Source organism: Muscardinus avellanarius, assembly GCF_963383645.1.
Source record: "Muscardinus avellanarius genome assembly, chromosome: 2".
NCBI classification, from domain to species: Eukaryota; Metazoa; Chordata; class Mammalia; order Rodentia; family Gliridae; genus Muscardinus; species Muscardinus avellanarius.
Window position 1 is genome coordinate 51,570,567 of NC_137787.1, and position 72,089 is coordinate 51,642,655.

Genomic DNA, 72,089 nt, shown 5'->3' on the forward strand with positions numbered 1-72,089 from the left:
ACACATTCAAAACCATATCAAGAGAAAAATACACCACAACCTAGTTGGTTTCATCCCAGAAAAACAAGGTTGGTTCAACATACGCAAATCAATACATGTCATCCACCACATAAATAGAATCAAGAATAAAAACCACATCATCATAGCAATAGATGATGAAAAAGCCTTCGACAAAATCCAACACCCATTCATGTTAAAAACACTACAGACAATTGGAATAAAAGGAACATACCTCAACATCATTAAGGCAATATACAACAAACCCAAAGCCAACATTATACTGAATGGGGATAAACTGCAAGAATTCCCCCTAAAATCGGGAACAAGACAAGGATATCCACTATCACCACTCCTCTTCAATATAGTCCTTGAGACTCTTGCCACAGCAATAAGACAAGAGAAGGAAATCAAAGGAATTCAAATAGGAAGAGAGGAATTAAAATTATCCTTATTTGCAGATGACATGATCCTTTACCTAGAAGACCCTAAGAACTCAACCAAAAGACTTCTGGAGTTAATTAACAAATTCAGCAAAGTTGCAGGATAAAAAGTCAACCTAAAGAAAGCAGAGGCTTTTCTTTCTACCAACAATGAATCCACAATGAAAGAAATAAAACAATCAATTCCATTCACTATAACCTATAAACCAATAAAATACCCAGGAATAAACCTAACCAAAGATGCAAAAGACCTCTACAACAAAAACTATAAAACATTAAAGAAAGAAATTGAAGAAGATCTTGGAAGATGGAAAGACCTCCTGTGCTTGTGGATAGGCAAATAAATATCATCAAAATGTCCATTCTGCCAAAAATGATTTATAGATTCAATGCAATTCCCATCAAAATACCAAGTACATTCTTCACATACCTAGAAAAAGCAATCATGAACTTTATATGAAGAAAGAAATGACCCAGAATAGCCAAAGCAATTCTCAGCAACAAGAATCACACAGGAGGCATCACAATCCCAGACTTCAAACTATACTATAGATTAATAGTAGTAAAAGCAGCATGTTACTGGCACAATAACAGGTACACTGACCAGTGGAACCGAATAGAAGACACAGAAACAAATTCACACACCTACAGTCAATTAATCTTTGACAAAGGGGCCAAACTCTATGCTGGAGAAAAGACAGCCTTTTCAACAAATGGTGCTGGGAGAACTGGCTATCCATTTGTAGAAAGATGGAACTAAACCCCTATTTCTCACCATTCACAGGAATCAACTCGAGATGGATTAAAGACTTAGAAATCAGACCAGAGACTGAAGTTATTAGAGGAGGGCATAGGCTCATCACTACAACATATAGGCACAGGCAGTAACTTTCTCAACAAAACCTCCAAAGCTCAGGAAATTAAAGCAAGAATCAACAAGTGGGATAGCATCAAACTAAAAAGTTTCTTCTCACCAAAGAAACCATCAAGAACCTAAAGAGGAAGCCTACAGAATGGGAGATCTTTACCAGTCACCACTCCGATAGGGGGCTAATATCCAGAATATAAAAAGAGCTCAAAAGACTCAACAGTAGCAAAACAAACAACTCAATCAAGAAATGGGCAACTAAAATGAATAGACACTTTACAAAAGAAGAGATACAAATGGCCAATAGATTCATGAAAAGATGTTCTTCATCATTAACTATCAGGGAGATGCAAATCAAAACTACACTGAGATTCCATCTAACCCCAGTCAGATTGGCAAGCATAAAGAAATCAAACAATAATAAATGCTGGAGAGGATGTGGGGAAAAAGGAACTCTTTTACATTGTTAGTGGGAATGCAAACTAGTTCAGCCACTATGGAGATCTGTGTGGAGATTCCTTAGAAAACTGGGAATAGATCCACCATATGATCCAGCTTTACCACTCCTGGGTATTTTTCCAAAGGGGTTGAAAACAGAGAACTACAGCAACATATACATACCTATGTTCATAGGAGCACAATTTGTAATAGCCAAAATTTGGGAACAACCTAGGCTCCCATCAACAGATGAATGGTTTGCAAAGTTATGGGAAATACACACAATGGAATTCTATTCAGCTATAAAGAAGAACAAAATCACGTCATTCGTAAGAAGATGGAAAGGGCTGGAGAGCATTATGTTAAGTGAGATCAGCCAAACACAGAAAGAGAAAGGACATATATTTCCTCTAATATGCCCAAACGAGTGAGCATTGGGGATACCAGAGGGACTCCAGATAATGGAAGGGAAATATCAGCAAAGTTTGAATGGAAAACTAAGAGAGGAAGGAGGCTGAACATGACTGATGAGCAGCTATTTCCCAATAGGTGTAAAAGTACGAATATAGCAAGGTTAGCCTGGGTATTAAGTATTGGGAGGGGGGAAGGGAAACGAGGGGGGGAGAGGGCACCAAATACAGATTAAATGTATAACATTTATTTTCAATAAAATAAATTTAAAAATATATATTACAATAAAATGAACATTATAAGTCCTGGCAAGTCAGCATATCTGATGGATATTATAAAAGAAGTTTACAGTGACCTGCACATTTGTTCACCATTTTGCTTTAATTCAGAAAACGAATGTTTCATCTCAGTTAAAAAACAAACAATCTGGTGGGAAACAAATTTTGTACTTCACTACTATATAAATCCAATTCACCAATAAAAAAGTAACAATCTGAAGATTAACATGAAATATGAAGGGACATTTTCATCTAGGGCATAATGCATAAAGGCAGAATAATATCCATTTGATAATGAATTCTGATTGAAATATTGATGGTGTTTGGTATGCCTTAGACAATTAGTATTTGTTAAATGGCATAATGAGTAAATAATTGAACTAATATTGCTAATTTGTGAATATTATTAGCACTAGCATAGAGGCTTATCTTTCAAATGATCTCCTTAATATTTACTGACCTAGCTATCTTAGGGGAAGAAATTTAGAGGTGAGTTCAAGTGCAGTTATCAAGCTGGTGCAGTGTATTGAGAGCCCTACCCTTTGGTATCAAGTAATTTGGAAAACTCATTCCATCCAAGCCACTTCAAAGAAGAATATACTGGTGAACTTTAATTGTTTTAAGACATGGCAAATTAGAAAGCCAGTTTGTGACAGTATATACTGAAATATCCTAGGACTGATACTAAAAGTTTATATATCCTATCAAATCAAATTAGGGATATAATCATGAATAAAAAATTCTTCATTCAGGCAAACGATTCCAAGTACTTTACAGAAAAACTTAAAGATTCTGAATCTAAAGTCAAGAACTGATAACTGAAAAATAAATACAATATTGGAATAGTAGTTCTGTTTTAGAGAGCTTGAGGTGTAATTTCTGGGAAATGTCCTTGACAATTCTATTTTAATAGCGGGGACCAGCAACTTTAGGGATTACTTTTTTTTAGTGGTACAGGCTCTTGTCCAGTGACACTGACACATCTGTTCATAACCATTTGTAAATTCAAATATCACACTTTTTTTCAAGTAATACTTTAGTTATTATTGAAATTCTATCCTAAATTACTGGTGACTACAAATAGTCTTTCAAACCAGAGAGGTGAAAAAAATGTTCAAAAATGCCCTTGCATGCCTTCCTATTCAGAACTGAATTTTGAAGTCTCTTTTTTAAAATATCTATTCTTACCTTCTTTAAAATAAACTCTTTCTACTGCACCTCTCCATCTCTTTTTTAGCATTCAGTAACAATGGAACAAACTGAGCACCACACTTAGGTGAAGCTGCAGAATCAGAAGGTGAAGTGGTTGCCTAGCAACATCACCTGTGAGTAATTAAGCATCTCTTGAGAATTGCTGGATTTGGCTTTAAATTCTTGACTATGCTACAAAAGGCTGTTTGAAAGGGTTACATTTTGCCTGTCACATTAAGTATTAGAATGGTCAAGATTGGCAACCAGAGAAGAAGAAAGTCTCATTACTAACAATTGTTTATCAATGAGACTCATGTCTCACTCGTTCCCTTGCAGTCAGCCTCAGGATATAGTAGGGTAAGTAGAAATGATTGTATCCATCACAGATCAAATCTCATATACCCCTCAAGTAATTCACAAGATAACACTCTTTTCTGATTTCTACCCATCCTCTATCTAATTACGCTTTAGTCAGTGCTAAACAAACATGAAAGAATCAGAGATTCTTTATCACCAAGGCAAGGCATTTATGCATAAATAAAGTGTGTTAGAATATCTATATAAATAATATTGGAATATAAATCAACATCCATTCACATATGAAGACTTACAAATCATTTTTGAGACAAAGAAGTGTATAATAGGTGATGCCATTACATTTGACTGCCATACTCTCAGGAAACTTCTCTGGAACACCACTTCTAGAAGAAGGTTATCTCTGTCAAAGAGCAGCCTCTGAAACACATCATGGTAAGAAAATCAGCCATGCGTGGTGGCGCACGCTTGTAATCCCGGCGCTTGTGAAGTGGAGACAGGAGGATCGCGCAGGTTCGAAGCCAGTCTCGCTGGTTTAAGAGACCCTGTTTCCAAATAAAATATTAAAAAAAAATAGGTCTGGGAGCTTAGCCCCGAGGTAGAAGAGTTCCATTCCCAGTACCACCAAAAAAAAAAAAAAAAGAAAGAAAATCAATCTCAGTGTTTAAAATATATGTTAGAACTATGATTTATAAGACTGCATGTATGATGTGTATATATATATAATTATAATTATATATATAATTATATTATATATAAATATAATATAACATAATTATATATATAATTATGTTATATTATATATTATGTTATATTATGTTATATTATATTATATTATAAATGTATTTAAATTATGAATTAAATAAGGTCTACATGAAAAGTAATAACCCTTTATAATATTAGTAATTTTAATACTTATAATACTATAAGTATTAAATTATACTTATAATACTATAAGTATATTATAAGTATTAAATTATACTTATAATACTATAAGTATTAATATTATAAGTATTATAAGTATTTTAATACTTATAATACTTATAATATTAATTAGTTTAATACTTATAATACTTATAATATTAGTAATATTAGTAATTTTAGAGTGAAAATAGTAATGAGATATAGGTTAAAATGATCCCACAATAAAAATAAAGAGTGAAAAAGATGACGGCAATGGTATAACTTCAAATTTGCTAAAATAAAGCTGTAACATGGGAAGTTTAAAATGTCTTCTTTAATAAGAGAAAGATGCTATAGCATTGATGATAAGAGCACAGCAATCTATGGGGAACAAATGTCCAATTACTGGGTTTTCAGAAAAATTAGAGTGCTCAAAGAAAAATCATGAAGAAACTTACAATATTAATAATTGAAACAAGGCAAATGTATTTATTTATTTATTTATTTATTTATTTATTTATTTAGTGGTACTGGGGTTGGAATCCAGGGGCTTTTCTACCTCTGGGCTGTACTCCCAGACCTATTTTATACTTTATTTGAAAACAGAGTCTCACTAAGTTGCTGAGAGCCTCACTAAGTAGCTGAGGCTGGCTTCGAACCTGTGCAATCCTCCTGTCTCAGCCTCCCAAGCACTGAGATTACAAGCATGTGCTACCACGCCTGGCTAACAATAACTATGTTTTTTACTTTTTTTCTTTTTTTTTTTTTTTGCGGGTCTGGAAATGGAACCCAGGGACATTCGACCTTTGAGCTACACCCCCTGCCCTGTTTTTAATTTTTTTTATTTTGAAACAGGGTTTCTTTAAGTTTTAGAGGACCTCACTAAGTAGCCGAGGCTGCCCACGAACCGTGATCCTCCTGTCTCAGCCTCCTGAATGTTGGGATTACAAGAGTGCGCCACCACGCCCAGCTATCAAAAAATTTTTTAAATAATTATAGTGATTTCTTTGAGGAACTAAAATGGGTGCGGTGAAGTGTGTACTTTGGAAAGCTGCAATTGTATAAACAAGCAGTATCTACTAAGTTTTGAAAGGTTTTGCTATCAAGGTATTAAGGAAGCCTAAAAGGTTTTGAGGGCAATAAATTACATCATCATTTTATTTACAGAGATCTTTGGGGGTTTCTGTGACATGCATTTCTTGGAAGACTAACAGAGAACTAGAACATTTTGCATTTTAAACAGAATGAGGGAGCCCATACAGTAATATGCAATCAAGCATCTACAATATCAAAAACATTTTGAAATATTTAAAAAATATTCTACCAATTTGAGCATAAAGACAAACTCCTACAGCTCTTTGAAAAGAATGCTTTTGGTTTTAGAAAATGACAGAAATATGTGAGGTGAGCATATATATATTGGAGTTCTTAGTTTCAAATTTTATTAGGAATTAACAAATTTCATTACTTTTGCAGTTTGGGGTATTTTAAAATTATCTAAATGTTATAATTTACAAATGTATATATCGATGCCATAATACATATTTTGTACTTTCATAATTTATCTATGTATCTGTTTCTGATTTATTATGTACTCATGGCAGTTTCAGCTATTATTATTTTTTGTTTTTTTTTTTTCACTCCAAGTACCATGAACAGTGTCTGGGTTTGTTAGGCACTCAGTAATTTTTTTAAAATTTATTAGTACAATTTTATTAATATAGTGATTAAATCTATATAAATGTAAATACACAACACTCTTATAAGTTGGAATAAAATTCCTTCACCAGCCTTCACTAAAAATACTTTAGCTCTAAATTGTTAAATCTCCATGAAGTACACTTTTAGCATAATTTCCATTAAATATACACTGGGGGGAGTGGCTGTCACACTTAGATGGATTTACTGTAACACTAGAAATAAGTAATTTCTATTCTTGTGGATTCTACATTTTCTCCATGTATGTTATTTCCCGGACCTGTATGCAAATATACCTCACAATGTTTTAAATTTCAATGGAGAGCTATTTGGGAATTACTGATTTGTGCATAAGCCAACATCACATTCTTATCATTTCTTCTCTTAAAGATGTTACACTTACTGTATCAAGCAAATCATACATATAAATTTGTGTAGAAGGGAAATTAAAATATATAAGACAGACTGGTATCTTTGTAATCATTCAAATCTGTAAGTCTTAATATTTCAAAATTTTCTTTACTTGGCTTTTAAAAAAATTTAGTTGGTTCCATCCCCAGCAGGCCCCCCAAAAAGATTTAGTTTTATATAAAATTCATAAGCTACATCTTTTTATGTATTATCATTGTTTTCATATCTCTCTTCAGTTTTTAAAAATCTATACTTGAACTTTATTTATTAATATTCCATGATTCTTACTTGTGGCCTAAGTCTTTTATAGAATGCTTTTGAAATTCTCATGGCCACTAGACTTCATGTCCAATTCCGGCAATGAAGTACAAACTCAAAGTTATAATTCCAAAAAATGTATAAAAGTGTGTCAAAGATAACAAAAAACTTCATTTTCAGAGCTTTAAATTCAAGTAAGCTACCATAGTAGTTATTGTGAACAGCACAATGATTAGAAAAAGACATGCTATTGTTTGCATGTTTCTCAGAATTTTCTGGATGATTTTAGAATGAACAAAGCAAATTCTATTAGTTGTATAAGCTAGTCATTTTACTCATTGCATGCTGTTTTTACATATATTATGTATAATTTAAAAAATCTTGAGGGAGCAATTACAATTCAGGATGCTTCCTTCTTCCCCCCAAAACAACTCATAGGTATTTTTAACTATTGTGTAAAAATCTATATACTTTCTATGTTGAAAATAGTGACAGCTTTGGTTAAGTGAAACTCTTCAGACTATGCTTAAACATGGAAACAAGATAGTTCAAGACACTATTAGGATTACAGTTTTTATAAATGTATTTGATTGACAGCCAGGCATGGTTGCAACACCTGTAATTCCAGTACTTAAATGGCTGAGACAGTAAGAGTGCAGGTTTAAAGCCAAGCACAGCAACTTAGTGAGACCGTGTTTCAAAAAAAAAAAAAAAATCAAAAAGGACTGGGATTTAATTCAGTTGTGTAATGCCTCAAGTTTCAAACCTCAGAGTGTGTGTGTGTGTGTGTGTGTGTGTGTGTGTGTGTGTGTGTGTGTGCATGCATGCATATATATGTATGTATTTTGTTCATAATTTTTTACCTAATCTTAAAAAATGTCTTTGGTCAGGTATTCTATTTTTGTTCCATTACTAACCATTACTTATAGAGAAACTATTGGTGCAATCAGACCAAAACATCAGTCATAACTACTTTTTTTTGTGATCTGCAAATGGAACCCAGGGGCATTCTACCTCTGAGCTACACCCCTATGCCTATTTTTTAATTCTTTATTTCAAAATTAGGTCTCACTAAGTTGCAGGGGCCTCACTAAGTAGCCGAGGCTGGCTGCGAACCTATGATACTCCTGTCTCAGCCTTCCAAGTACTGGGATTACAAACATGCACCACCATGTCTATCCTCATAACTATTTTTTAAGACAATACTTTAAAAATACTCTTAGGTTATCCCAGTTTGCTATGTAGGAAATCAGCTCCTGCACTCGTCTCAATTCTATATTTAATGGCAGAGAATAAATCTTACTTTTCTTTAGGAATTAATTGCAATTTGTGCTTTTCTGAATATTATTTCCTATTGCAGGACAGTTTTCTGGGTAACTTTGGTCTGACGAGTCCTCCTTCTTACTTGTAGTTCTCAAGAATACTGTAGATTGTGGTGATGGTGCAGTATCCAGATAGTGGACCAGAACAGCATGGGCTATGTTCCAGCTACTCCAGAAAATATACTGTTCTTTGACACTTGGCCTAGCAGTCACAATCCCCAGGGTATAAAACCAAGAGTGGGCTACTTGCCAGGGTCTCTCAGCTTCTTGCAAGTAATGCATGCAAATGAGACTCCATCTGCCCTGGGTGGCTTTTCCGTGAGGACTGCTTCTCATAAATCTCAGTTCTGTGGTCCCTTTCTGCCTCTCTGTAAGTAATAAATCCATTTCATGCAACTTGTTGTATGTGGGTGTGCTCACTCAACCACATTCAGACAAGTTAGAAATTAGGGCACGGGTAAAACTAATTTGCATCAGTCTATAGCATTTTTCTTTCTTTCTTTTCTTTAATTTTCTTTTTTTTTTTTCAGTTCTGAAGATTGAACCCAGGGACATTTTACCTCCAAGCTATTCCCTGAGCCCTATTTTTTATTCTTTATTTTGAAACAGGGTCTCAATAAGTTACAAAAGGCCTCACTAAGGAGCTGTGGCTGGCTGCCAATCCGTGATCCTCCTGTTTTAACCTCCCGAGTACTGGAATTACAAGAGTAAGCCACCATACCCAGTTCCATCTATACCATTTAAATGTCAATAATTCTAATCACTCAAGTTTACTGTTGGATTTAACTTGCTCAGTGTGTGTGTGTGTGTGTGTGTGTGTGTGTGTGTGTGTGTGTTATTGGGGACTGAACTAAGGGGCATTCTATCTCTGAACTACACTGCAAGCCATATTTTTTTTTTTTTTTTTTGAAATCAGGCCTTAGTTATGGAGAGGTTGCTGAGGTCGGCCCTAACTAAACTGTGATTCTCTAATCTCAGCCTGCCAAGTTCTAGGATTATAAGTGTGTGCTACCATGCCAAGCTCTGACTCAGTCTTGATTCTCTTTCTCTAGAAAAAGAGAAAGAGAATCAATCTTCTTGTTTGAAGAAGAAAATATTAAAGTAAATCAATGTAATTAAAGTATGCATAGTTATATTTCTTTATAAATCTTTTAGGTTGCAATATATCAAACTGGTGGTTATAATTTTATAATGAGTTTTTAATCCTTGTATTATTTAATGTAGTTAATTCTTATCACACAATGGAGCATCACTGGTTTATAACATTACATTTATCTTAATATTTTACTATCTTCTCAATATTGTTATTGTATTAATTTTAACTTAAAAAGCCTGTATTTGAGACAACCTGGATGAAATTGGGTAGGATTATGAAAAGCCACATAAGCCAAGTATAGGAAGAGATATGTTATGTGACCTCACACATTTGTGGAATCTAAAAATGTTGATCTCAGACAGGAATGTTGGGCATGCCTATAATTCCAGTACCTGGGTAGCTGATCTTGGAAGGTCACAGATTTGAGGCAGCCTCAGCAATTTAGCAAAGCTCTCAACAACTTAGTGAGATCCTGTTTCAAAATAAAAAATAAAATAGGATTTAGGATATAGCTCAGAGGTAAAATGCCCCTGGATTGAATCCCTAATACCATAGAAAAATAATAATGTTGATCTTATAGAAGTTGAAAGCAGAGTTGTGTTTACCAGAACCTGGTGGTAGGGTAGAGAAAGGGTTGGTTAAGGGTTGATCAGTGGGTACTGAGATACAATTAAACAGGAACTGTAGGCTCTGGTGTGCCATTGCACAATAGAGTTGCTATGTATTACAATCACTAACTGAACATTTTATAGATGGAGAATTTTGAAAGTTTTCTCCATAATGAAATATGTGAGCCAGGAGTGGTAGTGCATGCCTATAATCCCAGTATTTGGTAGGCTGAGACAGGAGGACTGTGCAAGTTCAAAGCCAATCTCAGCTACTTAGTGAGGCTCTCAGCAACTTTGTGAGACCCTGTTTCCAAATGAAATATAAAACAGGTCTAGGAGTGTAGTCTGGAGGTAGGAGGTCCCTGGGTTTCATCCCCAGTACCACACAAAAAAAGAAAGAAATGGTAACTGTTTGAGAAAATAGATGTGTTTAATTAGATTTAAGCTTTATATTATGTGTACATATATTGAGATATGAAACCACATTAACAAGTACAATCTTTATGTTTTATGTATTGGTTAAAAGGGATTCCATCTTAATTTAAAAAATTAGAAATACCATGTTATTCAGCAATTTCACTTTTATTATGTTACTCAAGAAATTGACATCACTATAATTTACTAATTACTAATTAATTACTTAATTTGTTAATTATAAAGATTACTTAAATATAAACTAGAAAGGTAAATGAATATAAAACTCACTGAACACTGATAGAAATAGTACAGAAAAGATTGTTTTTAATTGCCATCTATCTGCCAATAATTTAAAACTCTAGAGATTTCTTTGGAGCCTCAACATTAGCACTGTTAGTGGATATACCAGGCATATTAATTTTTAAGCAAGTACTATAGGTAGTGACACCTTTTATGCTTTATTATATCTAGCTGATGCTTGCTTTGTATAGTAAATTTTTACTACTTTAATTATCAAGGGATATTCTATCTCATTATCTCACATATACCTGCAGGCTAATCAGTCATTTCATAGCTCACAGTAATTAATTAGTTCAGGACATGGACACCTGGCCTAAATAGATCCAATAATATTTTATATAAAATTATTTTAGTTGTCATATTTTCTCTATAATCATTTTATTTAAATTGATATGTATTGTATTATCACCCATTAATGGAAACTGAAAATGAACTGTGGAAAAAAAATTAGAACCAAGTTACGTAGAAGGAGAAACAACAACGTGAAGATGTTGGGTTACTGATTCTAGTAGTTTTATTAAGTCCTTGGATGTACCTAAGACAGGGATTGGTTGGTTATGCTCAAAGTGGGAAGTTTTTTGTTTCTTGCAATTGAGAAATTATTTAATATCATTTACCACTAATTATTACCTATGAACTTACTTCTCTTTCTTCATTAATACTGAGGTGTAATATTGTTGTCTTTTGTTTTCTTGATAAATACTGTGTGTTTATCAAGAAAGAATGTAAGGTACTTAAAACGTGAAAAAAATATTTGTATTACAATGTTGATTTGAAAATAAAATAAGTATAGTACCTGAATATTAAAAGTGCTTAGTTATTTAAGAGTGAATGAGAATCACCTTTGATTATTGGTTTTATTTCACTACTTTCATTATTATTTTCCTTTCTATTTTATCATTCTTCTTATACTTCTTTTTTTTTTGTTGTTGTACTGGGGATACAACAAGGAGCATTCTGCCTCTGAGCTACACCATCAGCCCTATTTTTTTATTCTTTATTTTGAAAAAGTGTCTCACTGAGTTGCATAGGGCCTTATTAAGTAGTAGATGAGGCTGTCTTCAAACCACGATCCTCCAGTCTCAGCCTCCTGAATGCTGGGATTAAAAGGGTGCTCCACTACTCCCAGCTTGCGTATACCTCTCTTAATATACTATTTATTCACTTCTATTGATAAATTTTTATGTATGTGTATTTTGTTAATATACTTTAGAAGTAACAAGAAACCGAAATGTCAGTGGCTTTCAATGCACAAATTTCTTTCTCTAGTTTGATGTCAACTGCCTCAGAAAGAGGGCTGCATTTTCTTCTACATACCTCTTCCTGTTCTGGTATCCAGGCTAATGAAGCAATCTTTCTCTTGAATATGCTCTTGTTGCTGAAAGAAATGAGTGACAAAGTATTGGGCATAAGTAACCCACAATCATCTCATTCACATTTTACTGGTCCAAGCAAGTAAAATGAGCAAGCCAGTCAACATTCCAGGGAAACATGCCCTACGATTCATAGGGCAATGAACTTAGAACACTACTTTGCTAGACCGTGGAGTAAGATAATCTACCAGAATTAGGTGCTATTTAAGCCTTATCTGGCTTACAGTAATAGCCTCTTTAAAAATCTCTATGCTTTCAGTATTTTGGGCTTTCATTCTATTGAGAGAAAGAGAGAGAGAGAGAGAGAGAGAGAGAGAGAGAAGAGAGAATGAATACTAATCATCATACCACTCAAAATTTAACATTTTACTCATTTTCACTATTACCTTAAAAATAAAATCTAAACTCTTTCATGACAAAACAGCTCCAGTTTACTTATTTTGACCTGTCAACATTATTTATATGCTACTTCTATTTCCTAATTACTTTATATTTGTTTATCTCCAAGCCTTTGCATATATTTTTCCCTCTGCCAGAAATACCATCTTCTCTCATGTCTACTCCGTCTGTTATTTTGAAGGGGACAGGAAAGGAGGAGAAAACAAATCTCAAAACCAAGACAAATGTGCTTTTAGTGATCATCCTCTTACCATTCAAACACTATGTCAGGCATTGGCAGAAGTAAATCTTTCTACCTTAGTAGGCAAGTCGATGACCTCCATCAATAAATAGTGTTGAATGAGTGTTTACATCAATGAACATTTAGTACTGAGCTTAGCAAAAAAACACAATAGAATCCAACTTGGATCCTTGCAGATAATCTTGTCATTTTGTTGTGTGAAGTTGCCAGCTTGGACTGAAAGTCTATTTATAGTCCTCCCACATTTAACTTGTCATTTTCCCTGTAAACAACTTGGAAAATGAAGTACAGAACAGATTTTGATTTTTGATGTGCCACTTGAGGAAGTACCTCCCAATTATATCTAAAAATGTCCATGAACTGATTGAGATTTTTCTATGTGTAATATAATTTCTTTCTCTTTCTCCACCCATTTCCTGTGCTATTATTTTTCTGCCCCTGGTCCTTGGTTTCACTCAGTTAATAAGTTAACATTTATAAAGTACTTACTAACCTAAAAGCATACTCTGAATCATTATTGTAAGTGTCCCCAACCTACCTCATAAAATCAGTTCTCTTATTACTCATATCTAATTGATGAAGGAATTGACTTCAAAGATATATTAATTAATTTTCCCAGGACTACATAGTTGCTAATCTCTAAGAAGGTAGTAATAGTCTCTAAAAAGACCAATTAAATGATTCTTCAATCCTGTTCTAAGTCAAGTGACCAATAGGATAAAGAGATGGTAGCCAGAAGCTAATCCATTCCCTCTGTTAAAGATGAAGTACACAAAGTTTAAGTTGGAAGACATGTGTTATGGTTTAAATATTAAATGTCCCCCAAAAGCTTATTTGTTTAAGGTTTGGTCTTCAACTGATGATGTTATTGGGTGGTGTGGAAACATGAAAAGTTCAGGTCTAGTTGGAGGAAACAGGTTATTGGGGGCACAAACTTGAAAGGTATAGTGGAATCCTAGTTTTTTCCTCTTCCTCTCTTTGCTTGGTGGCAACCATGAGGTGAGAAGCTTTGGTTCATCAGAAACTCTGCACCATCATGTTCTGCCTCATCACAGATCCAAATTGATAAGGCCAAGTGATTATAGGCTGATGCTCCAAAATCACGAGGCAAAATAAATATTTTCTCTTTATGCATTATCTCAGGCATTTTGTCATAGTGATGAAAAATAACACAACAATACTTATATTTATAAGTGAGTAAATTTATTTTATAATCTCCAGTGTGGACAGATTTACACATGTAGCATGGCAGAGATGGACCACAACAGATCTCAGCTTGGAGGGAGATTTAACCAGTGTTTTAGTAAGCATTTCCATCACTGTGATTTTTTAAATGCTGAACACATAAGCATTGAGGAAGAAAGATTTATTGGGGCTCACAGTCTCAAATATTTTAGTCCAGTGGGCTGGCTAATGAAGCATAAATGGTGGTGCTGGCTGGAGGTGCATGGAGGGATACTGCTCTCACATCATGTGAGATCAGTTAATTCATCCCCTGGTGAGATTAGAACCCTGATGTTTCAGTTATTTCACCTCTGAACCTTGTTTTTAATGGCCAATACAGAGTGTTTTCAGGGGACATTCTATACCCCAATCATAACACCCAGTTAAGTTAATGTCATGGAGTAGACAATCAAAGACGGCTGCCTACTCACATCAAAGAAATTATTGCCAGGACCCAAGAGGTCTATCCAAGCTGTAAAATACCAGTAATTTCCCAGAGAGAGTTTGCCAATATAAGATACTTAACTATTTCTCTGGGAGCAGAATGAGTACAGGATCAGACAGGTTGACGGAGTTGAGTAGAATAAGATCACTTACAAGAAAATATAGAGGAAAACACTCTAGGAGGAAAGAATAGCTGCTTCCAAACTATGACTGCTTCACATACTCTTCTCACACTTTTCCACTTTCCCTATTATTTTCAGCTGATGATTTTACTTCATACTCCATTGAGAAATATAAATAGCTAACACTTACATTATACTTTCTTGGCCAGACACTGCTCTGAGAGCTTAAAATATATTGAGTTTTTTAATGAAATAGAAGCAATCAGGCAGAAACTCCCTGTATTACATAATGCCAAATCTACAAAAAATGTTCCCTTTTTACTTGTGTAATTTTTTTTATTTAATGTTACAGTGGATAAGCTTTTCTACTTTTAAAATAGGCAAACTTACTAAACAAACTCAGGCTCATATTTTGATCTAAAACTTGTCTCACTTTGTCAAGAATATTGTCCCTACAATTATTTTATTTTTACTACCAAATCTTTTATAATTTTCTTGTTACTCAATTAAAACATCTTTGTATAAGTTTCCTCAACTTAAATATTTTCAGATATTTTATTTTTAATTGATAATAAAATATTAACATATTCTACATATATATGCATATATGTAGAATATATGGTTATATTGAGCTAAGTAACATAGGTAGTACTTCAATATGTATCATTCTTTTGCAGTTAGAACATTTAAACACTAATCTCTTAGCTATTTTCAAGAATACTTTTCAATTTCACCTCTGAACACTGTTGTTAAGAGGTGATGGTTAATAACATCTTTGTTATTCACTATAGTCACCATACTGTATACTTTCACCAACATCTCCCCATTTTTCATTCCTAGTCCTTTGGAGCCCCTCTTATACTTTCTATTTCTTAATTCAACTGTTTTAGATTCCACCCATGGGTGGGAACTTGCAGTATTTGTGTTTCTGTGCCTGGCTTATTCCACTTACCATATTATCTTCTAGGCTCATCCATGTTTTCACTAATGTCAGATTTCCTTTAAAATTATACATTTTGAAGGACTAACAAAAATATTTTTAGCATTACCTCAACTCTTCTATAGTTTGATATAGCCTCAAATTGTTTTCTCTGTCAAGAACTTCAATATAACTAATACTATTGTGGCCAACATCTTCAATTATGTCATAATCTGTAAGTACTTTTGGTAGATTCTTTAATTTTCACATCATTTACCTTATCTGTCAGTTCATCGTGCTTGAAATTCACTTTTTTCTTGATATGACATGTTGGCACAACACCATTGTCTTATTCATTTTTCCTTATTTTATTTTCATCCCTGATCACTTTGTTGTTTCCTCTATTTCCAAACTAAGGCTAAATTTTGAAATGTTCTAGAACACAATTCTAGGTCCACTTTCCTTTAATGTTTTTAGAATCATTGGTATGTATTTTTCTTCAATGTATGTAATATTTTATAAGGCCATTTACCATAATTTAAAAATATTTTTCCAGATAGTTCCTTAATATTGCTAATAGTTTTTAATATTTTATTTATAATGTATTTCAATATGTTTATATTAGTATGCATTAGATCACTTTGGATTGCCCTTTGTTCAATCTTTCTTCTCCTCATAATCTTCCTAGCTTAATAAATGGCCCTGTAATCAACACAAAAACCGAAACAAAAATCCATGAGGTCTTGATTCCTTCATTTTTCTTCTTCACTAAACTGCTATGTCCAGTGAAACCACAATTATTTTCAATTCTACAAAATATACCTCAAACCCATTCTTCCTTCCTCTCCACAGCAACCTTTCTGGTTGAATCTTTACGTGGATCAGCACAATAGTCACTTAACTGTCCCTTTGGTCCTTTGGCAAGAAACCAGTCCTTCAGATGGTTTTAAGAATAGCCACATAAAGTGATACTTTGTTATTTCTTTGATAAAAATTTTGTTAACTAGAAAAAATGTGAGTACCATGTTTTAGTTAAATGATGTCAATACTTTAGCTACTGAGGAAACTTGGGTTTTCACATGACTTTGAACTCTTTGGCTTATATATGATTGATTCAGAAAGGCCTTTCCTAGAGAAGCATTCTGTAGTAATCTACCCACCAAGTCACTGTAACTTAAAGCATTAAGTTCTTTCAGAGAAAGTATTCCCTAAAATTAGAATATTGGTATTTTTAATATAATTCGTTGTTTCCTCCCACTAGTATATACAATCTAAAATGTCAAGATTATCTGCTTTTTCATTACCATATCTCCAGTGGCTAAAAAAAAACTTAGCATATGGCTTGTACTAAAAGCTTTTTTATTGGGCAAAGGGATAAATATACATAGTACAGTAATTGGAAGAACATGTGCAAAGATATCTTCACTTTTGTTAGTGTCATGGGAGAAGAATTTTTTATCCTTTAGCAATATATTAATGTTTTTATCTTACTACCTTATCATGTTCAGTTGGAAGGCATATAACATTTGCAACATCAAATTTTAAAAATGTATGATGGAAAATATGGTAAAATAATATATTAAAAGTATGAAAAAGTCAAACAAGACCAACCGAGATCATTAAATACTTAAAAATAATTAAAAACAGCAGCTAAGCAATTCATTTATTGGACATATTCACTGAGCCTTCTAAGAAGATTTTCTGAGTTATTCAATGCAAACACAAAGATTTATAGACAATGAACTATTTCATGCTTTACTGTAAAAGATGTAGGTGTTTCTAGTGTATGCCTCCAACATTTTGAGATGTATGACTACACTGCACAAATAAAAATTAAAAAAAATTTAAAATTCTCTTTTTCTTTTTTTGTTTTTTGGTACTAGACTTGAACCCAGGAGCATTGTAAGTTATATCCTAGCCCTTTTTAAAATTTTTGAATCAAGAGCTCTCTTAAGTGCTGAAGCTAACTTCCAACTTTCCTGTCTCAGACTCCCAAGTATTTGGATTACAGGTGTGTGCTAGTGCTGAAAATTCTTAAGCAATTTCCTGGAAATATCTTCTAACAAGACATAACATAATCAACATTTTTTGTACCACTGGAGATAAAACTCAGAAGCTTTTTACCTCTGACCTTCACATCCAGCCTCTTCTAACTTTCATTTTGAGACAGGATCTTCTAAGCTACAGAACACAGGCCTAGAAATGGTGGTCCCCCTGTTTCCACCTCCCAAGTACTGGGAATACTACCATGTCAAGCTATAACAATAATTTATATTTTAAAATAAAAAATGAAGTTTATATATTTTCTATCCTATCCACTTCTTTTACACATAAGTTTTTTGTTTTTTGTTTCTTGTTTTATTTTATTTATTTTTGTTTGTTTGTTTGTTTGTTTTTGGTGGTACTGGGGTTCCTGGAAGCCCTTCTACCTCTGGCCTACACTCCCAGATCTATTTTATATTTTGAAACAGTGTCTCTTAAACCAGCGCGGCTGGCTTCTAACCTCTTCAATCCTCCTGTCTCTGCCTCCCAAGCCCGGGGATTACAAGCGTGAGCCACCATCCACGGCTACACATAAGGTTTTTAAAAAGCAATTAAATTATTATCTTTGTTTAGACAGATACCTGTGGTAAAATACATCTTTGTGTGTCTATATGTCTAACTATTGACTATCTCTTTATCTGTCATCTATCTGTCTATTATCTATGGTCATTCTCATTTCTGAATTTTTATATAAGGTAATGCTATATTACCATTGCTGATATTGCAAAAGGAAGAAGATTCATGATTTATGATTGACTAGAATGCTTCATTTTTTATCTATTTTCTTTATAAATACAATTTCCAGTTTCTTCTGGTAACTCTCACCTCCCTGTTTTACTCTGTTTATTTTTGGGATAGATGACTGTAGAGTAAATTCAGTTTGAAAATTCCATCACTCCATTTCATCCTCTATGCCAAAGTGATTAGAAATCAATTCATATCTCATTATAAACAACAGTTCTTCTTTGGAGAAAAGGTACTTTCTTGAAAAATGCATATAATAACTGGGATTCATCAAAGTTTCACCTCATTTCCTTTCAGGATATGGGAAGTAAATTTTAAGTGAAGGGGAGAGAGCACTTAAGGAATCACAGGATAAATTATCATGGGACCCATAGTGAAATGGGAGAAGAAAAAGATTTTCACTGACAAAAATGAAAGACAAGAAAGTAACATGAATATAAGAATATGGGAAATGAAATAAAATTTCCTAACAGGATGACTTTGGAAGCTTTGGGTTTTAAGTGGATTTCAGTAAATCATGAAGGGAAGCACTGAAGGTTCTGCTGCATTTTCATCCATATCTCCTCTCCAACCTAATTACCAACACAAATATAAGTGAAATTAGCATGTTTATGAGAAAGAAGGCAGAAGTATATGTATATATAATGCTAAGTACAGCAATAACTATCAGTTTATTTATTATTAATATTATATTTTTTGTGGTACTGGGGGTGGAACCCAGAGGCTTTCTAACTCTGGGCTATACTCCCAGATCTATTTTCTATTTTATTTGGAAACAGGGTCTCACTAAGTTGCTGAGAGCCTCACTAAGTAGCTGAGGCTGGCTTTGAACCTGTGCAATCCTCCTGTCTCAGCCTCCCAAGCTCGGGGATTACAATCATGAGCCACTACGCCCGGCTCAGTTTATTATTTATCTAAAGTTTTACTCTTCTACTAAGAGGAATGTATATCATTGACTAATCTATAATTCTAGCCTAGTGATATTGGTTTAGCCAGATTTGGGGGCAGAAAAAATTTGCACTACACCTTCGCAAATAATTTAAAACTTATTACATGCTTCTTTCAGTTCTCTTGCTCTTCTTCCATCATGAAAGCATACCATGAATAAAAGGATTTCTACATTCTAGGGGAAAAAACTCACATAGAGAAGGCACAGCAGATTAAGAGTAATTTTTAGTAAACATGTAACATTTGTCAATGTATGAAGATGATTTTCAGTGTTATCTATTACCATAGTAGAGATGGTCAAATGTAGAGATTTTAGGGAATCCCCCATGTAAGAACTGAATTTCACATTATCTTACAGTGTAGTAAAAGGGAAAAATGATAGATTAGAGAGATGATAGAAACATGATGGATAGTAAAATATATTTATGTATAAAATACATTGCTACATGTGTTGTATTTTTTTTAATTGGGAATACTGAATCAATCCTGGATGGCCATCTATGCTTTGTTAAATTCTCTAGTGAATATCATATCTTGGTAATTAGAAAAGTTACATTAAATGTAAGTCATAGTTTTTATCATTTTCAGTGGATCCTATTTGTTAAATACCTGGATTAGAGAGCATGTTTAATGTAAAATAAAATGAGACGAGATTAATAGACCAAAAAGAAATAATAAAAGATTCAAAATGATTTGGAAAAAAATACCTTTTTTTTTCTTTTTTTTTTTTTTGTGGTTCTAGAGATGGAACCCAGGGGCATTTGACCTCCAAGCTACACCCCTGCCCTAGATTGTTTTATTCTTTATTTTGAAACAGGGTCTCACTGAGTTGCAGAGGGCCTCACTAAGTAGCTGAGGCTGTCTGCGAACCGCGATCCTCCAGTCTCAGCCTCCCGATTGCTGGGATTACAAGCGTGCTCCACCCATGACTTTTTTCAAGAGTAGAGTAGGTATTATTTGAAATGCTGTTGAGAGAAAAATAGGGTATATTGTTTAGGATTTTTCAGTAATGAAACCCTGATGACATGATAGATAAATATTCTGAAGGAAGAAGAGGAGTGAGAGAATAGATTGCAAGGGTTAAAAATACAATGGCTCACAGAATAATTCTGGTTTGCCAATTGCCAAGCATTCTTTCCATTTATTTGGGCAATAATTTTAATGGGCTATATTTTCTCTTGTCTTAAAGTAAATGTAAGTACAAATTGTTACATATATTCTGCTATTACTCTTAGCATCTATCCTTTATCTCTATTTTTATAAATTGTGCTATATAGTCATATTAATACATATAGTTTTATTCACTATTTATCTACCCCTTAGGATTGTTTGAGGTTTAATGTATTATATTACTTAATATATTATCCACCTCTATTTAATGTACTATATTATCCACCTCTTAGAATTGTTTGGTATTTAATATATTATTTTTAAAAGTTAACTTGAACAATTTCATCAGACCTTCTGATCATAAATAACTATTGGGTTATTACTAATTCTAACTTTTACTCATGTTTTTGAGTAGTGTAAAAGTTTGGTTATTTGTTATTACTATATTTTATTGCATATTTTAAATGGTACTAAAAAGTCAAAAGTAGACTAACAAGAACAAAATATTAAGAATAATACACACACACATACATACACACACATACATTTCAGAGAAGAGATACTTCTGAGCAAAATTTTGTTGTAATTGTTCATTTAGTTTTATACATTGAAAGTAATATTTTCTAGAGTAATTTTAATATATTCATGTTAATTTTTCTAGTTTGTCTCTCAGCAAAAATGTTCTGCCCAGTTCTCTAAGGAGGAATCTCATTAAGAAAAATGTAATTGCCCCTAATTCTAAGACTATAGATAGCACAGGATGACATAAAATTAATGCTGTCCCAGTACATGTCTGAAACACAAACCAATCAAGATTTTTTTTTTTTTGCTGGTTAGGCACATTTAATTGATAATATTCAGCTAAAGATAGAATGAATGATCTCTGACATTTTCAATGAAATAACTAGACATATTTCAAACAAAAGAGGTAGCTTACATGATTCCTTTTAATTTGAACCATATCTCAGATATTGCCAGCATATAAAACTATACAGAATGAATTCTATGTCATTGATAAAGTTCAGATTGCAGATTTTTTATTCTTTCAAATGCATGTTCATAAATTCAACTGCTAGTAAAGCATATTTTATAGAAAAATTTTCTCATAGAAAATGTTATCCTTTGCCAGTTATACAGGATAGGATGATGGAAATGTTTTTCTAATTTCCCCTTGCTATAGTATGAATTTTAAGTGCCCCAAAAGCTCGTGCATTAAAGGCATGGTCCCTAGTGTCTAGTGCTATTGGGAGATGGTGAAATCTTTAGGAAGTGAGGCCTGGTGGTTACATAAGTTAGGTCACTGAGAGGTGGTCTTGAAGAAGATGTTAGGACCTTGATTCTTCCTATTTCTTTCTTTCTTTCTCTCTCTCTCTCTCTCTCTCTCTCTCTCTCTCTCTCTCCCTCTCTCCCTCTCTCCCTCCTCCCCTCCCTCCCTCCCTCTCTCTCTCTCTCTTTCTGATTTCCAGCTGCCATAAAGTGAAAAACTTCTTTCATAACATACTCCCACCATGATGTACTATTTCACCACAAACCCAAAAGCAATAGGGTAAACTGACCATGGGCAGAAATCTCTGTTTAATCAATGATCTTATGTATTTTGTGACAGTAACAGAAATGTGACTAACACACCCATTCTCTAATCCTGCAGTGACTTGTATATGAATTTTTTATTAGTTATCTGTATCATCAGTTTAAATAAAAAATTACTAAGCAATTTTGTGCCTGCCTGTGCTGTTTTGTTTTTCATTTACAATTATATGTTTTAATTAGCATCATCCTAGTTCATTCTAGGATTGAATTAAGTCTCACAGAAGTTGCATACTTCCTATGAGAGCAGATTAGTATAAAAGATAAAACTGAGACCCTCCAGGCTCTCTCTCTTACTCTCTTGTTATATGAATTATTTCTCTCTCTCCCTCTCTCTTTCCTCCTTTTCTTTCTTTCGTGTGCTTGTGCATATGACATTATCCTCCATGAGGCCTTCATCAAAAGCTAATTTTAACACCATGTTCTTGGATGTCTAGAACTGTGAGCTAAATAAACCTCTTTATCTATAAAGTATCCAGGCTCATGTATTTTGTTATAGCAACACAAATAGAAAATAAATATTACTTGGATATAAAATTGCTTATATTACCGAATTTAAAAGACAATTATATGTATCAGTGGCATTTGTGCTGTATAAAGAAATACAGTCATAGTATAACAGCCTCACTTATATTTAAATTACTTCATTGTAAATATGTTAAATTTCATTTTCTGTTAATATTAACCAAATTAATCTAATTTTATATTCATAGATAAAAAAATAAATGTGCATTTCATATATTACTCAATTAAGGTTGCTTGCCTAAGTGTTAGCATGGAAAAGTTTAAAGGGTGAGTCATTTGGCTTGATATACTCACAGGTGGTTATTAGGGTTTTGATCTGAAACACCTCTACCCAAAAGCTCACATGTTGAATACTGGTCCTTAGTTGAGGAAGTGGGTCCCTAGGTGTGCACCCTTGAGGAATATATCTGTCCCTAGTACCTGCCACTCTCTTTCTCTTTTTTATCTCTCCTCAAGAGGAGAGGAAAACAAAGAAAGAAGAGAGAGAGAAAGGTATATACATAAGCTTTCCAGTATCTATAAGCTGAGGAGCCTTCTTCCACCACATCCTTCTGCCAAGATGTTTCTGCCTTGGAGGCACTTGACCATGGAGTGAACTTCTGAAACTATAAGCCAAATACCTTCTTCCTCTATATTATTCTTGTCAGACATTATGATCACAGTAACAAAAAAGCTAACAGTGATGAATTAACTAACAAGACTGCACTAAACATGTAATAATGTATATTTTTATCAAATAATCATGTTTATCTCAAATATATATGCATAGATGTAAATATGTACTTTTATTTAACTCAGTAAGTTTAAACCTCAAAATAACCAAATAATATCACAAAAGATAAAGGCATATATTTTTAAAGGTCTGATCTCATCTTTAATATAATGAATAGATACTGGTTAAAATCAGTTACTATGACCACTTCCATATTGTTAGATCAAATACTCTCATCTTTGTGGAAAAGTTCTATGAACAAGTTTTGCTAGATGAAATAGTTACTATATATGTATTTTGGTGTTATATTAATATGTCTTATTTTTCCTCCATTCAAATGAGATTTTTGGAGGTAGGTCAGGTATTCATGATGGTTTTGGTTGAATTGTAAATAGAAAACCTCTAGGACAAGCACTTATGAAATTGCCAAAAATATCACTTTCTCTGTCTGTCATAATATGATATATATAAGAAATTTCAATATATTTGATTTGAAATGAGTTCTGGAAGTCTTTTCTGTAATTCTGATAAACAGAAGCTATATCTAGAACAAATTTCCATAGGCCGAAACAAAGCAAAAGAAAACAAATATTTTTATTTCAATTTGAGCATATGTAAATTAGAAAAATAATGCAACAGTGCTATCAAGAAATGTATATTAAGAAAATATAAAGATGATAGATGTAGCTCTCTGGGAAAGCATTATTTTCACATTTTCTGAAACACTGATCTACAGCTGATCATAGTATTACAGTTCTAATTTTCTTGGGATGTGGGTTTGTAAAACTCCAAGCCAAGAATTCTCTACACCCCCAATTTTTAGTAGGTCACTTGTTTGCACCACTACTATAGTTGTGAAGCAGCTTGTTAAAGATGACACAGCTTCAATGGAGTTTGGATAGAACAAGTTAAAAAAGGTCAAAGCTGTTAATTTTCACTTAATGATATAGACATTAAACATTTCTCCTATTATTCTGTTATAATAAATTTTTGAAAGGATAGGTACTAATAAGTCTAATGAATACCCATTAAATGCAACAGATCGGCTTCCTATTATCTTTTTTATCTTTTTTCTGTACTGAACTTGAACCCAAAGACATTCTAAACATCTGAGCTACACCTCTGGACCTGCTTTATGTTGTTTTGAAACTGGGTCTCACTAAGTTGCTGAGGACCTAGCAATTGTGTTCAGGCTGGCCATGAAACTGCTTTCCTTCTGTTTCAGCCTCCCAAGTACTAGGATTAGAGGAGTGGACCATCATGCCTACCTGCTTCATAATATCCTTTATTTATCACTTGATATGACTACTTGGTGAGAAGTGTGATTTGAAAAATTTTAGAATTAATGTAATGAGATTTATCTTACCAGGTAGCATTATTTCATCCTTAAACCATAATTACAATAAGAATTTACCTCATCTTATTTTATTTTTTATAATTACTTTAGAATTTTATTCAACATTTTCAATCCATTATTGTGATTTTACATTAATTCATTCATCATTTATGCATTTATTTATTCATTCACATAGCTATAAGAAAGATAATCTTTCCAGCATTTATCTTATTTGTAAGAAAATACATATAAATGTCCTAATTTTATATATGTGGTTCCTGTTATAAGAATGTTAAATAAAAGGGACCATATAAGAGGGACTTAATACATATATACATATATAATATTTTAGTTTTAATTTTATATATGTCTAATACAATTCATTAAACATACATACATACACATAAACACAAACATATATAAATATATATATATATACATATATATGTATTTTCTTCATTATAATTGTGTTTCAATTAGAGACTGTGTGTCCAAACACATTTTTTTAATTGGTGAATTGTAATCATACATTTTGATGGAGTTCAGAGTGATGGAGAATTTATCTTACTTAAAAAAGAAGAAAAACACTTTAAAGATCTTAGATAAAAAATTTGAGGTAATATTTTCTTTTCCAAAATTTTTACTATTTTTCATTCTTCCCCTGTTCAGTTATGTGCATGAGTAAGTTTGCCCGAAGTCAGAAGCAGCAAAATTTGGGTTTCTGGAGTAAACTCTTTGAGTTAATATTTCCAAGCCAGGTATGGTGGCAGAGTACTGGATAGGATGAGACAAGATAATCACAGGTTGGTGGCCAGTCTCAGTAACTTAGCAAGACGCTCAGAAGCTCAAGGAGACCTGTTTCACAATAGAAAATAAAAAGGGCTGGTGGCAAAGCTAGAGTCAGCTGGTATTTGGGGAACAGTATTATTTTTAAGATAATCTGAGTCTTCTAGCTGCCTCATTTCTATTTTGCACATAATGACTCAATCAGTTATGCTGTGCTGAATAATGACTGAAGCACAAACCCAACGATTTAAAATACTATAAAATATTCACTTAAGGTGATTGGCTAATTAGGGTAATGTTTTCCACTAACCAAGGAATTTTCACTCTACATGAAAATTGCTAGACCCTTACATAACAGAACATTCTGTTTTCTCTAAACATCCATAACCACCCACAATCTTAATCCCCGGAGTTCATTGTTATCTACTGAAATTATCTATGACCCAAAACAGCATAAAAATCTCCTAGTTGAGAACAAAGGGGTAATATCTTTTGACATTAACCTTGAGAATGATATTTTAGATGTCACATTAAAAGCTCAGGTTACAAAAGTAAAAACACATATATGAGACTACATTAAACTGAAGGTTTTGCACACCAAAGAAAACAAAACAAAATACCAACCTATTAATAGAGAAAATCATTGTAAAATATATATCTGATAAAAGATTATAATAAAAATTAATTTAAAAACTACAACTGAGTAGAAAATATTAAACAAACTGATTAAAAATTGGAAAAGTATCTGATCAGACATTTCTTGAGAGAATACATTAAAAAATCCAACACCTTTATAAAATGGCACTTGACATCATTACAGTACCCCCCTTCATCCATGGAGAATAAGCTTCAGGACACACAGTGGCTACCTGGAACCCAGATGGTACTATACCCCATCTAGTCTGTGGTTTTTCCTATACATGCACATCTTCTGAAAATAGAGACAATCTAAAAAGAATGTAACATGTGGATCTTTGCTCCAGGGCCATGATTTTATAGAGGAAAAGTTCCTCTTCTCTGATTATAATAATAACAGTAGCAAAAATAACTATTATTCATTGAACACTAAATATTCTCCAGGAAATTTTTATATCATTTATGTTTGTCTTAATACTGAATCTTTTTATGCAGATATAGTCACTGAGATACAAAAGTTCCTTGCCCAGTTACATAATTAGTAAGTGGCATGAAAAATAAGAGGTAAATTAGACTACTGCAAATGACTTACCAACACAATGAATATGGGACATGTGTGTGAGGAAGTACGAAAGAGAAAATAATGTAAAATAACTTAAATTCAAGGTTATATAATTGACATAGATATATAATGAATGTAGACTAAGATAATAGCTCTGATGTCTGCAATTGAGCAGACATTTGTCACACTCCTCATTGCCTTCACACTTTGTCCACAACCTAAAAAAAACGGAAACATTATCCAATATGGAGGTCAAAATTCATACTACTCAAGTAGGCTTGAAAAAGCCTGTGGCTGTGACTGTGTTAGCATAAGAGAAAACCTACAATATGCCTCAATCTCCATCTATAGCCGTTGCTTCTTCAACTTCACAGGCAGAACTCTGAGAGTCAGGGTCAATCACTTCATTAAAAATACATAATTATTGGGGGAGGAGAAAATGACGATTGGAGAGACGCAGCATATCTCACTAGCTGAAGCATATTAAGTTCAACTACTGAGAATGCAGCGTCTTAATAAAGAAAATTAAATTCAGCGTACGACCCAAAACAAACTCGGGGACAACGGCAGAAGAAATCCAATAACTCTGAACTTCAAGATTCACCGCAGCACACAAAGAAAGCAAAGAGTGAACTGAAGATGCAGGTGGATGTGGGGCTGTAGACGCAGGCGGCCGGTTAGGCTGCCTACCCAAACAGAGCTTTTGGGACCATGGCAATCCGAGGCTGGCCCTAGAGTCTGAAAGTGGCCATAGAGCTCTAACATCTTAAGTTGTGAGCTCACTCGAGCTCCTGAGCAGCACCGTTTGCCCACCAGAGGTGATCCCCACAGAGGCTCCCGGAGACCTTCAGGGACCCAGGAGAGAACCTGCTAACTGTGCAAGCAGAGAATCAGTGGGATATGGAAGAGCTGCCAGAACTTCAGAGCCTCAGACTGGGCTGCCAGGTAACAGCATGAGCACAGATGAGCCATGGGACCCAGAGAACACACAGTGAGTGTCACCAGACACGGTAATAAGTGTGGGTGCCAGTGAGAATTGAGGGGGCAGGTTTAACCTCAGTGTCACAGAAGTGCACTTAAGGCGAGATACCTGCACAGGGCCACAAGGGATCACTTCAAGCAAATATGAGACATTGGCATATACACCGTATATCCGTAATGTACTAGGATTGTTAGTTTTTATTTTTTCTTATATTTTTATTTTTTATATTTTTTTTATTTTTTCATTTTTGCTGTTTTATTTTGTTTGTTTTATATTTTGGTCTTTGGGTTTGTTTTCATTTTTGGTTTGCTGGGGGGATAATCTTTTGTTTCTTCTTTTTTTTAACTATACTTGGTTTTCTTTGTGAGGGTGCTTTCACTTTATACCACATGGTGGTTAGTTAGTTTTGCTTTATTTTATTTTATTTTATTTTATTTTATTTTATTTTATTTTATTTTTATCCTGTTTATTCTCTTAACCCTTTTTGTTCTCTCTTGACGGTCTATTTTTTTTTTATCAATGTTGTTGTTTATACATGATGTTTAATAGTTAGCCTTTGTATCTTATCTTGTTTCTTTATTCATTTGTCTTTGCTCCATGCTACTGGAGAACAAAAAAGGCCAGGGGTAGCAATTCTGATAGTCAACAAAACAGACTTTAAACTAAAACACATAAGAAGAGACAAATCAGGGTACTTCCATTTATTAAAAGGAACAATACGCCAAGACGATACAATGATAGTAAATGTTTATGCCCCAAATGGGCGTGAAACCACATTTGTAAAACAAATCCTTCTGGACATCAGATCTCAAATAGACCCAAATACAATAATTCTGGGAGACTTTAATATGCCTCTCATACCACTGGATCAATCTTAAAGGCAAAAGAAGAATAAAGACTCATTAGAACTAAAGAAAACTATAAACCAAATGGACTTAATAGACATTTACAGAATATTTCAGCCAGAAACTACAGAATACACATTCTTCTCATCAGCCCATGGAACCTTCCCCAAAATAGATCACATCCTGGGACACAAAGAAAGCACCAGCAAATTCAAAAGATGTAATATAATTCCTTGCATCTTATCAGACCATAATGTAATGAAAGTAGAAATCAACAACAGGAAACTCAAAAGAAACTATGCAAATACATGAAGAATGAATGATACACTGTTGAATGATGATTGGGTTAGAGCAGAAATTAGGAAATAAAGAAATTTATGGAAATAAATGAAAACAGAGACACAACTTACCAAAATCTATGGGACACTATGAAGCAGTATTAAGAGGAAAGTTTATAGCATTGAGTGCCCACATAAGAAAGACAGAGAATCACCAAGTACAGATCCTATTGACACAACTCAAGGACCTAGAAAGACAGCAACAGTCTAATCCCAAAGCCAGCAGAAGACAGGAAATTATTAAAATTTGAGCAGAAATAAATTAAATAGAGAACAAAAAAAATTCAAAGAATCAACAAAACAAAAGCTTGTTCTTCGAAAATGTTAATAGAATTGATAAACCCCTGGCCAACCTAACCAAAAGAAAAAGAGAATCAATGCAAATTATTAAAATCAGAAATGAAAAAGGAGACATCACCACAGATAGTGAAGAAATTCAAAGGATTATCAGAAACTATTTAAAAAATTTATACTCCAATAGACAAGAAAACAAGGAAGAAATTGATAGATTTCTAAGCACAGTTAACCTACCTAAATTCAACCAAGAGGACATAGCAAGCCTAAACCTACCAATAGCAAACAAAGAAATAGAAATGGCAATAAAAATCCTTCCATCAAAGAAAAGCCCAGGCCCCAGATGGGTTTCCAGCTGAATTCTACAAAACCTTCGATATAGAACTAATACTAATACTTCATAACTTGTTCCAGGAAATTGAAAGAGATGGAACTCTCCCAAATTCCTTCTATGAGGCCATTATCACAATAATCCCCAAACCAAATAAAGATACCTCAAGAAAGGAAAACTACAGATCAATATCCTAAATGAACATAGATGCAAAATTTCTAAACAAAATACTAGCCATACATATTCAAAATCATAGCAAGAGAATAATACACCATGAACAAGTTGGTGTCTTCCCAGAAAAACAAGGCCAGTTCAACATACACAAATCAATACATGTTATTTACCACATAAATAGAATCAAGAACAAAGCCACATCATCATAGCAATAGATGCTGAGAAAGCATTCAACAAAATCCAACACCCATTTATGTAAAAACATTGCAGAAAATTGGAATAGAAGGAACATACCTCAACATCATTAAGACAATATACAACAAACCCAAAACAAAATCATATTGAACAGTGAAAAACTGCAGGAATTTTCCCTAAAATCAGGAACAAGACAAGGATGCCCACTATCACCACTCCTTTTCAATATAGTCCTTGAGACTCTTGCCTCAGCAATAAAACAAGGGAAGGACATCAAAGGAATTCAAATAGGAAGAGAGGAATTAAAATTATCCTTATTTGCAGAAGACATGATCCTTTATCTAGAAGACCCTAAGAACTCAACCAAAAGAATTCTGGAACTGATTAACAAATTCAGCAAAGTTGCAGGATACAAAATCAACCTAAATAAATCAGTGGCTTTTTTTTATACCAACAATGAATCCACAATGAAAGAAATAAAGCAATCAATTCCATTCACTATAAACTCAAAACCAATAAAATACATAGGAATAAATCTAACCAAAGATGCAAAAGACCTCTACAACAAAAACTATAAAACATTAAAGAAAGAAATTGAAGAAGACCTTGGAAGATGGAAAGATCTCCCGTGCTCATGGATACACAGAATAAATATCATCAAAATGGCCATTCTGCCAAAATTGATTTATAGATTCAATGCAATTCTCGTTAAAATACCACCTACATTCTTCACAGACCTAGAAAAATTAATCATGAACTTTATATGGAGAAAGAAAAGACTCAGAATAGCCAAAACAATTCTCAGCAATAAGAATTATGCAGGAGGCATCACAATCTCAGACTTCAAATTATACTATAGAGCAATAGTAGTAAAAACAGCATGGTACTGGCACAATAACAGGTAGACTGACCAGTGGAACAGAATAGAAGATACAGAAATAAATCCACACACCTATAGTCAATTAATCATTGACAAAGGGGCCAACTCATACGCTAGAGAAAAGATAGCCAAGTCAACAAATGGTGCTGGGAGAACTGGCTATCCATTTGAAGAAAGATGGAACTAAATCCTTACCTCTCACCATACACAGGAATCAACTCGAGATGGATTAAAGACTAGAAATTAGACCAGAAACTGTGAAGTTATTAGAGGAGGGCATAGGCTCATCACTACAACATATAGGCACAGGCAGTAACTTCCTCAACAAAACTTCCAAAGCTCAGGAAATTAAAGCAAGAATTAACAAGTGGGATGGCATCAAACTAAAAAGTCTCTTCTCATCAAAGGAAACCATCAGGAACCTAAAGAGGAAGCCTACAGAATGGGAGAAAAGCTTTACCAGTCACCATTTTGATAGGGGCTAATATCCAGAATATACAAAGAGCTCAAAAGACTCTACACTAGCAAAACAAACAACCCAATCAAGAAATGGGCAATAAAATTGAATAGACACTTTACAAAAGAAGAGATACAAATGGCCAATAGATTCATGAAAAGATGTTCTTCATCATTAGCCATCAGGGAGATGCAAATCAAAACTACACTGAGATTCCATCGAACCCCAGTCAGATTGGCAAGCAAAAAGAAATGAAATAACAACAAATGCTGGCGAGGATGTGGGGAAAGAGGAACACTTTTACATTGTTGGTGGGAGTGCAAACTAGTTCAGCCACTATGGAGATCACTGTGGAGATTCCTTAGAAAAAACTGGGAATAGATCCACCATATGATCCAGCTTTACCACTCCTGGGTATTTTTCCAAAGGGGTTGAAATCAGAGAACTACAGCAACATATGCATACCTATGTTCATAGCAGCACAATTTATAATAGAAAAAATATGGAAACAACCTAGGTCCCCATCAACAGATGAATGGTTTGCAAAATTATGGGAGATACACATGGTGGAATTCTATTCAGCTATAAATAAGAACAAAATCAGGTCATTTGTAGGAAGATGGAAAGTCCTGGAGAGCATTATGTTAAGTGAGATCAGCCAAACACAGAAAGAGAAGGGACATATGTTTCCTCTAATATGCCCAAATGAGACAGCACTGGGGACACCAGAAGGACTCCAGATAATGGAAGGGAAATCTCAGGAAAGTTTGAATGAAAAGCTAGGAGAAGAAGAAAGCCAAACTTGATTAATGAGGAGCTACTTCCAAATATGTGTAAAAGTATGGATATAGCATGGTTACCCTGGGTATTCATTGTTGGGAGGGGGAAGGGAAAATGGGGGGGTAGAGGGCACTAAGTGCAGTTTAAATATATACCATTTAATTTCAATAAAAATAAATAAATAAATAAATAAAAATAAATTTAAATATTTATTTAAAAAATAAATTTCAATAAAAATAAATAAATAATAAAAATAAATAAAATTGACAAAAAGTACATAATTATTAATTTTTTTGGTTGTACTGGGAGTGGAACCCAGGGGCTTTCTACATCTGGGCTATACTCCCAGACCTATTTTATACTTTATTTGGAAATGGTCTCACTAAGTTGCTGAGAGCCTCACTAAGTAGCTGAGGCTGGCTTCTAACCTGTGCAATCCTCCTGTCTCAGACTCCCAAGCACTTGGTATACAAGTGTGTGCCACCACTTCAGGCCATAATTAACTCTTTCCCCTAACTCTCTTATGCCATAAAAGTTCCAAATAAGCCAGACATGGTGGAGCATGTCTGTAATTCTACAAGTTAAGAGGCTGAGACACGAGGATTGCAGGTTTAAGGCAAGCCTTAGCAACTTAGTAAGACCTTGTTTCAGAATTAAAAAAAAAAAAAAAGATAGAACTAGGGTGTGGTGGTGGGGGTGTAGCTCAGTGGTAGCATGATCCTGGTTTCAAAACACTGTAGCTCAAACACTCAAAAAATACAAATATCCAGTAATAATTATCCCAGTAATAATTTTATCATCTAATGCAATGTAAGATACCATAATGCAAATGTTACTTCCGTAAGCATTAAATTCTATAACTGAGACCCAGTGAGTAGTATAGTAAGCAAAAACATTAAATTAAAAAAAAATCTTAGTTGTACTAAAGATTTATGAAATATGATCCTCTATATTGGTCAATGGCTTATAGAATCATTCCTCAGGAAAGCATTTCAAAGTCACAGAAATTGTCTTTCATCCAACTTTAACTACCTGATTACCCATTGTTGTAGAAAGCCTTTTGCTTTGAGTGATGAGATTCATGACCATTAGACACCAAATATTAATCTATTACATGAAATTTTTTTGCTATAAATAAGGTCCATGAAGTCTTATAATGTAGACAATAAATGTATGAACAGCCTTACTTATCAACACAAGTTTTCTGATAAAACAAACCCAGCCGGGAATGGTTGCATATGTCTGTAATTCCAGTAGCTAAAAGGCTGAGACAGGAGGAATGCAGGTTTAAGGACATCCTCAGCAAGTTGTGAAAATCTTATCAATGTAGTGAGAACTCGTTTTCAATAAGAAATAAAATCAGGCTGGGGATGTAACCCTAAGATAGAATGTCTCTGGGTTCCATCTCTAGTTTCACAAAACAAACAAACAAACCGACAAACAAACAAACAAACAAACGGGTGTGGTGTATGCCTTTTTTCCCCAGAGGGAGACTGAGACAGGATTGTAGGTTGAAAACTAGTTTCGGCAACTTAGTGAGACTCTCAGTAACTTAGTGAAACCCTGTTTCAAAATAAAAAATAAAATAAAAGTGGTGTAGCTAAGAGTTAGAATGCCTCTGGATTCAATTCCCAGTACTACCAAAAAAATAAAAATAAAAGTAAATAAAGTTCTAATTGAACGAAAGGCCTCCATTCACATCTGATTGATAGCTACAGGCTTTCCTTGATTTCTTGCCCTTACCTCCTTTCTCTGCTTCATCAAAACATCCAATCAAAAAAGCAATAAAGGTCTACAAACAAGATGTAAGTCAATATTTTTCATAAACTAACTACAGAAGAGACAATCTATTGCTTTGTTATTTTCCATTCTTTAAAATATTCCTAGATTCAACCCACACTCTAGTGGTGAAAATTATATAAGGACATGAACACTAGCAAAGAGTACTAATGTGAGCCATCTTAAATATCTATCTAGCCGGGCGTGGTGGTGCACGCTTGTAATCCCCGTGTTTGGGAGGCTGAGACAGGAGGATCTCATGGGTTTGAAGCCAGCCTCAGCTATGTAGTGAGGCTTTCAGCAACTCAGTGAGGTCCTGTTTCCAAATAAAAAATGTTAAAAAAATGTTCTGGGAGTACAGCCCGGAGGTAGAAAGCCTCTGGGTTCCACCCCCAGTACCACCAAAAAACCAAAAAAAATCTATCTACCCACTGTATACAATATGCTTAGATTATGTGAGCTAAAGAGACGTGTTCTAGTTCATCAAAACATCTACTGGAATCAAATAAGTTCTTTAAATGCTATAATATAGTAAATGCATATACAATTACATCCTTCCACACAAGCATATTAATGAAAAAGACACATACTGCATTGTAAAGATACTTTTATATCCACTCTTACTTGCTTTTATCAAAAATTAAGAAAAAAGGAAAAGAAAGAGAAAAACTATAAAGGACTTAGTTATTCTCTACATATTTTCATTAGGAAACACTGAATTTCAGAGATCGACTATAATTATAAGCTAAGTGTTTTATAGAACATGGACAAGCACATTAAGACAGCCAAAGTAAAAAATAATAAAGCAATTTTTCAATATCAGTGCTTGATTACAACTAAATTAATCATGACTAGCAAAAACACTAATCAAATCTTGTAAAACAAATTATATGCTAGAGAAATTAATAATGAGTCAATCTTAGACTTTCTATTTTAAATTCCGATTCTCATGGAAAAATCTTTATCCCAGTAAATTTAAGTAAAAGGCAAGCAGAACAATAAGCACTTCTCTTCTTTTTGCAAAGCATAGAAGGATAATAAGATGGGAGCTATGAGTTATTAGTTTTAAAACTGTATGCAAATTAAAGTACTGACTTTACTTTCAGGTAATTCAAACAAAAAAGCCACATCAATATAGACATAAAAATAAATTTTCTTAGAACTTGCTACAGAAAAATGTAACTCATATTCCTCAAATATTTTTACAGCCTTGTCAGTATTGTTTAATATCCATATAAATTTTTATGTATATATATAATGTATTTATATATGTGTGGCCTACATAATTTTCGTCTTTGAGAATGATTTTGTTTAGGAAATAAATAAAAAGTGTAATTTTTAAAAATAGCTTTTTTCCAATTAACTTATTTATTGCATTTAGAAGTCAAGAAATACTTTTCATGATATATTAATGTTTTCTAATAGGAATTTACATTTACTGTTTTCAAATTACTTCGATATTTTATTATGATATATTGATGTTATTTTAAATATTTACTAAATATAATACTTAATAAATATTAAATATTATATTGTATCTTATATAATAACCTAAATTTATGAGAGAGATGTTAAAACTTATGATTCCAGTTAAATGTGCATTTTAAGTCAGATCTCAGTTTGGAGATTTTTTTCCTGTCTGAACTAGTTTCTGTTCCTCATCATAACCTAAATCTCTTAATGTAGATACATACATAATATTTTAAGGATTAAAACTGCATGTAGAAAATTATGTGAAGAAACAAATTCGCTGTAGTTGTTATTTAACTTCCAAGAATTCTCTTTATTGATTAAACAAGTGACTTTTAAAATAAAGCCTGATTATTTTAATTCAATGAAAAGTTGAGTATTTAGAAACATTTTTAAAGGATAGTAATCTTCCCTGGTTTTCTCCCATAAATTGGTTTTGGAACTAGTAAGTCCCAAAGTACATGATTTTATAGGACCTGTCAGAGCCCATTTTTTCTGATATTAGTTGATACTGGCTATAGACAGGAATAAACAGATATTGTAACAAGAAATTTGGAACAAGGAAAAAATCAGAAAATTCATGCTATAGGAATCATTACTGGTTTTTGTTACTTCACCTTGCTCAAGTTCAAAAGAATACTGAGTTAATTAGTTTAGGAACTTATCATTGAGTTCTCTAAAATATGAATTAATTAGTTGAACTACCTAGAGGATACTAACTTAATTGAAATATTTATTTTCAGTGTTTCTTTAATTTACTTTTATTATACATATTTTAAGACATACAATGCAATGTTTTATACATGTTATGAATACCTATGTACATACAATGTAGTGTTCTATACATATAATAGGCATATATATTACATGATCACAATAGTCAAATATATTAAAATTTTCATCATTGTAGTTAATTTTGTTTTCATGGTAAGAGACTATAAAATAATTTTCTTAAAAATTTTCAGTATCTAATGTAATATTATTAACTGTAGTCATCATACACTATATCTCCAGTATTATTTATCCTATATAACTATAATTGTGCTTTTGATTTTATTTCTGCTCTTTTTCCCTTTTACAGTCTCTGGTAACCACAATTCTACTTCCTGTTTCTATTTTTTCAGGATTTTGTTTTAATAGCCATATTAATGATACCATACAGTATTTTTTTGTGTCTAATTTCACTTAGTATAATGTTCTCCATATTCATCCAATTATTGCAAATGACATCACCTCCTTTTATAAGGATGAATAATATTCCATTTTGTATATTTACCATAATTTATCAACTCATCTATTGGTGAATATATATTTGTTTCTGTATCTTGGCTATTGTGAATCATACTGCAGTAAACATGAGAGTTCTGGTTTCATGTCCTTTGGGTATATATCCATCAGAGGTATTGTAATGTTATAGACCTATTATACTTATTCCTACCTATTTTCATCTAGTGTTTACCTTTAATATTGTGTCATTATCACATTGGAAACTGATAAGAGTCTCAAATTGCAATGATCCAAGAGCATTTTAATAAAGCAACTATTTATAAAGGCACTGAGGGGGTGAATAGGAAACACATGTTTTTATCACATTGAGAACTGAAGAGATGAGATAATAAAGGTGGTACCAGAAGTACCACAAAGAAGTTCACTTCACCAAGGAGGCTTACAAGAGGAACCCAGAAAATTAGTATTCTGATCAGACAATGGATCCCTCTCTTTGCTGCCATTCTGAATCTCCACATTGGTTCAACTGACAATGACATCTTCAGACCTGGTCCTGAAGCAAAGAGAATGGAAGCAGATTGAGCCTGGCAGGATGCTGCATTAGCAGGTATGAGGGTTTCCAGGAACCCCAGTATCACCAAAACACACACACAAAACAAAACAAAACAAAACAAAAAACTGAAAAGTTATGCTACTGAAAAGTATGTTACTTGACAAAGTTATTAAAATTTTGTATATAGAAATGTTTATTTCTGAAAATGCTGGTGTTAAAGCAAAACAATGCACCAAACAAGGTTATATAGGCAATGAAGATTTATTTCTAGAAACAGGCAAAAGAAGCCAGAAGATGGTCTGAACTGAATCCTGCTGAAACACTGGACAGGTGATTCTTTGTAAGAGCTGAAGGAGGTGAGATCACAGTTTATATGTGTTTGCTAACTCCCTTTACTCAAAGGAAAGGTAAACTTTGTTCTAGCTTCATGACAGGAATTAGTTTTATAACTTGGAGTAAATTGGGTACCTACCCTCCCAGGGAAACTGGAAAACAGGCACATTACTTCCTTGATGATTATATTTCAAAGGATAGCTCTCAGGACCTAGGGAAAAATTGCTTTGGGTTGTAAAACTGCCAAATACCTTTTAAAAGATTTACATCTCAAAGGGACATGTAAGTGTTTCACAATTACAATTTTTGAAAGTACAAGTTCTAAGAAAAAGGTTAGACCATTTTAATTCTTTCAGGGAATAGTGAAGCGGAGTTAAGAGACCTTGTGGCTGAAAGAGAATTGTCTAAGGTTTGGTCAAGCTGATGGTAAAATTTAGGTCATTTTGGCTAATGGTCTTCTTTTCTTTAATACTGTTATTTTAATTTGGAGAGTTTGTAGTGCACGTATTACTTTTTTACTTCACTGTGGCCTCATGCTCGGCTGTGAGGAGCTCACTGGAACCTTTCCATCAGTCTGAGTAGGTGCAGCCTTTTGTGTGCCTTTCAATAGCACCCAGGCTCTGAGATTTTCAGCAAAAACCTCTGGTGGATCTCCCTCTTGAGAGGCTAGTCTGCAATTTTTTTTTTTTTGCTTGCACCAACCAGTAAAGTGGCCTCATTAACCTTTCCTGGTTATTTGCTACTGAGATCTTAATTGATTAGACAGGCTGCACATGGATTTTCTACAGTGTACTGCAAAGTTAATTCATTTGGAGGTGCAGCAAGGCTGCCCTCTGAGTTGGGGGATCTGAGCCATCCCTGAATGAAATGCCATGGACTCTCAATCTTACCAAGACTTAGTAGGTTTCCTTGAACAAATATTATTTTGTAAATTGATAAGTCTTATAACTGATTGTCTTTGAACACTTTGCCAAGTCTTATTGCTACTTAGGAAAATAGGATCAACAGTAATAAAGCCTCTCACAAACCTTTTCTGCATCCTTACTTCACACTATTTTTGTGTGTGTGTGGCACTGGGAATTGAACCCAGAGGCATTCTATTTCCAAACTACCTCCCCAGCCTTATTTTATTCTTTATTTTAAATCAAGATCTCACTAAATTTCAGAAGGCCACACTAAGGAGCTGAGTCTGGCTTTTTACCTCTGATCCTGGTGTCTAAGCCTCCCAGGTACAGGGATTACAAATGTGCACCAACATGCCTGGTTTAAACTTATTTTTTTAAATTCACATTTATTTTTGTCTTAAGATATACAGAATGTTCTCTTTTATTAAAATGATTAAATAAATAATATTTTATTCTTTATGTAATTTACATCTAATTCATGAAATTTGTCACCAGTCTTATTACTAAATATTCTTTTATTAGGACAGTCCATTTATACCACCCTATTTTACAAAATCAAATTCCCTCCTAAATGATCTCCCTGCTTGACTTCAAAGGGATGCTCTATTATGCAGCTATTATGTAATGATCAGTGTATAAATATAACCATGACACATACTTGCTTAAATATTTGATAAGAATGCTAACACTCGCCCCAAATTTACAGACTTCTGCCATACCTGCAACCATCTTACCTCCCTGCATCATCATAAACTCACTCCATATCTTGCAGTTTCTTTTAGTAATAAGTAGCTCCTTGCTTTAAATAAGTATTTTCACATTTCTGCAACTTGGAATATTTATCTTACATTATATCAATTACTTTAACCTAATATCTAGCTCATTATCACTGAAGCCTCCTTTAAGAGACCATCACTACACATTCTTAGAATACGAACATTTGAGACATAGTGAGCCCTTCCTCCTCTCTCATAGATTCTTGTGCATATCAGGAACATTTATCAGTCTTTAAATAATTTTATTAAAGCTATTTCTGAGACTACTTCAATACCTTATATGTTTACTCCTCAAAGACAGATAATACATTTTCCTCAGTACTTAGCATAGTGCCTGGCAAAGAAAGTGAGTTTTATTAATATTTGTGAACAAAATCCAACTGATTCTGGCAGACAGAAATGCATATTATAGTTTATTTGCCTTTGGATAAATTTGCTTATACACTTTTATACCAATTCAATTTTTCACATCAATTCTATGAACATAATCCTAATGACTATGGACTTCATTTGTAAAATGGCAAGAATGGGCAGATTGATAACTCCATGAGCCCAATTATCTATTGCCATTGAGGGGAAAGCAACCTGTCAACAAGGGGTATCGGATATCCCACTGGTCCTTGCAATGGGTTATAAAAACCTACTAATTTCTCCATATGCAAGATCAAACCTGTACTGTGTCACCATGTCACCAAGTCACTGTACCCATGTGCTTCTCTTGGCTTCTACACTTGCCCTCCAATCCATTGCCTGGGGCACTAAGACTGTGCACAGATGGTGACAGCTATAAACATAGCAGCCTGACCTGTGTTCCTTCTGAGGACTTTTATTGCAGTCATTTTGAAGAAGATTGATGACACTCTTATGAGAAAGACAGAGCTATGAAGTTTAAAAGATTTATATTGCAAAGAAATAGTGCTTCATTTTATTATCTTCCTATTTTAAGTTTATTAAAATTAAAAAGGTTAAGAAATCAATATCTCCTTCATTAGTGACATTATTATGATACAACTTAATAGCTTTATTTTTTGTTTGTATTTTCCAGAATATTTTAGTTATTTATTTGTAAAAATATGGAATGCTTCATGAATTTAAGTTTCATTGTTGTGTAGGGCCAGGTTAATCTTCTCTGTATCATTCCAGTTTTAGTATCCATGCTGCCTAAGCAAGCACATAAATTAAAGTTTTAATCACTTTTTGTTAATTATAAAACTAGAAAATGGAGAGCCAATGCATGGTACAGTTATGTCACTTGGTAGATCTATGTCACTTAGATGAAGTATCATTGTGTCTCATTTCTCAAAGATCAAGAAAGTAGATCAATCCTGACAAGGCAGATAAAATTCTCAATAAAAGCCTTAATGAAAGAGAAATTGAACAATTTCTTCACAAAGAATTGAAAGAGAACATGGATCTTAATAATTTCTGTTTTAATTCATTCTTTTATTATTTTCTTCATTCAATCACCCCATACATGTTTTAGTATTTAAAATGTTGAAGGACTTAGCAAGATATTGAAAATATCAAGATTCCTTACATGTGTGGTGTACTGGGGATTAAATATAAGGGTTTTCTACCTCCCCCAGATTTTTTGAATTTTGTTTTGAAACATAGTCTCTCAAGGTTGCTGAGGGTCTTGCTAAGTTGCTGAGGCTGGTTTTGAACCTGGGATCTTCCTGTCTCAACCTCTCAAGTCTTGAGATTACAGTCTTGTGCCACTATGCTCAGGTAATTTTTAGAAGAAAATAATCTTCAAAGTTTTATATGAAGAAAGGTAAATTGAAACAAATAATACATAATCACAAATATGAAAGACAAAATTAAGCATATATATATATGCCTAATTATATATATATATATACATATATATTATATATATATAATTTCAGCAGTAAATATATTCAAGATTTTCTGTATATTCTAAATAATACATTAAGAAAAAAGTATAAACTGCACTCACTTATTGCCTTTGAAAATATTAAGGGAAAGGTTCAGTATCATGATTCTGATTAAGAGATAATCATTATATTTTGGAGATATGCACAGATACTGAATTGCCTACAGCTGAAATGATATTAAGTCTGGAATTTTCTTCAAAATATTCCATTGGATAAGGATTGAGTAGGGATGTAAGTAAAAGAAAATTGGCAAAATGCCAATAACAGTAGGCACTGTGTGATTCCATGGTTGTTCATTAGATAGAAATTTCCCTTCCTTTTATGTATCTTTAAAATATTCTATTATAAAGAAAAATATTAACAAAGGCAAACAAAGAACATAGGAAATAATTAAAAGAGGTCATTCTACTAAATGTTGTATTAAATAATCTCCTGATTTGCATTATAACTTCCTCACAAGTATACGCTTTTTAAAATAATACATTTTAATTATCAATTCAATCTTTATAAATGTAATTAAATGTAAAATTTTTAGATTTTAGGGTTATACTTATTACTTGTTCAATTTCACTGGGTGATGCCAAATTATTTTTCTAATCAGTTACACAGATTATAATTCCAAAATAAGCATATTATTAGCTTTTAAATGTTTATAAATTGACAGATAAACTTTTATATAATTAGCGTATATGACATGATGGATTTTTTTTTTTTTTTTTTTTTGCGGTACTGGGGATGGAATCCAGGGGCATTCTACCTCCAAGCTATTTGAAACAAGGTCTCACTAAGTTGCAAAGGGCTTCACTAAGTAGCTGAGGCTGTCTGGGAAACCACAATCCTTCTGTCTCCAAATGCTGGGATTAAAGCCTTCCAAATCCTGGGATTAAAGCATGTGCTGCCATGCCTGCCTATGATTTTTTTCCCCCCTTTGGTGGTGGTACTGGGTGTGGAACCCAGGAGCTTTTCTATCTCCGGGCTATACTCCCAGACTACTTTATACATTATTTGGAAACAGGGTCTCACTAAGCTGCTGAGAGCCTCACTCAGTAGCTGAGGCTGGCTTCGAACCTGTGCGGTCCTTCTGTCTTAGCCTCCCAAGCACTGGGATTACAAGCATGTACAACCACACCTAGATATGATGGATTTTTATTATGGTCTTTCTAAAAAATGAATGATGTCTCATTTTAGTTTTATTTTACATTTCCTGTTTTATTAATAAAGTTAACTTCTCTTCCAATAATTATTAGCTATTTATATTTTCCCTGTGTAAAATGACTATTAATGATTTTGCTTAATTTTCAGTTGAACTGATTCTTATTTAAAGGCATGTTTATATTATTGTTCATATTAATTAAAATATACTAATTTCAACCAAATTAGTGTATATAATTTTTAAAAATTTTGAGAATTACTCTGGAGATGTATATGTCCTTGGAATTCTTTTCTTTTTTATGGAACATAATGAAAATGGTATACATTTAGACTGTGGTTGGTACTCTGTTCCATTTTCTCTCCCCCCCAACAATGAGTGTCCAGGTTAATGATGCTATATTCATACTTTTACACATATTCGTATGTAGTTCCTCCATTAGTCAACCTCAGCCTTCTTTCTCTCCTGTCCTTCCATTCTACTTTGGCAGAGATTTTTCCTCCATTATCTGGAGTCCTTCTGGTATCCCCAATACTACCTAGTTTGGGCATATTAGAGAAAACATATGGCCCTTGTCTTTCTGTGCTTGGCTGATCTCGCTTAACATAATGTTTCCAGATCTTTCCATCTTCTTGTGAATGCCATGATTTTGTTCTTCTTTATAGCTGAATAGAATTCCATTTTGTGTATTTCCCATAATTTTGCAATCCATTCATCTGTTGATGGAGACCTAGGTTAGTTCCATATTTTGGCTGTTATGAATTGTGCTGCTTTGAACATGGGTATGCATATATTACTGTAGTTCTCTGATTTCAACCCCTTTGGACAAATACCCAGGAATTGTATAGCCAGATCATATGGTGAATCTATTCCCAGTTTTATAAGGAATCTCCACAGTGATCTCCATAGTGGCTGAACTAGTTTGCACCTCACCAACAGTGTAAAAGTGTTCTTCTTTCCCTACATCCTCACCCGCATGTGTTGACTTCTTTATGCTTCCCACTCTGATTGGGGTTAGATGGAATATCAGGGTAGTTTTGATTTGCATCTCCCTGATGGCTAATGGTATTGAAGATCTTCTCTGTATCTATTGGCCATTTGTATCTCTTCTTTTGTAAAGTGTCTATTCAGTTCAGTTCCCCATTTCTTGATTGAGTTACATGTTTTTCTAGTGTAGAATATTTTGAGATCTTTGTATATTCTGGATAGTAGCCCTTTATCTGAGTGGTGGCTGGTAAAGATCTCCCATTCTGTAGGCTTTCTCTTTAGGTTATTGATGGTTTTCCTTGATGAGCAAAAACTTTTTAGTTTGATGCCATCCCATTTGTTAATTCTTGCTTTAATTTCCTGCACTTTGGAGGTCTTGTTGTGAAAACTACTGCCCATGCCTATATGTTGGAATGTTGAGTCTACAACTCCTCTAATGAGTTCATAGTCTCTGGTCTAATTTCTAAGTCTTTGATCAATCTCAAGTTGATTTCTGTGCATTGTGAGAGGTAAGGATTTAGTTCCATCTTTCTTCAAATGGATAGCCAGTTCTCCCAGCACCATTTGTTGGAAAGGCTATCTTTTCTCCAGAGTATAAGTTTGGCCCCTTTGTCAAATATTGATTAATTAAATGTGTGGGTTTGTTTCTGCATTTTCTATTCTGTTCCACTCATCAGTATGCCTGTTATTGTGCCAATACCCTGCTGTTTTTACTACTATTGCTCTATAGTATATTTTGGAGTCTGGGATTGTGATGCCTCATGTATGGTTCTTGTTGCTAAGAATTGCCTTGGCTATTCTGGGTCATTTCTTTCTCTATATAAAATTCATGACTGGCCGGGCGCGGTGGCGCACGCTTGTAATCCCCGCGCTTGGGAGGTGGAGACAGGAGGATCGCGCAGGTCCGAAGCCAGCCACGCTGGTGTAAGAGACCCTGTTTCAACAATATAAAATAGGTCTGGGAGTGTAGCCCGGAGGTAGAAGGGCTTCCAGGAACCCCAGTACCACACCAAAAAAAAAAAAAAAAAAAAAATTCATGACTGATTTTTATAGGTCCAAGAAGAATGTTGTTGGTATTTTTTTTAATGGAAACTGTATTGAATCTACAGATCACTTTTAGCAGAATGTCCATTTTGATGGTATTTGTTCTGCCTCTGCATGAGCAAAAGAGATTTTTCCATCTTCCAGGGTCTTCAATTTCTTTCTTTAACATTTTGTAATTTTCTCTGTAGAGGTCTTTTACATCTTTGGTTGGTTTTTTTTTTTTTTTTCCTAGGTATTTTATTGGTTTTAAGGTTATAGTAAATGGAATTCTTTTCTTTATTTCTTTCATTGTGGGTTAATTGTTGGCATAGAGAAAAGCAAATGATTTTTTTTAGGTCTATTTTGTATCCTGCATGTTTGCTGAATTGGTTAATCAGCTCCTGAAGTCTTTTGGTTGAGTTCTTTGAGTCTTCTAGATAAATTATGTCATCTGCAAATGAGGATAGTTTTAATTTCTTTCTTCCTATTTGAATTCATTTGATTTTCTTTTCTTTTCTTAGTGCTATGGCAAGAGTCTCAAGGATTATATTGAAAAGGAGTGGTGATAGTGGGCATCCTTGTCTTGTTCCTGATTTTAGAGGGGATTCTTGCAGTTTTTCCTCATTCAATATGATGTGGGTTTGGGGTTTATTGTATACTCTCTTTATGATATTGAAATACATTCCTTTTATTCCAATTTTTGCAGTGTTTTTTTTTAACACAAATGGATGTTAGATTTTGTCAAATGCTTTTTCAGCATCTATTGATATGATCATGTGCTTTTTGTTCTCAGTTCTATTTATGAGGGGAATACCATGTATTAATTTGCATTTGTTGAATCAGCCTTGCTTTTCTGGGATGAAACCAACTTGGTTATGGGGTATAATTCTCTTGATATGGTTTTGAATGCATATAGCTAATATTGTGTTTAGAATTTTTTCATCTATGTTAATTAAGGTTATTGGTCTGTAATTTTTCTTTCTTGAGGTGTCTTTATTTGGTTGGGGAATTAATGTAATATTGGGCTCATAGAAGGAATTTGGGAGAATTCCATATTTCCCAGAACAAGTTGTGAAGTATCAGTATTAGCTCTTCACTGAAGGTTTTGTCCATTGTCAACAGACTTAAACCATAGCATGATTTTTAAGAAGTTTTTTAGTGTTTCCTTTTTCATTATCAATTGACTTAGAATTTAACAACCTTTAAAAAAAGAAGACTCATATGAACATACACATACCTAATGAAAATAGCTGTGGCACATGTTCTGATGTCTGTCTGTCAAGGAAGAGTCTAGAATTATTGCTTCCCTACACCTACAGAGACAATTGGATACTTGGTTTGCTTTTTGTTTTACTTTAAACTTTGAACTTAAAATTTTCTACTTAATCAAGACTAAAGAAAGACAAAAATAATTCTGTGTATAGATTTCATGTTTTAAAACTATATAAACATAGTAGCAAAATATATAAGACTTTTTTTCTCTTATGAGTTGGAAGAGCAAAGGGGTAAAAATATGTCATATGTAAGCATTTTAATTGCTATAGTCATACATAAAGACAGTGGTAGATACTATTGGAAAAATGAACCCAAAGAGGATTTTTAGGCTACCAAAGAATCTCAAACATTCATAGTTACATGTTCTTTAGATGGACCTGACATTTGTTAATCCTTCTTTATCATGTTCTGCCTACCTTATCCTTCATTATCTGTTTTTCACTTAGTTTATATTATGATAAAAATGGGTAATTATGAAGCTATAAATTCATTTTTATATTTTTCTGAAAATAAATTTGAATTCCCCAAATATTTTAAAAGTGTAATCTTGTTTTATTAGTTTATTGCAATTATACATTATAGTGATGTTTGATATGATTAAAAAAAAAACCTACATGCACATAGGTCTTTGTGTATTTTCCTACATATCCCACCCCCTCCCCTCTCCTGTCTCTCCATGTGAGTCAGTAAAATTGGTAGTAGTACCTTTATAAATTTTCATAATAGTATTTGAACTTTCTTAATTTTTATGATGATTTTTTCATATAATATACACCATATGCTTTTATTTGGTTTACATTCTCACAGCCATAACCTAAAGACCTGACCATGTAAATTAGAAGAAGGAAGATTTATTTGTTCACAGTTCTCCTTGGAGATATAGGGGTTCAGGCCATGTGAGATGAGCCTCTGGATCTCAGGGGGTGGCAGTGGGAAGCAGAGAGAGAACACATGGTTAGTGCTCCTAACATCATGGAGGCTGGAAGCAAGAGCTGGCCCAGCAAGGGAAGGATGAACCATATGCAGTTCCCAAGGCTACATCCCCCAGGGACTCATCTTCCCCAGCCACACCCTACTGGCCTAGGCTACCTTCCAGTTAAATCCATTACAATGAGTTATCCACTGCCAAGATTACAACTCTAATGACTCAATTATATCTACTCCAAACACAAATTTATGAGCTCTTCAAGGGACCATTCTCTAATTATTACATGCTTCTATCCCTTAAACATCTGTAGTACATGGTGACCCAGGAGCCAACAGATATGCCATTTGATATATAGTATAGGTTCCTAATATAAAAAAATGTAAGCTAAAACTCCAAAGACAAAAAATAAATAATTTTCTTATATGGTAGTGTAACGTAGAAAAGATGAATGAAAACATGAGTAGGTGACTTTAGAGAAAAAAAAAATATTTCCCCTTGGGTGAATATATGAATATACTTGTTCTTACTTACTTCAGTATCAGAATATTATGTTGGTAAAGGGCACATGTGGGAAAGTGAAAAAAAAAGAAAATTATGAAATAGAATATATATATATATTTATATATTCCAGGAACAAACAGCTTTTCCAGTGAAAAGACAGATCATTTGCAATAATAAAGAGAACTTCTTATACAGAAATGCCAGTTAATGGTGTCAGTAAATAGAATGAAATAGGAAGATCAATACAGATTTTAGGTTATCAAATACATTCAGTTTGTGTATGGAACTTACATGATTTTAGTTGGATATATATTTTTTATTTTTATTTTTGCTGTACTGGGGATGAAACCCAGTACCTCTATATTATTTTAGTCTTTTTATTTTTTATATTTTATTTTGAAACAAGATCTCACTAAGTTGCTGAAAGCCTCACTAAGTAGCTGAGGCTGGCTTCGAACACGTGCGATCCTCCTGTCTCAGCCTCCCAAGCGAGGGGATTACAAGCATAAGCCACCACACCTGGCTAATCTTTTTATTTTTAAAATAGGGTCTCACTGAGTTGGAAAGGGCCTTGCTAAGTAGCTGAGGCTGTCTGTGAACCGTGATCCTCTGGTCTCAGCTTTCCAAATGCTGGGATTAAAGGATGCATCACCAGGCCCAGCTTTGGATGTATTTGTTTTAAAGTATTTTTGTTTATAATATTTTATATCTGATCAGCTTCCCCATCCTCCATCATCTCATAGGTAATGTCTGATCACTCACTCCAACTAGCAATAATCTTATTGGGCCGGTTCAGCCAAAATCCTCCTTACCCCTGATGCTTCCTCTTCATAATTTTCCATCCACTGACTCCCTTACTGTTCCTTGACTACATATTCTTACTTGCCATGCTGTATTAGGAGTTGGGCCAAATCTGTTCCCCCACTGCAAGATCCCATTGCATTGGTTCCTATTATGATGGTCTTGAATAGTCTTCTCTTTTGTGTTTTTTTTGTGTGTGAATATGTGTGTATATGTGTTACTGGGGACTGAAGTCATGAGTGTTCTAACTCTGAGCTAGACTCTAACCTTTATTTATTTTTATTGTATTTATTTATTTATTTATTTTTTGTGGTACTGGGGTTCCTGGAAGCCCTTCTACTTCCAGGCTACACTCCCAGACCTATTTTTACATTTTTATTTGGAAACACGGTCTCCTAAGCCAGCGCGCACGGCTGGCTTCGAACCTGCGCGATCCTCTTGTCTCTGACTCCCAAGCGTGGGGATTACAAGCGTGCGCCACCAAGCCTGGCTTAAACAGTTAATTAATTAATTAATTTGTGGTACTGGGGATTGAAAATGGGGACATTTTACCTCCAAGTTACACCGCAGTCCTATTTTATTTTTATTTTGCAACAGGATCTTGCTAGGTTAATGAGAGTCTCGCTACTTGCTGAGGCTGTGCTTGACCCTGAGGTCCTCCCTGAGTACCCAGGTACTGGGGTTACAAGCATGTGCCACCATGTACAGTAGTAGTTGCTGTTTTTTCTTATTGTAATCTATAAAACACCATTGAATAATTCTTTATTTAGCACCTATATGCGGAGAATATCATGTTATACATGTGTGGAAACTTCTTCAATTTTTCAGCTGTGGAAGGAGAACATATGATGAGAAGATTCACAGCATTTCTCAAGATCTGGAGTAAAGTCTTGATGTCGAAGATAATCTATTGAATCTTCCTTTTGCTCTTGAACTCCTTATAAAGAGTTAGTAACACATCCTATTTATCATTCAGGTGAGACAAAAGTGAGGTAAAATTGCAGAGAATATTGGCAATTCTAATAACTTCCCTATGTAAAATAGTGTTAGAATTGTCTCTTCGCCTATACAGATAATGGGATGCTTAACTTGACTATACCAAATAAGTGTGGACGCATACATAGAAAACCTAGGGTCATGAAAATATTCTTCTTCTCAGTTTTATAATAAAAAAGATTTTTCCAGAAACATGAAAAGACAATTATGTTTGTTATGCCTTAGGATATTTTGTAGATCTATTTCTCAAATATGGATGATTAGAAAGCAAATAAATGGATATGAAAATGTTAGCTTTTAGATTACCTTCGATATGTATGTATTTTATCAAATTCATTTCACTTTTAAAAGGTCACCTATCCTAGTTCTTAAATAGATTCACTTTCTTTATTTGTTTTTGTCTATCTACATAATAAAAGTACTCAGATGTTAATTGGTGTGAGGCAGCAGCTCAAAGAAGGAAAGAGACAGATTAATTTCTTTTACTGAGATAAAAAAAGAGAACTTTACCTGAGCAGGAAGAAAATAAGATAGTATTTTATTTTTACCAGAAAATGAATACATGTATAAATTATTTGACTGGTTTATTGATTTTCAGAACTGATCATTTTTCAGAGAACATTATCTAAATAAATTTGCTGTTAGAAACCCGGAAGAAGTCTTTTCGTAAAAGCAAAGATGAATAAGAGAAATAAATTTATTTTTAAATTCAGACCTGAATGTGATATAAAAGCTGTAAAGCATATTATATTCTCTAGAGCTGCCCATCAGCCAGCCACGACAGGTTTGAAGGTCATTGGGGCTGGCCATTTGGCTAAATATCAACTCAATTTCAGCCCTGATCAGTGATTCGAAACTGACCCACACAGATGGGCAACCATGTGGTGCCCCAGTGCATATTAATCAGAAGAGTCCCTTACTCCATAAAGGAATAGATCAGATGTTTAAAAAGAAACTACGTGAGGACAAAAATGCAGAAGGCGTGAGAGATGTGCCACAGCACCCCAGACTCTGCACATCTTGTCCCTTCTCTGAGGGAGGAGCTTCGCTGCCTGGAGGGAATCCAGGGCCTGTGAAAGTAATTTTTCAGACATGAAAAAAAGCAAACAAATATTATCAAATAGTAAACACCTTGTTCAAACAGTTTACAGTCATTTTAGCTTTTTAGGATATAAGACATTTTACCTTTACATGCCATCGATTCTCCATAGTGAAATATCATCAGTTTTTAATTATTCTGGGTTTCTTTCTTTCTTTTCTTTCTTTCTTTTTTTCCTGATTGTTGATTCTTAGTGCTCTAAGGGTATGGAGAACTATAAGTACGGGGTAATCAAAGCATGACTATATGACTTTGAAAATTCCATTTTATTTTGAATCCAAATGTAAATAATATCTACATTGGTTTAAACAATATATGCTTTTATTATCTAATTACAAATATCTGAAAATGGTTTCTATTTTCTTAACATGCTTTGATAAAACTAGCTTTGTGTAGGCCAAATGAATGTCAGATTAAAATAAATATATATATTTGCAATGTAATAAAATTTATTCACATATTTTCTATTTGCCCACACTAATATTTTCACTAGATGAAGTTTAGAAAAAAATTACTTGTATAATTTTATTACCAACCAAAATTACCCAATAAAACAACAAAAATAATTGTCATGTCATAACAGTAAGAATAGCAAAGAAATATTAATTTAAAAAGTTCACTTAAGCTGGGAGTGGGGGCATACTCTGTAATCCCCACGCTTGGGAGGCAGAGACAGGAGGATCGCGCAGGTTTGAAGCCAGCCTCGCTGGATTAAGAGACCCTGTTTCCAAATAAAAAAATATAAAAATGGGTCTGGGAGTGTAGCCCGGAGGTAGAAGGGTTTCCAGGAACCGCAGTACCACCAAAAAAAAAAAGTTCACTTAATATGCCTTATCTCATTTTGAACACTATCTGATTTCTGACATTCCCTGCATTTAGACCAAACTTCTGTTAAAATGGCCTATCTTGATAATATAATCATGTGAACTACAGAATGAAACTTATTCTTCATTTAATCATCAAATTTAACAATATTCAACCTCTATATCCATTTTAGTCTTTGCAACAACAAAACCACAATATTCATAAATGTTAATGTCCAATCAGTAAATAAATCGTAGAATTTCTGATCTAGTGTACTATCCTGGACTTTTTTGTCTATTATATGCATTTTTCCTCCTGTTGATATTTTTATAGATTTTTTTTTATTTTTCTACCATATATATGACTATAGTATGGTATGGAGAAAAAATATATATCGAATATATATATATATATATATATACATATATATTATATATATGAAAAAATATATATGGAATAATATATATATGTATTCCTATTAAAAAGTCATACTTTTTTACTCCATTTTTCATATTTTTCATTTTATAATTTCAATCCAAATATGAATAATAATAATTTGTTTTATTCTTCCAAAGTTTTCCCCTTTTGAATCAGATAGACTGGTAACTGGTGATTCCATCCAATTTGGAACCATGAAGACATTTTCAGCCTTGACACTGTCCTATTTATCCCCAAAGCACAAGCAGTAACATCCATTGGCAGGCATTGTTTCGTGGCCATTATGTACACATCTCTCATATTAATCCTCACAATAATCCTATTGTATTCTCTCATGAGACCTTCTGTTTCTCTTATCTCATATTCATTACCCTTGAAAGTATGAGTTTACTTTCTATTTTTTCTACCTAATTTATAAGAGATATAATAAACACCCTCTTGACATGTATTTCTCTTTTCTTGGAAAAATATAATGTGACTGTCATATAGCATTTGGTCAATAAAAAGTTGTTGAAAAAATGAACAATTAGAAGATATTGTTATTATTATCGTTTAAGAATCTGAGGCTAACTAGATTTAAGTAGTAGTTTGTCTACCTTTACATATGTAATAATTAGCAGATCTGAGGGCCTAATACCCAAATCTCTTATAAACTAGATGAGTCTCACTCAAAAGCCCTTGCTTACACGAGAACTCTCACACGTGCAGACACAGACTCTCTTTCTCTGCCATGACTCTCCAGGCTGTTACCTAGCCCAGTTCTCAAGTTTGTTGTTTTGGTGATTTGTTTTCATATTATTATTTTTTTTTCTATGTCCATCTGTCTAACAGGTAATCGGCTTCAATAATGAAGGAATTGATTTTATCATTCTCTGATAATATAGCCAAACACAAATACTAGTTTAAATCTTCTAAAGTATATATATTTTTCTTACAGCACAATTTTTTTACATTGTCATCACATAGAACTTCCAAATTGTAATATATAAAACCCTAAGTCTAATAGTTATTACAGGATGTGGGAAAGGTTAGGGCCTGAGGAAGCACAACTATAATGCCCCACTCCCCATATTAACCAATCATATCTGTTTTTATCAGTTTTGTATTTTAATATTTCTATTTTTTACTTTGACAAATATTCTATATGGTAAGAAGTTGTAATAGTAACAGTAGCAGCAGCAGTCATAGAAATATTTATAACAGGTACCCCAATATTTAATAATTTGAACATTGAACCAAAGGTATAAATTAACTTCTTTCATTCCAATTACTATCCCATTTTATATAAAATTTTGTGTATCTAGAGTTTCTTTTTTCTAGTTGTGGCCACATTCTTGTTCAGTTCCCAAGAATCTAGAGATGAATACTGTAATCTCAGTGCCTACAGGCTGAGATGAAAGGATCACAGGGCTTAGGGAACTATGTGGTAATTTAGGGATACCTGTTCCAAAAATAAAGAGTAAAATAGATATGGGGATGTAGCTCAGATATAGAATGCCCCTGGGTTCATCCTAGAAAGAAAGAAAGAAAGGAAAGAAAGAAAGAAAGAAAGAAAGAAAGAAAGAAAGAAAGAAAGAAAGAAAGGAAGAAAGGAAGGTAGGAAGGAAGGGAACAAAGATATCTGCACCCTTTTGCTCCTGACTAATTTTAATAGTTTACAAGGAGCTTACTCTTAGGAATGGAGAAATCACCTGCTTATCACAAACCACAAACTATGACTTGGACTACTTTAATCAAGCAAACATTTAAGTAGAAATAAGTAAAAATATTAACTAAAGGTTTGGAAAACAGGATCCGGTTTCTTTTCTTTTTCTTTTTCTTTTTCTTTCTTTTTTTTTTTTTTTTTTTTTTTTTTGGTGGTACTGGGGATGGAACCCAGAGGCCTTCTACCTCCGGGCTATACTCCCAGACCTATTTTATATTTTATTTGGAAACAGGGTCTCTTAAGCCAGCTGAGGCTGGCTTCAAACCTGCATGATCCTCCTGTCTCAGCCTCCCACGCTTGGGGATTACAAGCGTGCGGCACCATGTCCGGCCTGGATCCAGTTTCTTAAATGTTTACCTAAATAGGAATAAAAAATGGTGTGGGAAGCAGCTGAAAAGAAAAGATCTCAAGCAAGGCATTGTGGCGCACACTTGTAATCCCTGCGCTTGGGAGGCAGAGACAGGAGGATCCCACAGATTCGAAGCCAGCTGTGCTGGTTTAAGAGACCCTGTTTCCAAAAATTAAAAAAAAAAGCAAAAGTATAAAATAGTTCTGGGAGTGTAGCCCTGAGGAAGAAGGGCTTACAGGAAGCCCAATACCACCAAAAAAAAAAAAAAAGAAAGAAAGAAAGAAAGAAAGAAAGAAAGAAAGAAAGAAAGAAAGAAAGAAAAGGAAAAAGAAAAAAGAAAAGGAAAGATCTTCTTTTAAAGTTCTCCTAAAGATAAATTCAGAATATCTTAATAAAAGTTAGAGAAAGAAAACTAAGTCATAAAGACTAAAAAGATAGCCTGTAATCCCAGTACTTAGGATACTAAGACAGAAGGATCACAGATTGGAAGGCAGTAATTTATTGAGATACTGTTTCAAAATATAAAAATTAAAAAAAAGGTCTGGGGGATAATACAGAGACAGAATGACCCGGAGTTTAATCCCTTGTTGCACAAGCATGCACATGTGCTGGCATGAACATGAACACACACACACACACACACACACACACACACACACACACACACACCATAAAATATAAAAAGGATTACATAGAAGTCTAAGATAATTTAAATATTAATTTAAGCATATATTTGTGTGTGTTGATGATACATTATATTATCAAATAATTCTGACTCTTTTCAATGCTAAGCTATAATCAAAATTCACAGAAAAAGAGGAGGAAAAAGAGTTGATAAAGGGGGTATATTTTCCATTGCAAAAATCATTGGTGTGCGTAGATAGCCCAATAATTTGCTTCCAGATAGGGCCAGAACTTTAAGAGCATAAATAATTTTAAACCATTAAGTCAAATCATTTTACTAGTATTAAATTAATAACACAAATCACTAGCAGACAGTGGAACAATATAAACTAAGTCTTCTTAGAAAACTTGTAAATGGTATATTTTATTCACTTGTGTATATAATTCCACAAATTGATCTCTTCTAAATAACTTTTTCCATATTTTCTCACCCAATTGGCAATCAATTTTACTAGAGTTTACTAAATAGTTAAATTCTCTACTTCCATTTTACTATTGCCTTGGTTTCTGATAAAAATGCCATACTGATCATGAAACTTCTCTATATTAAAAGGACACTAAGTATTTAAGTATTACTCAACCATTATTTCAATTTTGTCTTTTTTCTGTGAATTTGTAGGCCAGTAAAACATATCACAAAGTGGTAGAGATATCAGTTTTCTCCCACTCAATGACTTTTTTGTGAGCATCTATATTTTATTTAAAGAATTTCTTTCTGGCAACAAAATGATTCATCTGTTCTCAAAGTGGCTGAAGATACTCAGTAAAAATCAACGAATTGGGATTATTTCTTAGAATATAAATCTTAAAATGCTGTTCAGAAGAAAGCTATAGCAGAAAAATATTGTTTATGTGATGCTGCTTTATTGAATTCTCCATAAATTTATTTATTTTTCACAGTTATTTTATATTTGATTTTGACTCACTCTGAATGACTACATCTTTCAAAAACAATGCTAAAGCCACACTATTCTTTAAATAAGCCAATGAATATTTTAGACAATTTAAATAAAATACTTATTTTAATTCTATAATTTTAATATTCAGAAAAGATACTTTCTTTCTGAAAAAATGTTGAAAAACCATTGCAAATTATTTATATTACCAAAATCTGCACATTTTAAATATTCTGATTTGTGAGAAATCTAATACATTAAGTTACATACTTAGGTCAAAATGACTGATTTTCTTAAATCCAATATCATTTCACAGTTCTAAGAATAAGCTGCTGACTTCTTTTTAAGGTAATTTGTCAATAGCTAACAAAATGTAAATGTTCATGTATTTCATAGAGCAATTCAGCTTCAACAAATATAGAAGTAATTTGTCTGTTTACTTTATATTTACTGATACATTCATAAATACAGACAAAAATGTGCAAATTGATAGATTAGTAGGTATACATAGCTTTATACATAATTACACACACATACATACATACGTGTATGTGATGTTCCTTTACATCTACTTTCTACACAGTTCTCTCTACAACTTCATTGGCAAGTACTTTCCTGTTATCAATCTTTCCTATGTTCATTCAGATACAATTATAGCTCTGAATACAGGTAAAAACAATCATTCTCAGCTTTACACACAGCAGCTTTCTTACTTTTCCATTTTACCATTACATAAAAACATCCCTTTGGAACTGACTTTGAAATTAAACACTGAATTAAACACTGGCACTGTGTGATTATGTCTTACTCCTTTCTGATTACCCACATTCATCTTTTATTTGCTTCTTTCACATTTCGAGTTTTAAATTGATGACAAATTTTAACCCAAAAGACCTTTATAATTATTCTCCCTTACATACTTGCAGTTCTGAGGATGGGCAGCATACTTTGGAAATCTGAGGAGTTGGAGGAAGAGACCTTCTAAGTGGTGGTGGAGAGGCGCTCAGGGGATGCAATCCTTTAACTGGTAAAATTATTTAAAAAAACACCTACATATAATATGTAGACATTTTCCTGAGGACAAACATCAAAACAGAGAAAGATGTGTTCAAGAATATACAGTTGAATTGGATGTGGTGGCCATGCCTCCAATCCCAGTACTTGGGAGGCTGAGACAGGAGGATCACAGGTTTGTGGCCAGTGTCAGCGACTTAGCAAACCCCTTAGCAACTTAGCTGAACCCTATTCTAAAATATAAATAAATAAATAAAACAGAATACGTGATAGATCTGAGTAAAAAGAACGAGCATCTGTGGCATTTTGGCCATAACCCACTTCTGTTTCCTACTCTCTTTCCCAGATTATTGTAACTGCAGCTTCCCGCTGCTAACATGTGATTAAAACACGAGGCTCCCTTTCCTCACCGACTCTAGGTTGGGATAGACTCATTCCAAGGCTATAGCTCCACACTGGGAGAATCAGCTTCCAATATTTCTTATTCTTAGTGCTGAGATGCACAAGCTCTGTGCTAAGTACGGTATGGCAAGAGGACTGTGGTTCCTCATGTATATCCAATTCATAAGACAGTTCTCCCTGGAACACAGCATTGGGACACTGTGCACCAATCTTCCCTACCACAGGTCGACCATAATGTGGAAGATGGCCACTGAGAGAGGCAAACCATCAAAGCCAGAAAGTAACACCGCTGGTCAGTGCCCTGCTCACAGAGCATGCGTGTCAACCTCATCTCCAGTGCAGTGACACAGAGGGGCTGCTCAGGCTACCCCAGGAGCAAGCTTGATTTGCAACAGGGAAATGAAAGTCATTACTACAGGAAACAGAGGGCCTGACAGCTCTATGATCCAAATATCAAGAAAATTATAGGCTATATAGAAATTTAAAGCAGAGGGGAAAAAATTAGTGAAGGAGAAAACTAAAAAGAAACTTGTTGGATCAGTCTCATAGAATGTCAACACTTCACACCTGCAAAGGCGCCTGCATTTTACTCGATCCAACTGTCGAGCAATTTATGCTCCATGATGTTGTCAAAAACAATAGGGCATCTGCTAGCTATTAGAGAAGATTGACAGCTGAGTATAAAACAATAGCTTCAAACCAGCAATAGGTTTAAAAAGGGAGATCAGGAAAGATGCGATTGCAAAGACCAAACTCAAATCACTGTCACATTCCAGGGGTCAGAAAGACTGTGAAGCCCATGACTGCACTCTTGTTTTATTTTTATTTTTGTGAGGATTTTAATTTAGTGGGGATTGAACTCAGGAACATTCTAACTGTAAGATACACCCAGCCTTTTTATTTATTTTTTTAATGGCCTCACTAAGTTTCTGAGGGTCTCTGTCGGTTTCAAATCTAAAATCCTCCAATCTTAGCCTCCCCAAAACTGGGATTATGGCCATGTGCCATCGTACCCAGCACAGAACTGCATTTTTTAAAGGAACATTAGAGGGTGCACACTGAGGAAAAATTTCACAAATAAAGACCAGACAAGTCACTAAATAAACAAGCAAAAAACAAGCCTGATGAAGTGGGATTGAGTTAGTACCAGAGTCACCACAGTGCATTCACTGGTGGTTTTTTTTTTTTTTTTTTTGTAGGTAATTTGTCTTTTTTTAATCTGGTTGTCTTCAATACTTATTTATATTTTTGATTTTTCAATATTTTAAATAAGAAATGTTGAGCTGGGTGTGGTGGTGCATACTTGTAATTCTAGTACTTAGGAGACTGAAACAGTAGGATCACAGGTTTGCAGCCAGCCTCAGCAACCTCCTGAGGCTCTCTACAACTTAGTGAGACTCTGTTATAAAAAAAATAAATAAATAAAACTGGGCTGGGCTTGTAGCTCAGAGGTAGAATCCCCCTGAGTTCACTCCTCAATAACACACACACACACACACACACACACACACACACACACACACTCAGCACTAAACCAACTAGACATTTATTATTAGTAGTAGTAGTACTGTGTGTGTGTGTGTGCATGTTGATCTTGTTTGGAATTCACTATAATTCTAGGATCTAAAAGTTGATTTTATTTTATTGTTTATTGTTTTATTGTTTTTAGAACATTTCAGTCATTATACTTTTAAGTTTATCTTCTTTCCCATTTTCCTTCTATCCTATTCTGAGATTCCAACCACATATTTTATAAACTGTTTCCTCCGCCTCCTCCTCTTCATCAGAGGTTTTGAATATCTCTCCTGCATTTTTCCTCACTCTGTCACTGCACTTCAGTGTGGATAATTCTTTAAGTTTGTTGATTCCTTCCTCAGCTATGGTTGGCACCCTTATGAACAAATTGAAGTAATTCTTCATCTTTGTTGCTGTAGTTTAATTTCTAGCATTTCTATATGAATTTATTTATTTCTGTCTCTAAAATTCCCCAGCAAACTCTGAATATTTTATATTTTTCCAGTAGAGCCTTCATTATATTAAAATGGCTACTTTAAATTTTTTATTTTATAGTTCCAGCATCTGGATCCATCTATAAATCTGGTTTTATCATTTTCTTCATATTGTGAAAAGGAGTGGACATTTTTTGCATGTTTGCATCTTGTATAAGTTTCTATTGCGTACTGGTTATTCACTTTTGGAGACAGAACAGTAGAGACTGCTCTGAGGTAAGCAGCATGCATGCCTGGAAAAGGACATGATTTATTTCTGCTTGATGGCTATTTTGAGGATTCAGTCAATCTGTCCAGAGTTGAGCAAGGCCTGAGGATTTTGTTGCTATGGTTCCTTTCAACATAACACTCACATACAATTCTTCTGGAGTTACCTCCTTTAGCTGAAGATACTACATTTTTTTCTGCTCAAATTTCAAGGTTTATTCTGCCATTTTAATCTGTGTCCCAAAGTCAGTCTCTGTCCATGCTTATAACCTCCTTCCCCAAAGGTAGAATGCTATATTGCTTATGACTGTGTTCTTGATGACCTATGGGAGGCACATGGTATGGTTTTGTGTTTTCCATTTCCATCCTCCTCTTAAGAAAGCCTGCTTTCTTTTTCAAATAATTATTCAATAACAAAACCATATTAAAACATTTTCTCCACTAAGAGCTTCTTTTAGTCCTCTCTGAGTTGGATGCTACCTTCACTCTTCCGAATCTGGTTGAACTTGATTTATCCCGTAATTGGTGAGTTCCATACTTTATTTTGTGATTGCTATTAATATGCTCTATATTTTCTATGATATATTGGGACACTAAGGCCCTCAAATATTCTTTTACACTCCATACAACTCATAAAATAAGTGAACATAATGAGTTATTAATACACACCCAAAGAAATAAGTCACATTTTAAAATAATGATATGCACGATATCTGGGGGATTTGCAAATAGAGCTCAGCCTTAACTAGTTTGTAGTCTAATATAGTCATTCTAAGAGGAATATGATTATGTATGATAAGAAAGAATTAGGTGGAAATAATTCTGAAGATTGAACCATAAATCCCCTTCATAAATTATTGGCTTCATATTTCAGTCTAATTATTTCATTAAATTAAAACTTCTGGGTCACTCATGGTAGGGTAAGGATCTAATTTTTTAAAAGTATAGCCGTGCAAAGTTTTGCTGACTCTACAATTCTCATATAGTTTATTTCTTTATAGGATATCCTTTTTATGAAATAAAAAGATGATCTATGTAGAAATTGGACTGATATGGGTAGGTCACTGGAATTTTCATAATTGTAAGGGCTGAGCATGTGGGCTAATGCCAAGACTACACATCATGTATAAGAAATTATGTCTACTTAATTTGTTCCTTTCCATTAGCATTCATATGCTATTTCATTGTTTACAATACATGAAATTCAGCTTTTGATTCTCAGAAATGAAATATTTGGAATATGAAAAATCTGCTTATATTTATTTCATATCAACCGTAAGTCTACAGTAAAATACACCACTGGGTTATTCTCTCTATTTCAAGATGGCAAGAATGTTAGAAAACACTAAATCTGCTGAATGTGCAAATTGACAGAAGAGGTATCATGTTTAGAATGCTTTTACCATAACATCAAATTCATTATAAAATAAGAACCAAACTGTTCAAAGCAGTCAGTTAACTTATTGAACATCTCAAAATATTTGTCTGTGTATTTACTTTGGAAAATTAAATATATTCCATATAAATGTAATTGAATGAATCCATTAGAAGATTGGCATGCCTACTATTTGAGACAAAAGATCAACTAATTTCTATTTACTCTGAAGACACATGAAAGAAAAATAAACTTTTGATTGAATTAAGCTAGCCAACCATTAGAAGAATAAAAATTAACTATAAATGTAGATATATTAGATTATATAGCATTATCTAAATGGAGCCAAATTGAGTTATTTACTTCTAGTATATTGATATAAAAACCCAACAAACTGATTTCCTAAGAAAATGCATGTAGCTGGGCATGGTGGCACATGCTTGTAATCCCTGCACTTGGGAGGTTGAGACAGGAGGATAGCACAGGTTCAAAGCCAGCCTCAGATACTGAGTGAGGCTCTCAGCAACTTAGTGAGACCCTATTTCCAAATACAGTATAAAAATACGTCTGGGAGTATAGTCCAGAGGTAGAAAGCCTCTGGGCTCCACCCCCAGTACCACCAAAAAATAAAAAAGAAAAAAACAAGGAAAGAAAATGTATGTACACACACATAATCTTTCCTTCCTTCCTTCCTTCTTTCTTTTTCTTTTTCTTTTTCTTTTTCTTTTTCTTTTTCTTTTTCTTTTTCTTTTCTTTTTCTTTTTCTTTTTCTTTATTTATTTCTTTCTGTATTGGAAACTGAACCCAGAGGCATTCTACCTCCTAGATAAGCCCTTGGCCATATTTTATTTTATTATTTCAAAACAAATTCTCAGCCAGGCATGGTGGCACACGCTTGTAATCCCCACACTTGGGAGGCAGAGTCTGGAGGATTGCACAGGTTCGAAGCCAGCCGCGCTGGCTTAAGAGACCCTGTTTGCAAATAAAAATATAAAATAGGTTTGGGAGTGTAGCCCAGGGGTAGAAGGGCTTCCAGGAACCCCAGTACAACAAAAAACAAAAAACAAAAAACAAAAAATAAAAACAAAAACAAAAACAAATTCTCACTAAGTTTCTGAGAGTTTTGCTAAATCCAAGACTGGATTCGAACCTGTGATCCTACTGTCTCAGCTTCCCAAGTGCTGGGATTAGAGGAGAGCACCACCATGCTTGGTTCACTTTTTTTCCTCTTGCCACTTTTAAAATACGTAATATAATTCTTGAAGCTGATTCATATAAAAAGAGGTTATCATTGAATAAAGACTATAATCATCTCAGTTTCATGGAATAAAAGGAACAATGCAGAGATTAATTCCTCATAGATGATTTTTGACAAAGGTACAAAATCATGTTAGAGAAGAGAAAGACTGTTCAACAAATGGTATTAGGAACACTGAATTTCCATATGTAGAAAAATAAAATTCAACTCAAAATGGATCAAAGACCTATAAATTACACCAGAAAAAATTCAATTACTAAAAATAAAAAAATAGGACTAACTTTACAACATATAAGCATTGGTAGAGACTTCCTCAACAAAACTCCTAAAGCTCAGGAAATAAAATTGATAATCAGTAAATTGTATGATAAAAAATTAAAAAGCTTCTGAGCAGCCTAAATATAACTGAGTCTGAAGACAGAACTTGCAAATTTGGAAAAAATCTTTGTCAGCTATTCCTCATATATAGGACTGATGTCTAGTATATATAAAGAATTCAAAAAACGTAACACACACACAGACACATACACATACACATACAAAAACAATTAAAAGAGAGCATAAGAAATACAAGTGGCTAGTAAATATATTAAAATGTCCAACATCATTAGGAATCAAGGAAATCAAAATCAGAACCACCCTGAGCCTCCATCTAGTTCTAACTTAATGACAACCATCAAGTATACAAACAATAAAAAATGCTGGTGAGGGAATGGGAAAATAGGAACTCTTATATACCTTTGACGGCATTGAAAAATAGTACAACCACATTAGAGAATTTTCCTCATCCATAAAGAAGAATGAAATTAAATAATTTTCAGGAAAAGATCAGCGAGTCCCAAAAAGCCAAGAATCCTATGTTTCCCGTCATATGTGGAAGCTGGGGAAAAAAAAGAACTTCAGTAAATGAGAGAAACAAGCAGAATAGTGCAAGTGGACTGGGAAGAAAGGAGGAAAAGGGAAGAATGTGAGTTGAGAAAGAAAAAAGTTCAAGTAAATTTTTTTCTGTGTGTGAAAGTATCACTACCAATCCAAGTAACACATATGAGAAAGGATGATGGGAGAGAGCCCGGTGGGATGCAGAGGGAAATACCCCAAGTCATGTGTGCATGGATGTTTTACCATTTTCAATCTCACTATGATGTAGAATTTAACTCTTTAAAGCACACAATATACTTATTCATATCATAGTCAACCACTAAGCTGTGCATGGGAGGGAGTGATGGGGACAGAGTGGGGTGAGGACTTGGTGGGGGCTGGCTGGGTGATATGTGAATTTATGTCTACACAAGTTTTTTTTTTACCCTATTATGATGTATAAATACAATATACCAATAAAAATTTAAAAATTTATAAAATTATAAAAGAAAACTACAATCATTATTTAAGTCATTAAATATATGTTATCAAGCTATTTTATGTGTTATTTACTTGTTAATCTGCTTTATGAATCATTTGTGCATATTTTTTTAAGCTCAAGAGTGTTACACTTAAAAAAAATCTTCAGATAAACCAAAAGGTCTCCATCTTTGAGACCGCACGTTAGGTAAATTACATGACATTTTACTCTATAACAATAATATAGCAATGAAAGTGAGTTTTCTATATATGTAACAACAGTTGGTGAAATATATAATCTGCTCTTTTGTAGTTATTATTCCTTGGCATTTCAGCTATGATGAAATGGTCCAACTAATTTATGAATAGGCAGTTTGCCACTCAGACAGATGGCTCTGACTGCAGCCCAGAGACCACGTATAGGCCAAAAATGCTGCTGTTGACAGGATTTTCAGACATTAAAAAATCAAATGTCTGTCAGTCTTTCTTAAGATGTGTCGTCCCTAATCCACTGTTTATTGGATGATGTTCTAATACAATTTTTCTATTCCCATGAGGAATGATCATAAAAAGAAACATTCTAACAAAAAATTAAGAGTCGTGTTTCCCGTTCCAAATGAAAAGCAAAATTTTATCTTCAAAGACTTATACATTAAGCATAAAATATAATTCTAATCTCCGACATTTATACTACCAGGCCAAAGCTAACCAGGTTACTAAAATGGTTAGGTTTGCAGCTTTCGAAATCATTATAGCTTCAATTATTATAGCTTCTGATATTATTTTTACTTTATGAAGACAAATTCTGAGGTTGCTTTTTAGTAATAGTAATTTTATATGTAATCAATCTTAATTGTACTTAAAAATCAGTTTATTTTTCTTAGTTACTTGAAACATAGGCTTTAGTAAGTAGAGAAAATAAACACCAATAGAATTAGTGACCATATGTTCAGATATCAATTTTTAATGGAAGCTAAAACAAATATTTCACATATTTATACTATTTTCAATTATTATTTTTTATAAATTATACTGCTTTAAATACTCAACTATGGAGTAACTTATTTTCAAGTAACTCCACTACATCCCCTCTGGTGTGGGGCTTTAACTCTGCCCTATCTTTCTGTCCTTGTAATAATTGCTTAAGCTTACAGCAAAAATAAATAAATAAATAAATAAATAAATATTCAACTATCTTACTATTTAGTATATTGGACACTGATCTTTGTTTTGACATAAAAGAGGATCATTTTACTAAAAATATCTCATTGTTTCCAGAAAAAACTGTCATGAAAAAATAAAAGTGGCTCAGAGAACCTCATTTTATCATTTAGAAAAAATATAGCTAAGCATGGTGGCCTATGCCTGTACTTCCAGTACTAGGGAGGCTGAGATTGGATGATCACAATTCAAGGTCAGTCTCAGCAACTTATACCTTCAGCAATTCAGTTAGTCCCTGTTTCAAAATAAAAAATAAAATAGGGCTAAGGATATAGCTAAGAAGTAGAATGTCTTTGGTTCAATCCATAGTACAAAAAACAAAAAGTAGAAAAAAAAATTGTCATGTAAGTGGCAGATCTCTGAAAACTACTAGCCAACAAGTTTAAATAAACTTTGTATTATCTAAGAAGGAAAGAAGTTAGTCTTTGGATAGCAAGAAGACCAGCTTCTTTACACAGTTGGCTTTCAGAGTGAACAGGGCTAATGTAAGTATTCTATAGTTATGATAGGATTCAGATTATTGTAGAAAACAAGTTTATCTTGGGACAATAGACTTGAAAGAAGCAGTAAAATCTACTGTAAGATTTTGCTTGGTGAAAACAAACCTTAGGACAAAATATCAGTGTCCACTTCCCTCCCAAACTGGGGTACAGTTCCTTAGAAAAATCCAACTATTTCAGATAGGAGTCATGATAAAAAGAACTGGCATAGCATCGTGCAACCAGTATAAAAAAATGAATTGAATAGTAGCAAAGACTATTAATAGCCAGGCATGGTGGCGCATGCTTGTAATCCCCGCGCTTGGGAGGCAGAGATAGGAGGATGGCACAGGTTCCTAGCCAGCCGCGCTGGTTTAAGAGACCCTCTTTCAAAAATATAAAATAGGTCTGGGAGTGTAGCCCAGAGGTAGAAGGGCTTCCAGGAACCCCAGTACCACCACCAAAAAAAAAAAAAAAGACAAAAAGACAAAAACACTATTAATAGATGAAGAACACTTAACAGAAGAAATGCATCTGATCAAGAGGTGAGTTTTATGATCAGCCTTTTCCCATGAATTTTAAATAGGCAATAGAATTATGTTTCCATCTATGAGGGCAGATACTAGACTAGACTTAATGGCAAAAAATAATTAAGAACTTGGTAAATTAGCAGAACAAAAGCAATAAATAAATTAAAAGAAAATCAAAACAAAGAGCAATTCGAAAGTAAAACCCTGCCTTTTAAAGGCATAAAGAACAAACCTGAAACTTAGAAACTAAGAGACTGAATTCATTAACAGCAGCAACTACACTGAAGTACGCAGGTGCTTTTGGCAGCCTCATTCAATGCCCCGAGATGTCTAAGTTGGAGGACTAAAGGAATTATCTTGAAATTGCAGGAAAAAGACTGGACTTTTTATATGTCATGCTATCTTCACTCTGTACTCTTTACTCCCAAACAAGTTCACTATGATTATTTTTTTCTTTTTTCTTTTTTGTGGTTCTGGGGATGGAACTCAGGGACATTCTACCTCTTAGCTACACTATTCTTTATTTATTCTCTATTTTGAAACAGGGTCTCACTGAGTTGCCAAAGGCCTCACTAAGTAGCTGGGGCTGTCCACAAGCACGATCCTCCTGTCTTAGCATCCCAAATGCTGGGATTACAAGTGTGAACCACTGTGCCTGGCTACTATGATTTTTAATGTTATTTCAATCTTTTTTTTCTTTTTGTAAATTCAGTGAATCTTTTTCATTTATATTAAATTTATATTATTTATTTATTTTTACAATTAATTTATTTTAACTGTTACATAAGACAGATTATACACACTAATGGGGTGTCACATGATGTTTTCATACATGTGCACATTTCATTGTGGTTAATGTTTTAGTTTTTCCAATCTCCCATTGCTGAAAAACATTAAGTCCTGTTTCCTCTTCTTGAGTTTTGGTTCTATTTCACTGCATTTGCAACCCTTTTCTCATAATTCACTTTCTAAATTGCCTATTCTTATTTAGCACTAATATTGAAGAACAATGAAACTGTAAGAAAATCAAGGCTGGGATATAAACTTATGTAAATTTATTTTTTTACTTAGGCATCCTCAACTGACATCATTCCAAACATGCTTGTTGGATTGGCACTGTGACCTGCATTCATCTACAGTTCCTGTGTGTCTTTATTCTCAAAGGAGTACCCCAGAAAATATGAGGAAAAATATGTCAACTAGCATTTGATTATATTTTTCCTTTCTCATTATGCTTTAGAACTTTTTTCTAGCCAGACAGGTAAAATTTTCTTAGTGCGAAGTCCATTATTGCACTTCAGAAGCTGGTTAAATCTGCTCGATTTGAAGTCCAGTTTTCACTAAGAAGATAAATAAATTCACGCCCAATATTTCATATTTTCATTAAGTTTCATGTTGTATTTTTATGTCAGTTTCCAATTGTGTATATTAGTAAATAACATTATCCCTAAATTATATGCACTCATCTTCTATCTTGCCACCTTGCTTAACTCACTGATAAATTCTATTAGTTTTTTTTTGTAAATACTTTGGAATTTTCTACAAAGACAGACATGCCACTTATAAATAGAAGCACTTGTATTTCTCCATTCCAGCATGTGCACTTAGATCAATGTCTTTCTTTATTCTTAAACCGCATAAGCCATTATCTCTTTAAATACACCTACTCTTTCTCTTGTTGTTATAAAATTCCAAATATCTGTTTGAGCATTTCATTTTATAATACAACTTTTAGATGTTCTGGGTTTGATTTTTTTCATGATTTTCTTTTTCAACTTGGGCTATTTCTATTAAGTTCTAGCAACTGTTTTCATGCTTACTGTCCTCGCTTGACTTTTATTCAAGTACTCAATCTCTACATTTTTCATTTCTATTATTTCTAGTAGTTGCATTTTTAATAATGTTCATCTCTGTGTTGATATTCCCCTTGTGTTTACCCATATTGTACACCTCTGCCTCTTGAAACTTTAACATATTAATCTCATTTATTTTAATTATCTGCCTCATGGTCCTAGTTCCTTTATAATATCTGAGTTTGACACTGTTGCTTGCTTTGTCTCTTAACATTGTGGGATTTATTTCCTACTTATTTTTTAGTAAACTACTTTTAGTGTTTTTAGTCCTGCACACCCTTGTAATCCCAGCATTGGGGAAGCGGAGGCAGAGACCAGGGAACTGTGGGTCGCCGACAGCCTCAGCTATTTTAGGAGCCCCTGCCCAACTCAGTGAGACCCTGCTTAAAAAAAAACCAAAACTACAAAATAGGGCTGGGGGTGTTATTTTTAGGTTTTTTTTATATGTTTATTAGTGTATTGCAATGATGTATCCTAGTGAGAATCAATACGACACAATGACACACCCACACAGCCCTCCGTGGTTTCATTCCACATCCCGCCCCACTCTCCCTCCCCCTCCTGACACAGTCACATTGAGAGTGGTATCTTCTTATATCGCCATAGTCTGCTTTGAACTGTTTTCTTCCTCAGCCCAACTCTTTTCCCTACCCACCTTTCTCTTCTGTGTCTTTCTCTTGTTATATTTGGTTTAAAGTAAGACATTTGTATAATTAGTATGTATGGTGGAGGCTGAGTTTCTGGGGGATTTTCCTCAGTGTTTCCCACCTTCAGCTGCAGGTCGTCCTTCCTGTGGCAGTGGAGGGAGTCCTCTCTCCATCACCTGTACTGCTGTAACTCGCTGCTCCGTATGTGCCAGCTCTGTGGCTCTCCAGGTTCTGCCTCTTCGGAAACTGGGATGTTTTTTTGGTCTCAGGGCTGTGGCAGAAATTCTTTTCTTGCAGCCATAGACAACATCTAATTGCTGGGGTCAGGATGTCTTCCTGTCCTCCTGCACAAGAAGGGTTCTTTCTTTGGTTTGTATAGTTGGTATTCCTCACCACCTTCAATGAGGCTTTGCCTCTAACCTGAAGGGGACACAATTTCTTGCCATTTCCCTGTACTTTAAGGGTTTTCTTCCACAGGGAAATGAGATAAGTTGGAAGAGAGATCTGAGCAAGCCTCAGAGAGGTCCACATGGCAGAAGCTGCTGCACTTGTACAAATCTGCTTTGCAATTGAGTCCTCCTCTAGTCTCCTACCCAACACACATCTCATGGGAGGGCCTGGTGATGTTTGCAAGGAAATATCTGCACGTGGATGCAAGTTGCCTCGCCATAGATAAAAAAAAAAAAAATCCTCAAATTAATGAGAAAAATATAGCCCAGTGGGAAAATGGACCAAAACATAAAAAATCCTCCAAGAAAAAAAGAAATCTAAAAAATACTTATGATTTGGGAGGCTGAGGCAAGAGGATCACAGGTTTGTGACCAGCCTCAGCAATTTAATGAGGCACTCAGCAACTTAGTAAGATCTTGTTTCAAAATAAAAATTAAAAAACAACAGCAACAATAAAATGGCTGGGAGTTTAGCTCAGCTATACATCACCCCTGGATTCAGTCCCTAGTAACAAAATAATAAAAAATGTGAGTTATGAGTTATGCTCATTAGGGTGAAAGGTCAAGCCTTGACCTTAATAAAGACAGCACTATACACCCGCTAGAATGGCAGAAGATCAAAAGACCTATACAGAAGCACTCAGAGGAGCTTTATATGGTATTTCAAAAAATTGAAAAGTAAATGATTTTCAACATGTGTGTGTGCATGTGTTTACTTATATGTTTTTAAAAATTTTAAATTTTTCACAAAAAATAATAGAAAAAAAGGCTTACATCCTAAGCATCCATTAATTATACTTTCTGGTGAAAGATAACTTTTTAAAGAACATAACTTTTGGAATATTTTCTAAAATTAAAGGTTTGAATTTACATATTGAAATGGCATTTTTTAACATAAAAAGACATCCAGAATACTCAAAATTGAGATATAAAAATAATTTTTCAGAAGAACACTAAATCATAAATATAAAATCATATTCCAAGGAAAAGTGTTTGATTTTTGTTTTCTTCTAGGGAGCATTGACCTCCCAAAATTAGTGGTGCAGCATCCAAGAGATTAAGAGAAAAAAGCTTGACATGAGGACTTTGTATATTATATCCAACAACAACAAAAAAATGCTCTTAAAAGCAAAGAAAGCATGATAGTACATTCTTGACAAGGATTATTGCCAGGTGTGGTGAAAGACTCCTGTCATCTTAGCTACTCAACAGGCTCAGGAAAGAAATATCAGAAACTGAAGGCATGTGTGGGTAATTTTATAAGACTCTATCTAATTTTTTTTTTTTTTGGTGGTACTGGGGTTCCTAGAAGCCCTTCTACCTCTGGGCTACACTCCCAGACCTATTTTTACATTTTTATTTGGAAACAGGGTCTCCTAAACCAGTGCGCAGGGCTGGCTTCGAACCTGAGCGATCCTCCTGTCTCTGCCTCCCAAGTGCGGGGATTACAAGCGTGCTCCACCATACCCGGTGACTCTATCTAAAATTTTAAAAAGTGAAAAAGGGTGGAGATGTAACTCAATGGTATAGTACGCCTAGGTTCAACCCCCAAAACCTCAAAAATAGAAAAATAATAAAAATTTTAAGAAGTATTCTTGCCAAGAGTGATGGTGCATGTACATGAGAAGCTGAGACAGGAGGGTCACAGCCTCACCAACTTAGTAAGACCCTGTTTCAAAACAAAAACAAAAGTGCCGGGGTCCAGCCCTAGCAAGAGTTGAGGTTCGTGTGTTGGTGAGAGAAAGCCGAGGTCAATGAGAGAACTGTCACACGAGATCAGATTCAAGTTTCTCCATTTTATTTAGGATTTGTTACAATTTTTATACTTTCTTTTTTGGCAGAAAAGCAAGGGCATAGCCATGCAAGCAGGATCTCCAAGGACGGGAAAAGTTTTATTTTTTATAGAGTTTTGGGCAAGGGTGCCAGACATTTAAATAATCATAGTATGCTTTGTCTCACTTCACAAGGTTGACTCAAACTTAATCTTATATATTGGCCCAAACTAAGGTCAGATTGAACTTAATGTTTGGCCCAAACTTTATCCTTGGGAAAAAAATCTTTGCTGCCTGAGTGTCTCACAAGCCGCTGCCCATCAGTTTTAGTTATAATGCTTATAAATAAAATTCCAATTATTCATATTAATCCAAATAATCCTAAAATAATTTTTTGAAGAAAGGAATGCTAGACATACTTCATGGGGGATCTACGCCATTACGGATCCCCTGATTGAGCTTTCTCAAGATCTGCATGAGATGTTGTAGCACAAAAGACAGAGGGTTGTATAGCAGAGGTAAAATGTCCCTTGATGCAATTCCCATTACCAAGAAAAAATTATCAAAAATTGCTGCGGAGAGTGAAATTTGATAAAATCATAATAGAAAAAAGTTGATGTTATATATCAAAAGGGTGATATGGGAGATAAATTTTTAATTATGCTGATTTTATTATAATCTTAAGCCATAAAATATTTAATACAAATACTGAAAAATATTTTCAATGAAATAGGCTTAAATATTGCTATTAACCACCTGTTGATGACGGAGTTTCAAATGTTTAGGTTTGAGAATTTTGTGATTCTGTGTTTTTTTAGTGACATAATTTGGCATATTATTTTAAAAACATAAAGTCAAAATTATTAGAGTTTAAGTCTCAAATGGTTGTCCAATTTCAAATATCCCAGCTTTACATTTAGAGTGGGGACTTTTGTTTGTATATAGATATTAATCTATGTGTGTGTGGGGGTATATGAGGTGCTGAGAACAGAACCTAGGACATGTATGTGCTAGGTAAATATTCTACCACAGAACTACGCCCAGTCTTGTTTACATATAGTATACATTCTAATGATGCAAACCTTACACTATGCCTGTAACTCCAGTACTCAGGAATCTGAGACAGAAGGATCACAGGTTCCAGGCCATTGTATGGTAGTTTAGAAAAACCCTGCTTCAAATTAAAAAACAAATACATAAAAAGAACTGGGAGTATAATGGTAGAAGACTTCTGAGTTCAATACCTCGTACCACAAAAAGAAAAATGGGAAGGAAGAAAGAAAGGAGAAGTATGTCTCAATGTGAATGTTGCTACCCTCTTCACTTCTGCTAGATCATATAAGATCTCTTTGCTTTCATATATTATTTCAGGTTAGAGTTTTCCTGTAATGTTACTTTAATTAAATTAATTGTGCCTGATATGGTTACTCAAGCCAGTGATCCTAGTACTTGGGAGGCTGTGAGAGGAGGTTCCAGGCCAGCCTCAGCAGCTTATTGAGGTTCTTCTGTTCCAAAATATAAACAAAGAAACAAACAAACAAACAGCAAGGGTTGGGGTGTGTCTTGGAGTAAGAATGCTTCTGGCTTCAATCCTCAGTACCAAAAAAAAAAATAAAATATTTAGTCAATTCCTATCCCCTCCTCTCAAGATTTATGTTTTTTTAAAAACATAAATTGTAATGCTTTTTTATATCTCAAAATTATTGCAAAACAAAAAAATATCAGAAAATGAAGGATGTGACATGTTTCTGGGCATATTGGCATATTGGCATATCTTCAAATCCTTCTATTCAGACCTGCAATGCTACTTGTCCTGGCATTTATATTAATCCTCAAAAGAATGTTCAAGAAAATATGAGAAATAAATAAAGTAACTGGTTTGGGATTATTTTTATTGGTTCACAATAATTTAGAAATTCTACTTAATCAGAAAACTTTCTCATTGTGAATTCCAGTTCTGCATTAAGAAAGTTAGGCAACTTAATGGTTTCATTCAAATGGGTATACAAAAATGTTGAAGGGCAACCAAGCACATAATGGTATATTAACTTAGATGGTTTGACAGAGAGGAAAGAACATTTTTATATTTGGGTAGTTAATTTTACTGTAATTAATGCTGACTTCTTTTGTGTTGCATTTGGATCTCTTAATTCCTTCAATTATGCCACTCAAATTCTTGTATTCAAAATTTTGTCAAGAACACAAAAAAGATTGATTACCACCAGTGGATAATTAGCATCTTCCTGTTTGAATATGATTTCTAAGAACATGATTTAGAATTTATTTAAAATCTCCAGACCAATTCCATATTGTTCAGATAATTAAATACTCAATAGCTGTTAAATATAAAAAACATGTGAATGTGCTATTTAGGCACTAAATGTGGTGTCAATAAGCTCTTTTTATCATTTGCACACCACCGAAGTGCCATTCTAATTAAAAGTAATTTTGTCAGCTTGCGTCATCCTTGTTCTAATGACTTTGAAAATTCTCTGGCAAAAATGTCACTGGATGGTAAGGTGGTCAATAGAAGAAAATTTCCGTAGTGCTGAGCATGGATGCACAGTATTCTCAAGAATACAATAGAGGTTCCTCTTCTTTGAATAAAAAGAATCTCTAAGCTATTTATAAGGACTCTAGCACTCAACAATTAGTTTGTTATACTAAATTATGCATTAATTAAAATATTTTTATCACTTTCTAGTGCCTGTAACCTCATTTCCTCTGCTTTTATGGATATTGGCATCTAAAGAAGATATATACCTCACTTGTGTTTTCAGTAAAATGGTTGCCAATTGAAATTTCTCCTTCATTCTAATCCTTTATCAAAATTATGTATACCTCTAATTACCCCTTGCTCCTTTAATATTACAAATGTAAAACTCAACTAACGATCAAGTGCCATGTCATACTTTATAAGAATATTTTCTATTAATAATGATAATCACTCAAATCATAGCATATATAATTCTTTATGATGATATCATTTCAAAAAATGTACTGTAAAATTCTACTCT